A 72,089-nucleotide genomic window follows, 5' to 3' on the forward strand; every position below is an offset into this window, starting at 1 on the left:
GTCATCAGAGAATTTCTCTGTAAGTTTTCTGATCGCAGTTGTTGTCATCTTTAATCTCCTTCCTCCATTGCATTCCTCTACAGGTTGTGCCCATTTATGCATGGGTCCTGGGAGTTATGCTTCCCAAGGCATTTCCAAGAGATTGTGATCACTATGGTTTGTAGCGATAAAGGAATGGGCTGCAGGCAAGAAAGCTCCAGAGACAGGGATGTAATCAAGCACAGCCTTGTGTCCGTCTCCTGCCCAGGTCATATGTGGAGGAATATCACCGACCATATGGCCATTTCAAAAGTGCATGTCTCTTTCTGCCATTAGGGTTTTCTAAGCCAATCCTATTGAAGCTGAATGGGTTTGGTAAAGGTCACCAATGGAAGTACCAGGTCTCAACATACCAGTTGCATTTAGGTCACCACACAAGAAATAGGCATCATCAAGCAATCTTTCTGCACGTCTCAGGTCGTTATTGCCATCGGGTTCCAGATTAAGTTTATAATTGCCAGGCACAACCCCTTTACCTGGCATGGTTCCACCTTCGGAGGAGTCCACTCAGTGATGATTTCCTGTGCAAACAGGTTTGCGAAAACCAGCTTGGTCAGTTTCACGCCAGCTCCTGTTCTAACTGCAGTTAAGAGACCCCAGGAACATCTTCCCTTTTGCACCCATGGCAGCTAGCCTCAGGAATAGTTTGAATCCATCTAAACATGGTTTTTGCATCAGCCAGGTTTCCTGAAAACACAAGAGTTCGTAAACTCCAAAATTGAAATCACTCTTTGAAGTAAGGTGTTTAAAACCTCTCGTGTTCCATGATGCCATCTTCAGCCGCCTGTTGGTATCCCCTTCAGGCAGCTATGAGCTCTTCTTACCTGCCAGAGCCCCCGATAGCCATGAATGTGAATATCTATCAAGGTTGTTTGCAACGTTCATCGAGGGCACTGAAATATCTCTTTTTGACTCAGAAGTATTTTTGACCTAGATGGTAATGCTGAAGTTCGTCTTCTGTTGAGAGAGGTGCAATGAGTTAGATTTTTCAGTTTGGAGGATGTATCCAGTGGGTGTGGGATTTCCAACGTTCTTTCTTATCTCATGGTTTCTGTAGACTTTTGTACCTCAATTTTGTTGGTTGACCACACACCCTCAAGCTGATCTTTTGCAGGGTTCATCCTCCAAGCAGGGTCCTTGATCCCCTCAGATTTTAAATTGGTTCCCATACTCATCGCAGGGGCATCCCCATTTGTTTCTTTTACCAGAGTAATGTCGAAACCCAGCGTTAAAAAAACCTTCTGCTGCTCCCAGTAGCATCCCCTTGACTACTGGTAATGGTATGTGCAAGTAGACACAGTCTGTGCAAATTTCATCCACAAATTCAATTTTCTTCGGGTTGGAAGATAAGACTTGGTGGATGTTTGGTATGCAGAGCAGTAAGTCCATAATGCTCTTTCTGTTCATTCACTATTATCTCCAATTTCACTGAACGGTTTGATTTTGCCATACTCAACAATGCCTGCAAGTGTTTCACCGGCCCAGTGGCCCTCTTCTTCAGAGCAGACCCTGAATTTGCTAGTTCTGGCCGAGAGGGACCAATTTTCAATCACGGTCACCGACTCCTGGTTGTCCCATCATTCTGTCTAAAACAGTCAAAATGGGGCCTTTGGCAGTTAATATCAGGGTTTCTCAAAGCCACACTCCCAGCTTTTACGTTGTCCTTGACATCGCTGTGTAACCCCACTAGAGTGTTCATACCTTCTCTAGAGCAGTCTTTTTCAGGATGCTCGACAGCTGGGTGGTGTTTTAAAAAAACAATCTTCTTTCTTCCAACATCAAGAACTGTGGAGAAGATGTCCTAGCAATTTTGTTTACCTCCACAGTGTTGGAAGACAAGGTCTGTAATGGTGAGTCCCGATCTGCCATTGTCTCCTCCAATGAATATACAGACAGGTTCATGAGATCTTCATCAGATAGGTCAAACGCATCTTCGTCTCTGCTGTCCAAGATCACAATGAGATCAGTTTTGTCAGCAGGCAGAACTGAAGGGCCAGGTATCAAAACTGGGGTCGGATCTTGCCCATCCCAGCCATTTCTGCGAAGGTCTTCTGGGACTGATAGAACCATCGGGAGACCCCGGGAGGATTTTGAATTTTGTGGGCAGTACAGAGATTTTGTTCGATGTTTATAGACAAGTAGTACTGCAGTTTGTTTCTTCTTCCTTTTTTGCAAAGAAATTCCAAATGTGTTACTTTTAGAACCAGACAGGATTTTTCCTAGAATGGAGGTTTGAGTGTTACGTTCAGTGTTGGTGGTGTCTTCGCTGTCCAAGTCCTGCTGTTGAGATCCCCCTGGCTACGGCAGTGACTGGGCACAGGTTTTGTGCTCCACTTGGGTACTTTCGCTGTTTAACAAATCCGCCAGTTCCGAGATGCCTGGTGTTGTCTGGGAAGACTAAACCTTGTTTACTCCCTTTGACAAGACTGCACTACCCTCTGGTTCAACGCTGATGGGTTTTTACTATATGCTGAACCATTCTTGTTCTGCAGCTCTGCACTGGTTATAACCCCTCCACAAATGGTAGTTTTGTATGGACCATTGTCAACAGCGTAGTCTGGTCTTTTAAGGTGTCATTTAGTGGCTCATATTTTATTTTGAATGGTGCCCTTGCTATAGTTATTGCGGACATTACTGTTAGTAAATCTGGTTCTGTGGGATGTGACAATGGGGGTCTACTTCTTTCACCCCTTCTTCCAGTTATCGAAGGTTCCACAGAAGCCTCAGAAGATGATGAAGAGTCTGAGGATTGCCTGACATTATAGGAGGCTGGGGACACAACCAGTGGCAAGGCACTCATGACTTGCAAGTCTTGTGAACAGGGGGCAGAGAGCCCGCCATTTTCCCCTGCTTCCCTGTAGCTCCCCATCTCATCCAATATTACTGCTGACTTGTTTGGGATTTGGGCAGCTGGTTTCTTGCATCTACAGCTTTCGTTCTTACATCCTGTGCTTTTGGCTGCCCCCAAGGATCTGGCTTTAAGAGGCGTGACAAGTTGTCCGGTCTTAGTTTTTCATAGTTGGTGTTCAGGAGCTTCCTGATAACTCTTGTCTGTAATTGCAGCCCCATTATCTGAATTGGGTATGCTCCTGGCCTCAGTTGGTAGCCTTGATGCTGTTCTGGACTCCGTTAAACTACTGTCTAGTGAGGTTTTAGGTCTCAATTCACTGTTCATGTTTTGTGAACCGGGGGGGGTTGAAAAACACTTCATCTTCTCCCTCCAGAATTTCTGCATCGGAGAGTTTGCCTGTTGTGTTGAAAAAGTATTTTTTTGTTGTTGATTTAGTTTTCAATTGAAAGAAGGCTGTTAGTTTTGCCGCCGGGAGCAGACCTCCTCCGACACCACTTCTATTTGCTCTTATTGTCATGGAAGAAGAAGCCTAACAGTTTTTGATAACAGCTCAGATACTGGTACGATTTTCCCCAGCAAGTAGGACGAGCCGTCCCAAGCTGCGTCCACTGCATTCTCAACCTCTTTTGAGGTGGTAGAGAGGAAAGGAGAGGGCTCAGGTTCCTGCTCACTCCAACTGTTCCCTCCAGGTTGGGTGCATGGAATGGCCCCCCTAGATGGTCTGACCAATTTATCAGTGGGGGGACAAATAAGGAGTCAATGGGTTGGGAGGCCTTCTCAATTGGGGGCTTTGTAAGTAATACACATTTCGAGAATGTGTTTGGGGTGCTGGATTGTGGACTTGTGCTATCATGTTCACCTCCACCCTTTGAAGGTCTGGTTCTTCAAGTCCCAAGATAAGCTCTCCTTCATGGTCCACAGTACTCATAGATGGGTGCGGGACGATGGTGAGAGCTGAAAGATCTGATCTTTGAAAGCCAAAGTCCCTTCCCAATGATTTGTTGCTGACCCTACGGTGGCCTAATGTCTTCTCACCCCTGATCGATTGTCATGACGCCTACCTCCAAGGAGCCAGGTCCGACCCAGCAACCCCAGAGGCAGGCATCATTTCCCCCAGGGGAGTGCCAGCGGGCCCAAGCTGGGGCCCTTTGGTCGCAGTCCTGGCGCCTTAGGTGCCAGGCTCATGTTGGACGCCTGTCCTGGCGCCTTAGGCGCCAGGCTCATAAAGCTAGACATGTGTTCAAGTGTTTTAATGTGCACTTACCTGATGCAGACCATGCTGCTACATCCAGGCCCTCTTGAGGCCTGAATGGAACTACTTTACCTGTGGGACTACTTTCCACCCGGGTGTGGTCGGGGAAGGATACATACCTGATCGGTGGAAGGATACATACTAGGATCTTCTTCCAAAGCTATTTAAACCACGCCCGATCAGCAACTCACGCTTCGCGTTGTTCTGCTCCTCGCAGCTGGACGCTCACCGTGTCAGCTCCTGCATCTGACCTTAGAGACCTTACCAGCTAAATCTGCACCACGGAGACATCACACCGACGATCCTGAAAAGGAAGACATCATTTTTAAAAGCATTTCGTTACGACGCTGCAGCGCTGCATTTCACTCACCTTTCCTGGGCGCCTCCATCTTCAGCAGCGATCATCCGGATACACAGCCACTTCCCAGAGCCTAGAGAAAAAGACAAGAACAAAAGGTGAGAGATGGAAGGGAATAAGACTTACCTGTTGGGTCATTCCCATTTCATTTCGGGTTATTCCGCTTCCAGGCATTTTCCGAACCCCGGCCCCTATGGGGAAAAAAGACAAAGACATTGAATGAGCGTATGCAAAGACAGTTCCCGAGCGCTCATCCAGAACTTACCTGTCATTTACTGAAACTGGAACTGCACGTTTCACTTCGGGTCGGCGCCATATCTCCGGCATTCCGAACCCCGGCCCCTAAGGGGAAAAAGGACATAAGCATTAGCCCTTGCTGCAATAAGACAATGAACATTATTATTAAGCTTGAACTTTTGAACTTGCAACAGAACTTTTACAGCGCCTTACCTGAATAGTCAAGCTCATTTGAACTCCCATCAAACCTCAATCCAGTGAAGTAACTGGGTTTCAACGCACCCCTGCATCAGAAGCAGGATGGAGAACTCATCCTTCCTGACCCTAAGTTGAGACTTCACGGGGAATCGAGGAGGGGTATCGTGGAGGGTTGGAAGAGAGTGGGAGGCTTGAGCATTACTCTGTCAGTAGGTAATACTCCCTTTTCACGCACAGGGGTATATTCCTGCGAGCCAGAGAAGCCAGAGTAGAGGGGCCTTCCTGTCCATCTTCAGAGTCCTGCGCTTCACCATTGAAGAAGCATCAGCACTCGAAGCCAGATCTGCGCCTCCGTGGGAATCAGGTGAGCGTTACATCGATCGCATCACTCAGGGAAGTCTGGCCTCTTTCTCTGGTTCTCTCTACTCCCCCACCTAAGGCCGGCAGGGTGAGGGTTTGGTCACAGGCCTTGTTCTCCGAGGGCTCAGCCAACTCTGCCCCTCCAGGCACCAGGGGGGCTGAAGGTGTAAGGATCATGTGATTTATCTGGGGGAGGAGAGGACACTGGGGGTGATGGATCATATTCTTTTGACACTGCTGCTTTCTCGGTAGATAGCAATGCAGCTCACGACTCCTTGGATCGAATCATACTGTGGTTTATGACTGAAGAGTCAGAGTTGGACATAAGCAAAATGTTTAAAGAGGCTGTTTTCAGATTACGCTTACCAAGGGTTCTTGCAGCGGTGGTATCTTTTGCAGGGAGCTCTATTGGAGACTGGATAACCAGATCACCAGCCCCTGCAACCATGCACTTCTCATTGTCCTTGTCTCTTCCATCCAAAGCTTTAGACCCCCAACTCAGCGCTGGCACTCCTGGAGGCAGGCCTTATGTTAATTCTTTAAAACTGCAGTGTCATTATAATGTGAACTGTGTTCACCGTCTTGCACAGTCTACCACATTGGTACACTTGCACACCAGGTGCCAGGCTGTTATGCACAGCAAATCACACACCCAGTATGGCTCACTGTGAGAAACGCCCCTCCCCAAGCAAGATCGTGCTCACTCGCTGGGAGCCTTATACACTCCCTGCACAGGATGATCCACAGGTAAAATGGGAGAGGGGGAAAGGGTGGGAAGGTTGGGTCAGTCAGGACAAGGAAGAAAGTCTGGAGAAAGTCTTCACAGAGATTGCAAAACTTGGGGACACTCTAGCACTCCATTGTATTCTCTACTACTATACTGAGTCTCACTTTAAAATGGTGTTACTTCCTCATTACTTAACTGCATTCACATATCTCCTGCCATCCATCACACTAGTCCACATGGTGTTGCAGGCATGCATTACCACACCCCTTTTCTCTGCAGGCTCTCCAGTTGTTCTACCAATATCTCCACTAACTCTTCTACCCGTTCTCTCACCCTGTCCCCTCTTGATGTTGTTCTGATTATTTCCTCTCATAATATCTTGACACCTCGACCTGCTGTGGGACCACATTTTCCTGCCTCACTACCACCACCCCCTGTAGTCTCACCACTTGTACCTCTTGATATTTCAACACTAACTTCTGATTCACTTTGACCTCCTTCGATTGCCCCACCAGCCTTCTCGGTGTCTCGCTCATGTCACCTCAGCCTGCTGTCCCATCACAACCTCATGTGGATGTCTCATCAACTCCTCCTGATTCAATACAACTTCCTCCTATTCTCAATGTTTGTCTATTGCATCACCTGTTGTCCCGCCTCCAATACCTTCACTCTATGCCACCCCCTCTCCTCTATGCCAAGCAATTGTCTCTCCTCTACTACAAGCCAACTTCGCTGCTCGAGCGTCCTTCATACCAGCCTCCTCCTCCCAGTGTCTCTCTCTCTGCCTCAGTGTGCCTTTTGTGCATGTCTTCTCCCTCTGGACTCTCACAGCCGTATGCAAAACTAATTCCCTTTAATAGAGGTCTGACCCTTTGTGCTTGGACTACTCTCTCTGATCACACTAAGTTGTGTGGGAATAAACCCTAGCAAATATTATAATTATATTAGGACCTCTGAATCAGATGCCTCTCTCCCAGGCTGCAAAAGAAACACAATACAATGTTAAAAAATGGACGAAAGCAACACATAACCAGATAGCCAAGAAAAGAGACACTTTTATCCAAAGAAAACAGCAAATGGCTTTGCAGGTGACACAATGACATACACAAAGAGGCCAATACAAGGAGTCTGCACAGGAATTAACAAATATTGGAGCCAAAAATATGGAATCGAAAAACATGTTAGAAAAAGCAATGTGGAAAGAGACGTTTTAACAAAAAAGCAAAGTTGAGTAAAGAGGTAACTATCGCTCAATCTGAACCTAAAGAGACCCAACATTCATTACTTTTTGCAATCATTAAAACAAACAACTCCCTACAGAAGAAGTAACACAACAAATCAGAATTAATGAATGTTTGAACTACAGCATTTGAATAATTTCAGCCTCATTTTAAAATGTAGACAGTGACTAGTTCATTGCAAGCAAAAGTTAATTGTTGACAAGGCCAAAAATAAGGCAGGAAATGAAAGAACAGGTTAACATTAGGATAATGACCTAATAATAAAAGACACATATGTTGCATAATGAAAGGCATTTTCCACTGTACGTGAGATTCATTTTTACACTGTCTAGATATTTCAAAGTAATACTAGTAGATCGTGTATGTTTGGTCCCAGTCAAGATATGGAGAGTATGAGTTATACTGTTTCCACTACCCAAACACAAGTAAACAGAAGGGGAGAGGTGTTTTTAATATTGGAAGCACATGAAGAACTGGACCTAAAGGAAAAAAGGGATGGAGCAGTCCACTCAGTTTGTCTGTGTGTGCAGGAGGATAAATGTGATATTCACAGACATAAAATCATTGAAGAAATCTACCAATATTTGTTAAGGGAGCAAGAGATACAACACACGATCCGACAGGGGGACCACATAGTTCAACTGGCTGGCTAGCCTTGATTCTAAAGGAATTTAGCCTGGGAAGCATATTTTGTAAACTTCTTCCTAACTAAGTCAGTGATAGAATCTCCAGGAAAGTGAGGATAATCATATTTGAAAGAATTTCCCTTTATGCAGCTTTTCTAGATGTTTCATCAGCCTTCGAACTAGTGGTCACTGTGTGGTGTTGGCAGCCATGGAATGGACAGACACCTACTTGACATCATTAAGTCACCATACTCATAAACTGCAGTACAGATCAGATTAGGCCCATGTGGTCAAATTACATGGACAATTCAGACAGTGGGAAGTGTCAAACAGGGTTGCCTACCCGCAGCAGTTCTCTTCTGCCTATATATAAACAACATGCTCAGTTTTGTTGAAGATGCTACAAAAAATATTCCTAGCATTGAATGGAGCCTGTGCCTATTTTTTATTTTAAATTTATTTTGACATTTGTAGAGCGTACCGAACCCAGTGGCATCTGGGCGCTAGTTACATTAAAGACGTGACACATACAGACAGTCTGATTGCTTACACAGATGACAGGTTGCTGGTTACAGAAAAGGTTGCTGGTTACAGAAAAGCTTGAAACAGACCGATGGTGCTATCATTTGCATACATGAGGTTTTACATACAGAGTTTGACGTTATAGCATCTTTGGATTAAGGATCTTGCGTGAATAGCCATGTTTTGAGGCTTTTGCGGAAAGTCCAAAAGGATGATTCTGACCTTAGAGATAGCGGGAGTGTGTTCCAATTTTTCTCAGTCACCACTGGGAAGCTGTGACCCCCTGGCTTTTTTAAGCTTAAACATGGGGTTGGAGAGGAGGTGCGAGTGGGCAGCCTGAGTGGGTCTGTTAGATTGTGTTTTGCCAAATTTCTAGAGAAGTATTTGGGGCAGTATTTGATAGTCATTTGTGTGTTAATGAGAGAGTTTTAAACATGGTTCCATGTCATTTAATCACGGGATGAAACAACAATGGGTTTTTCTCCATTGGTATTTCAATGCGAAAACTCATGTTTTTTTTTTCTTTTATTTTTGGGGGGTTCCCCCATCCCCTTTAATTATGTAACTATCCCTGAACAACGACACCCCAACTATATATTCATCTATATATTTTTTTAACCCCCCCCTACAAAATTCGATGAGTGTTCACGTTGAAATGACAACAGTGAAAAACCCAGCATCCTTTCATCCCACGATGAAAGGACGGTGTACTTTAAACACAATACAGTCGCAAACCGGCAGCCAGAGGGCCTTCCGTCTGGCAGCAGAAATTTGCTCTTTTTTTGGAATGGTCAATGCTTCTCTTAGTGTTCTTCGTGTTATCTGAAGTTTTTTTGACATTGCGAGGGGTCGAGTCTGTGAAAAGTGCATTGCTGTTGTCAATCCTGAAAAGAATGAGTGCTCTGACAGTCGTGATGTAGCTCTTGGAGTTCAAAAAAGGTTTGCAAGGATTGTTGAGTTTAGACCTGTATGCTGCCACAGACGCTATAGTGTTTGCATGTATTGTTAAAGAGAGCAAGGAGTCCAGGCAGACCCCCAAAGTTTTTAACTTCTTTTGAGGCTAGGATAGGGTTGCCATCAATGAAAAAGGATTGGTAGTCATCGCTAAGTTTATTTAGTCGTGTTTGTGTTCCAACAAGGAGCAGCTTGGTTTCATCGTTGTTTAAACATAGTGCATGTCCAGGTTTGGATAATTTGCTATATTTTGCTCAATGCATTGGTGTTAGAGTTGTAATTGCCAGAGATGGGAAAGAAGATCTGGGTATCATCCGCACCGTTGGTGTAGGAGATACCAAGATCATACAGGAGGGCAAGGAGGGGCTTTGTAAAGATATTATACAGTGTTGGGGAGACACAGGAGCCTTGGAGAACTCTGCAGGTGACTGGAGCTGTTCGGGCAGCTGCTGAGTTGGAAAGAGATCTTCATTGTTCAGTTAGATAGGAAGGACTCAATCCGGGCTGTGGCTTTGGTGTGGAAGTAGGCTGCTGAAAAGAGGTGTTGGCATAGGATGGTATGGTCCATTAAATCAAAAGCCGCAGATAGGTTGAGTAGAAGGAGGAGGGCCAGATTCCTGTTGTCTATGATCTCATCCATTTGGATGTTTACGTCTAGGAGTGGTGATTCTGTTCCCTGATTTCATCGGTAGCTGGATTGGTGCAGGCCAAGGAGGTTGTTGGTTATGAGATATTTTATTGTTTGCAGGTATGCTGCTCTATCGAGTATTTTAAGTGGAAACGGGAATGTTGTGAAATGGTGATTGTTTGTGGGAGTATTTGGGTCTGGTGTGGGCTTTTTTGTAGTGGAAGGACGAATGTATCTTTTAGGTAGGTATATTACCAGAGGCAAAGTGGTTGTTCATGAGTGATGTGATGAAGGGGGTGAATTCTGCTGTGTAGTCTTTATGAATGATGTTGAGCCGATGTCTACTTGGCATCTGGATGGCTTCATGCCTTTGATGATTTTGGTGACTTTCAGAATAGAGACTGGGCAGAATTCAAATAGGTGAGTGGATTGGGTAGGTGGGAAAAGGAGAGCTGGAGGTGCCTCAGTTAGTAATAGTATTTTTTCCCCTGCAATTTGCATTTGGAGTAGGTAGATTTTTTCCAGTAGTACCTTTTGAATGTTGGAACACCAAGTGATATCTTTAAGGCAGCTGTCTGGGGGACAGAATGTGCTTCAAGTTCTCACAGGATGGTAAAGAGCTCTCTCGAGCCTGAATCAGCCTTTTCTATTTGCCCGTTGGAGGTTGAGCTTTTGGCTTGGAGGATGGCCTGTTTGTAAGATTTGGCCACAGAGATAATGTGTTCTTTATTGTCAGCTGAAGAAGACTTTTTCCACATGGTCTCGGCTGTTTGCTTGGTGGACCCTAGTGCTTTTAGATTTGGAGTGTTTGAGGAGTTCAGGTGGGCTAATTGTTTGAGTTTACGTATGCTCATAGGAGCTACCTTGTCGATAGCTAGTAGGAGAGTTTGGTTATGTAGTTCTACCATGGAGTTAGGATCACTAGTTCAGTGTTGGTTGTCTGTTATAGGTTGCAGCAGTGAGAGTATGTTACATGGATCTCTTGAAAGGCAGCTGGTGCAGGTTGTGGTGTGACACAGATTTGATTATTTTTTTGTGATCGTAAATGAAATTAACATTAATAATAATAATACTAATAATAATAATAATAATAATAATAATAATAATAATAATAATAATACAAATAATAATAATAATACTAATAATGATAATACATTAATAATAATAATTTAGCATTTATATAGCGCTACAAATCCTCAGGTATCTGAGTGCTGCTTATCATTACCTATGGTGTGCGGTGCTCATTTATCGACCTCGGAAGGAAGAATACTTGCTTGGACATTTCTCTTATAGCCAAGTGATTCTTGGCTATGTTAGTGACCCATCCTCCTTTGGTGAGCATTCTATCCTTCCTGAAAATTGTGTAGCTATCAGGGATGGCAAGGGAGAGGGATGTTCCGTGTCTGTATGCAGCCATGTTTCTGTGATGGCTATTAAGTTTAGGTTATATGAAGTAATGAGGTCAGAAATATTGAGGGGGTGGGCCAGAGGGATCTAGCATTGATAAGCGCTCCTTTGATAAGTTTTTGTCATGGGTACTGGGCTCTCTGCTATCCATTTCCACTCCCTAGGCCACAGGGGATTGAATGGGCAGGATGGGGCTGACTGGGCTAGGTCCTGGCATACCAAGATACTATCATCGGCCTCTGGTAGTTTTTAGACATTGTTCCCCATAGAACAACATGTGTCCCAGCAGAGGGCAGTATTTCCGGCCCACCTAATATGGCTTCCTAGCATCAGGATGAGAACTAGACAATGCGCTCTAGCCTCTAGGCGTGGCTGCCTATATAAGCCACTCCAGAGACAGATTAGTGCTTCGTGTGTATTCTGTTCACACGTTTACCTAAGTTTACCTGCAGCTCCGGTCCTCCGTGGCTTATCCTGCTTCTCCTGAGCTTCTATGAGAAGAAAGAACATTGTTGTTCATCAAGGCACGCTTACCTGATCTCCACTGGGAGTCTCCGGCAGCTATTGTCAAGGTCTGCATCTCGTGGTCCATCGCACTCCCAGCTTCTTTTGAACTTGCTCCAGTGCCCTTGCAGCATTGTCCACGCCCGCAGTAACTGCAATGAAAGAAAACAAGTAAGTTATTCACGCTTCGCGCATTAGAGGGCAGCGCATTAGCAACGAACATCACAGAGCAACACGTATTACCCAAAAAGTATGCACTATCAGCGCTCAATCACAGAACTTACCGTGTAGCCAACAAGTCAGCCATATTCCTCGATTTTTGAACACAGGTGAATTTTAACATGAGTGCAGCAAGAAATTCCCATTTGTTTATGGACATATGTTCAGCCTCCCACTGAAGATTGCAAGCAGAGACTCATTCATCTAGCAGCAAGTCAAACTTTTAGGGAGCGGCATAACTGAACTTACCTGCAACTCTGTGAGACACTCCCAGTGAAGCAACTGGGACTCACACCACCCAAGGAATAGCACCCATGCATAGTTCAGGATGGAGAACACACCAACCTAACCACAAAGGTGAGCCTAGTGTTCACATTAGAATCCACATGTATACTGGGTTCTGAGAAGGAGAGGGGTAGGTTCCTGGATAGAAGAAACCATTTACTGAACCTCTTTTACTTTGACAGGTCAACTTTCCATTTTACAACCTAGAGTGAGAAGGATCCTTTATCGAGGGATAGGAAGGACACATAGGGATCCATCACTTCCGCAGAGTACCCAGGTGAGCGTGACAGTTTTGTGGACACATCTGAATTGACCTTACTGCTGGCCAGAGTATTCTTACACAGTGCTTAAGATTTGGGACTACTATCATCACTAGCGGAGGCAATTGTGGTGCATTTACCAGTCGCATTGCTGATTGTCAGGGCAGCGGACTCCTGGGAACATGACCGATTGGCAGTTATGAAGGCTGCACTCTCTACAGTACATATCACATTAGTGATTAAAGGGGTAAAGGTTCCAAAATACAAGTGGCATCAAGAATTTTGGGGGAAACAGACTCCAAAAGATATGTGGACTCAAGAATTGTAGGGGTAGCAGATTCCAAAATATATGCATCATCAAGAATTGCAGAGGCAGCAGGCTCCAAAATACATGTGGCACTAGGAATTATAGAGGCAACAGGCTCCAAAATACATGTGGCATTAATGATTAAGGGGCAACAGACTCCAAACTACATGTAGCATCAACAAGTGTGGCTCCAACAGGCTCCAGAATACATATTTCAGAGGTGACAACATCTGGTATGCATGCAGCATTAATAGTTTTAGATGCAGCAAGTTCCCGAGTATGTGAGGTCTTGGCAATCGCAAAGGCAGTAAGTTCCAGTGTGCATGAAGCATCATACCTTGCGGTAGTAGCACTTTCAGTGACCAACTTGATGGTTGCATGCAGTGGCAGGATCAGATGCAGCTGTGACAGTGTCTTTATGTTCGGAAATGGGGCTGCACAGGTGTCATGGCTTGCTCCCTTCGCTCCCATTCCCGTCACTTGGGGGCATGTTTTGGGGTTTTTTCCCTACTGGACATTTCCTCCAAACCTTATGCTCCAGTGCTGTGATGAATTGGGAGCGCTAAAACCTAATTTTCCAAGTTACTTCCCTTCCGGATCCATTCCTGGTTTTTGGCAGCCAGCATGCTACTTTAATCTAATGACTATGCTTCCCAGAATGCCTGGCTCACTGCCTCACCTCCTCCCTTGCAGGACAAGGTTGGGTGGAGGATAGGCAACACCTGTGGCTGCAGGTGCAGCAGGTGGCACACCTGAGGGGTGTGCTCATTAAGCAGCTTTAAAAGCCTCAGTTTACTTCAGTCCAGCGCTGGTCATTGTTGTAGTATTGCTGTTGTGACTGGTCCCTTGTTCCTGGTTCCTAGTTTTTGCACCTGGTTCCTAGTTCCCGTTTCTTGTTCCTCTGCCCTGGATTTCAAATTTATGTGCTTAATTGATTCTTGCTTTCTGGATTTCCCTTTCTGTCTTCCTCTGTCTGCAGGCAGCCTTTCTCTGTGCTGTACCCTTTGATGCTGCCCAATTTGCCTGTGTTCTCTGTTTCTTTGAAGCTGTCCTTTGCTACTGAAAAACTTGATGCATTAATCTTTCCCTTTATAGATTTAGCTTCCTGCCTTTCCTCCTTGGATGGGTGGGTAAGGTTTCCTTTTGTGATCCTTACTTTCTATTGGGATCCATTCCATGTTTTCCATTGCACTTCTGCATTTATTTCCCATTGATTATTAGGTGTGGGGTGCTGTTGTAACTAGTCCCAGTGTGTATGCCCTTTGTTTTCCTCACTATTCTATAATCACTATTCCTACTTGCCCCTTGATTAGGGTCTTATGTATTTAGTTTCCTCCACCCATTGCTGTTATAGCCTTCAGGGTCCCTGTTTGATCAACTGGGTTCGTGGGTTTACTGACATTCAAGTGGTCTTTCCGGTCCTCATGAGTACTGTTTCTAAGTTCCTTATTCAGTATCATCCAGAGTGTCAGCTCACAGATCCTGTACTTGCTTGCCCTCTACGTGGGCTTAGCGCTGTCAGTATCTGTAATAGCATAGTGGGTAAGGAGTTTGCCGACTTTCCTTTCAGTCATAAGGAGGTTCTAAGTGCTTCCCCACATCCCTTTTCATATATTGGTATTATAGTTTCACTCTATTTGCACTCCTGGGTTTTAGTATACACGAGTCTTGGGTATTGTATGCACGTTGTTAGATTCAAAGTTGTTCACTGTGTGATTCCGTGCACATTTCCCTTGCCATATTCATTGCCTTCTTCCTTTCTTAACAATAGGACAATGAGTTGGGTAGTGGAATTCATTGGTGTGCTGAATGCTTGGGAGTTTGGACGCTGCTACATTGGACGCAGGTGTGCATGTTTCTGATCATGCTGATGATTCAGTCATCCTTGCCAGGACACCAAATACCCTTAAAACTCATCTACTTGCTGTAACACTGCATTGCTCCTCAAACCATCTAATTTCAAATAAATCAAAGTTCAAAGTAATGGTCCTCAATAACCTTCTTAACGGTAAATGCAGAACCAGCTTTAAATTGGATGGGGAATCCTTAGAGGTGCTTGATTGGTTCCTGCATCTGGGTGTAGTAATCACTTTAAAACTTTCCTGGAAAGCCCAACATTGAGTCAGCCTCAAGAAAAGCATCTATAGCAGGGTGGGCTATTAGTAAGTATGTTACAAAGAGTTTTTGCCTGTCATCAAATCTCAACCTTCAAATGACTAAAAACTTAAATAAATGTTGACATTGTTCACCAACCTATTTTCTCTTGAGTGAGCATAATCTTTCTTTAAACACATCACAGGGTATCTCAGCGCAGCTTGGGTAATCTTGTCTTTGAGTGCTATCTTGTAGATGGTCTGATCAAGCAGATGAAATGTGTAGAAGGTTCCAGGACACTTTTTAATTAAAATGTAAAATTTCCTGCTTGGGAACAATTCCAATTGTACAAAGAGATGATGATGTAATTTGGAACAAAAGACAAGCAAAATAGTATTGAATAAATAAAATGGACTTTTCTAGATTAAGATATAGTTTTGTGCTGCAGTAGAATCACAATCACCATACACGGTCTTCTCACAAAGCAGTGATGCTAAAATATGTTTCAACATACAGAATCCCCAAAGAAGCCCAAGAAGACAACATAACATTGTATGTATGCTGAATTTATGTCACCTTGAAACTTTAGAAACTTTGGAAAGGATCATACGCATGCATTTAGTCAGTTTCATTGGTATGTCGATACTGATAATCAGGACTTGAAAATTAGTTAACTCCATGCAATTCCAAAATATTTGGTTAGTTAGTTTACAATTTTGATGGCACTTGGTCATGGGAATGAGTTTTAACCCAGGTCATATGAATTAACAAACTGTAAAATCCTACTGAGCCTAAACATATTCAAAAGACTGTCAAACAAATGCTGCCACTAGTTTTCAATAAGATAGCTGAAGTGATGGGTATATCTGAGCTGGACTTAAGACAGCAGAGGGGGAATATCTTCTTGTCTCCTGTAAAGGATACTGCTAAGACAGCCCATGAAAGTTCCACATTACCCAGAGGACCCAGAGGACCCAGAGTCATCAAAACCAGACTCAAAGATGTAGTTGACAAAGTGCAAGGCAAAATCCAGCTTTATTATCATCCAAATAAACAGCATACACACATTAAAATCCCGTGGCTCTCAGTGTATACATAGAAAGCAATTGGTTAAATACTGCAAAATCATCATCACAAACATCATAACATAATGTTAGTTGTAAAAACTTACAGGGTATGGGGATTGGTTAGTGGTGGTGACTAAATGTAGACTCTATAAGAGGAGAACATTTCATTCAGCTAAGACAATCTGATGGCCCCATCTGGGACCACCTCTACATTGATAAATGTAAAAATACCTAATTTCTACAATAGGACCTTAGTTGGGACACTACCTTATGGGTGGCCTAATATTGGGGTTTCTAATTTGTTGGCTTCTTACTAACTGACCTTGGACATTTGACAGGCCATCAAGACATGAGCCAGACCGGGGGTAGGGGGATAGAGGCCCATGGACTGTTCATTGTTCATTAAAGAAGTTACCATCCCTTATCCCTAGGTCATGAGCCAGGATGATCTCTTTGCACTTTGCCTTGTGCAGCGTCTTTTGTCTGTGTGTACAGGTAGGGAGGATGGCAGGTGTCCTGTCCGTGTTAGTTTCTAATGAATAGGCACTATTGTCCAATTATGGGTCATGTGTGATGGGACTGTGTTTGAAATGGAAGTAATTCATATTTATTGGGATTTAAGCTAATATTACCATGCGTGCTGTGTTTTTTGTTGCCTCTAGGGACACTCTTGAGCTGTTCTTCGCCGAGTCTTTTGGGTTGCACCATTAATGCACCTAGTCTACAAAGGCAGGATGTGCTTTTTTATAAGCTTTAATTAATCTGGGAGTATACTGCTTGCATCTTGGGAATTACTATGTTTCCTTTGCTTTGTCATTGCTATCCTTCCTTACTTAACTGCATCCTTGGCTTGGGGTGCTAGCTACTGTCTGGGCTCTGCACAGATCTGTAGTTGTGCGGATTCAGCTTTTTGAGATTTTTAGTTCTCTCAAAGTCTTGAGACCTTTCATTTTTAATTAAGAGCATGCTGTGGTTTCCATTTTAAAGAAGATGGATGCCCAATTATAATCTTGTTACTATGTTAGTGAGCTATATTCACATTTTGTCTACATTGCATTGAGCTTATACATCAGGCATGTTAGTATTCTTCATGTCTTGTGGATGCTATGTTAATATTCTTCATGCATAAATCCACATTTTTCCTAATGTCTGCATTTCTTCATACAGAGTGCATTTGTGTTTCATGTCTAATGCATACACTTGTTACTGTTACAACATTAGTTTCTGCTTTTGCCATCTTCAGCTTAAATTGTCTCTATGTCTTGCTCTAGCTGCCTGAGACAAGGGAAGTACGGTTGCCCCAGTGATGACTGTTTCTCACATGTGCGTTATTTAGTTGGGGAAGGGCAGAAGCTATGGATGATGTATTCATCTGCCTCTCAACATTCCCCGCTCTGGTTGAGTCCTCGACCACACTCTCCTTTCTGCTCACCACCGCATAGGGCTCTTTGGGTAGCCATATTTTAGTCACTCGCCTCAAGTTACTCCCACATCTCACATGCACATCTGTACTCAAGGTCATATAGCACCAATACCCATTGGAATCACAATATACCCAGTGCTCATATATATATATATATATATATTGACCCCGGACGAGCAATATGGCTCACCATTGCTTGGGAATGGGGGAAATTATCTGATTGTGTATACTCATGCACATGAGCATCCACATGTACTACTATTTTCATCCTTTCTCCATTCTTAGCAGTCTCTTTGCATTGACTTGTTGCTATTCTTAGAACACAGAAAGCTTCTAGTATTAGTACATATATGGCCATTAGTATATTGAATGTGTTAGCCAATACAGGTGGGTATCCATGAGAAGAGGAAGTTAAATCAGTCATCATCTGCAATGTCTTCCATCTCTTCCACCATTTCTGTGTGCAGCTCTGTCAATGTGGCTATGGCCTCTGTGAGGGTGCCATTTTTCTCATTGTGGGCGGGTGTGTATGTGCAGCAAGAAGGTCAAATGTGTATGCACATGTCCCCGTAGATGGCCATTATCAGAGTTAGGGAAGGGTCATGAGCCTTATTGCTCTCAGTTCTTTCCATGTTATGGTTTTATTTACAATCTGTAATAGCTCCCATCAGGTTTTTTGCAACTATTTAACATGCGTATTGAATTGCAACCAGTAGTAAAGAAGGATGTAAATAACATCATGCATGTTCTACTGAACAATGTATGCTCTTGTGGTATGTTGTCATATGTTTTTGGCCATTTTTGTCAACTCATAGTTACCCCTTTTATGTGCTAATGGGTAAGGGACCTCTTGTGTCTCATGTATGCGTTCATCCTGGCAAAATCACCAATATGCACTTCACTTTGGGGCACAACTAAGGCTGGTGCACTTATTACTACCTAGGATTACAGTCCTCCCCAATTTGGGGGAAGTTACATAAATGTTTTCTAATACCCATGGAAGACCCTGGTTGTGCCTGTTTCTTAGCTATCACTGTAGAATGCAATATGGCAACACTATGTGCTACTCGTATTGGTGGTGCGAGTTTATCAACGATTGACTATATAATGGTGAATGATAAAGCACATACTCTGGTGATTGATATGGCTTTAGGCTGTAGAGAAGAGAGTGACCACCTCCCCCTATACATGCTGATGGCTAATACTAAAGAAGAGCTATTACATCAACTTAATGGCAATATTGGTACCAACTATGCTTCCAATAGGATTACATGGAACCCTAAGAAACTAGAGAAAGCAATAGTGGTAGCTGGACGTGGACTGATTGGTTTCATTGACCAGCTGGTTAATACAGCTGATGAGAGTACTAATGGAATAATCACAAAATTTGAATATCTGACAAATAAAATTAAAGAAGTCTCTATTAAGAAAAGGAAGTATGCCAGCACCAGTGAAAGATGGATCTTTCCAATCGCGAAAAAAAATGCTTTGACTGGGCCATACATAAAGCCAAACAAAAACATAGACAATCAACTAGAGAAATACAAAGCTATGATGCAACCAAGCAGATAATACACTAATTGGTTGTGGCAATATCAAATACATAAGGCTGATGAGACATGACATGCTATTATTGAATGTGCTCAGAAAAAGAATCACCAAGGTATGGATGTAAAGGAGTTCCCCCCTTCTCACCTGTGTCCGATCTTTGCTGGATTTCTTGGTCGATGCCTTCTTGCGGACAGATCGGATCTTGAATAAGGCTGCACAAGTCTCTTCTGACTCCAGCGTGCGTTCAAAGTTCCGGGATGCAACGATCCAGGAATCCGGGAAATTAAGAAAGTGCACTACTCAGCACACGAGTCCAGGAAGTAAGAAAGAAAGGAGAGGGACTAGGAATGGAGTTAGTAGGGACAGAATCAGGGAAGCAGTACCGCGAGCTACGGAGCACACGTCTGGTCGCTACTTCGCAATAGCATTGAGACGCGCGGAGCCGCGGGGTCGTGGTCTATTAATAGAACATGCTACGTCCATTGGGTAGAGCGAGGATGGTGTTTCACGATGGACTGCCATGTTGGGAGTACCAGGGAGTGCAAGCCCCGTTGAGACAAGGTCCAGGAAGTCCAAAAGGAGCACGTTCTGTAGGTCATGACAGCATGCCTCATCTGAAGACCTGTTCCTCCAGGTTTGCCCGGGTGTATGAGGTGAAATTTTCTGAGCAGTTGAGGGGCCTTGGGATTAGAAAGTGGTTCCCAGGTTCTTTCACTAGGAGGATATCCCTTCCATTCAACCAGGTATTGAAGCTGACCCCGTTTATACCTGGAGTCGCATATTCGGGATACTTCATATTCCAGTTGGTTGTCGACCATCAGAGGAGGGGGTCTGCAGGATTTCTGGGAGGATTGGATGTAGGGTTTTAATAAGGATGTATGAAAAACTGGGTTAATTTTCTTCCAGGAGTCAGGTAGTTTGATCCAGTATGAGACTGGATTTATAATTTCCTTGATGGGAAATGGACCATAGTACCGAGGGGCCAATTTGTTTGGCCGTAGATGTCGGGTATTAATTTCGAGGACAACCAGACTTGATCACCAATTGCATAAGAAGGCCCTGGTCTTCTTTTGGAATCTGCACACCTCTTAGTCTGTGTTCTGGCCTTCTCTAAGTTTTCTTTGGCCTCCTGGTGTACGTTGATGAGGGTTTCGATCTAGGAGTCGACAGTAGGTACCGGTGTGGGATGAGGGAGAACAGAGGGTAGAACCGATGGATGGAAACCTTGGCTACAATAAAAGGGACTGGTCTTAAGTGCTGAATGATCAGAATTGTTGTAGGCGAATTCAGCCAAGGGTATCAGGAGCGACCAGCCATCCTGAACCTTGGCGGCGAAACATTGAAGATACTGTTCCATGGTCCGATTAGCACGTTCTGTGGCCCCGTTGGTTTGGGGATGATAACCTGATGAGAAGGCGCATTGGATTCCCAAAATGCGACAGAGATGTTTCCAGAATTGTGAGACATATTGAGGTCCTCGATCAGATATGATCTTGGAAGGAAGTCCATGCAGACGGAATATGTGTTCCAGAAAGATTCCAGCTAGTTCGGACGAGGATGGTAGCTTACACAGGGGTGTAAAATGAGCCATATGAGTGAACATGTCAATGGTAACCATGATGGTCGTGTTTCCTCGGGAAGGTGGTAATTCCACAATGAAGTCTGTAGCAATGAATTCCCATGGCCTTGTTGGCAGTGTAGGTTGCAGGAGAAGACCCGCCGGTCTCTTGTTATCATGTTTGGTTTGGTTCCTGTTTGTGCCTGTGTCTGCCGTCTGCCAGGCCCCCTGTCTGTCACATACCAGGTAACCTACAAACCTGCAACCATGACTTTGTCTAGCAGCATCACAACTGCATCTAGACTACTGAGTTTGCCTTTTGGCCATACTAACTATTGCCTTTATAACTAGATAAATTGACTTTGGACTGCCTCTCAGCAACTGCATCTAAACTGCTTTAAACCTGTCTGTCCACTGCCTCTTTACTGCATATCTATCACCTGTAGCCCTCATTACTAAAAGTCGAATTTAGGTGACCCATTACCTGTGCATCCTGCTAGCACCTATGCTTGATGTTGTGACTGCATTAGTGCATTACCTGCCTGCGCTGGATTATTGAATTTAGCCTATATGTCCATTGTGATTGCATTAGTGCATTGCCTGCCTGCACTGGGCTATTGAACTTAGCCTATGTGTCCATTGTGATTGCATTAGTGCATCACCTGCCTGCACTGCATTATTGAACTTAGCCTATGTGTCCATTATGATTCCATTAGTGCATTACCTGCCTGCGCTGGACTATTGAATTTAGCCTAAGTGTCCATTGTGATTGCATTAGTGCATTACCTGCCTGCGCTGGACTATTGAACTTAGCCTATATGTGTCCATTGTGATTGCATTAGTGCATTACCTGCCTGCGCTGGATTATTGAATTTAGCCTATGTGTCCATTGTGATTGCATTAGTGCATTACCTGCATGCGCTGGATTATTGAAGTTAGCCTATGTGTCCAATGTGACTGCACTAGTGCATTACCTGCCTGCGCTGGATTATTGAACTTAGCCTATGTGTCCATTGTGATTGCATTAATGCATTGTCTGCCTGTGTTGGATTATTGAATTTAACCCATGTGCCTAAATAGTTTATTGAACTCTATCTCTGCTCACTCAGCCCCTACCAATATAATGCTGGCTCTCCTTACCACTACCATGTTCCCTTTTGCATAGTTCCTAATGCTACACCAGGCACAAGAGGACAGATCATTAAGGTGGGCGAAGGAATAGCCAGATTAGGTTGTCAGCGTCACTTCCCAATCCCCTGCCCCACCCCCTTCCTCCCCACACACCCCCTGTTCCCCATACCATCTTCTCACTCCCACATTACGCCTACCACCATCAAGAATGCAGCAACCTCAGACATCCCGTGCCTCAGTCCCAACCTGCCCACATACAAACACACCAAACCTACTAACATTAACGATAGGACCACACCCATCCTGGGTACTGAAAGACTCAAAAGACTCATGTCTAGAACTAAAATGTCCCTATTAGCTACTTCACTCACCACCATACCCAACTAACTGACCAAACTAAACACCACGCCCATTAAATTTCCAAAATAAAAGCCTCCACAACGCACCTCCCAAACAACAAATCAAGAACAAAACCACTGATCTTTCCCCCATCTTAGGTAAAACACCACCCCCTGCCCCCACCACAACCCTCAAAAGTGCACTCATCAATGCCCGTTCACTAGGTGCTCATGCAATAGATATCCATGACCTTATCGAGGACCAACATCTTGATATGCTAGTAGTCACTGAAACCTGGCTTCACCCAGCGGCAGGACCACTACTAGCCCTTGCCATTCCCCCGGGATTCAGCATCTTTAGAACAGATAGGACAAACACCCAAAGAGGTGGAGTTGCCATAATAGCCAAAACCACCCTGGAAATTAGAGACTGCCCAAAAGAACAGATACAAGGTTATGAACTCCTACTAGTGAAGTATACTTCCAACCCCAAAACCACTACCAACTTCCTAGTGGTGTACAGATCACCCAATAAAAATACACACCCCGATTTGGACATCCCGCTACTCCTAACTCCCCTTACCAAGCCTAAAACTAAATGCATAGTCCTCTGTGACTTTAACCTAGGATACAATGACCCCCTGGTCTCTGAAGCATCTACATTCTATACAGCTATGTCAGAAATGAACTTCGTACAACTGATAGACAAACCCACCCATTCAAAAGGAAGAACCCTGGACTGGCTTCTCACGCTTAACTCTCAAGTCACCATTGACTCCATCCACCCAGTCAAATGGTCAGATCACCATGTAATTAACTTCACTATAGACAATGCTAGTACAGATCACTTCACTCCCAAAACACCAGAAACCTTTGAAACTAGAAATATCAAAAAGCTCTCATCCGACAAACTCACTCCAGCCTGAGTGCTGCTCTTGCCCATACAGTTCTAGGCACCAACAACCCTTCCTATCTAGCAGAACAATACCAACAATGCCTCACCCAAACTATTGACTTACTTGCTCCCATCACCACCAAAACTTGCAGACCTGACAAACGATCCTGTTTTTGGTTTAATGAGGAACTTGTAGCCTTAAAACACACAAAAAGATCATTTGAACACCTCCATAAGAAAACCAATACCCCAGAATCGGCATTAGCCTTTGCTGAAGCCAACAAAACATATAAATCAGCAATAATCACCCAAAAAGCCAATGCCTTTAACCTCCGTATTACTAATGCATCCTCAGACAGCAAAGAACTGTTTACCATCCTTAGAGAGCTTGAAAACCCTTGTCAAACCTCAGCACCTACTAACTCTAGTAAAGACTGGTGCACCACTACACAAAACGCCCTCTCATCTAAAATCCTCCTACTGCAAAATAAAATCGATAGTAAAAAAACTCACCTAGCTGACAAAACTCCACCCACCATATCAATGACCACATCAAATACCACTACTGGCCCCCCATTTCAATTCACACCAGTGTCTAACAAAGAAGTATTTGACACCATAACGAAACTCAAAACCTCCAACTGTAAAGAAGACCAATTCCATTCCCACCTAGTGAAACTCTGCGCCCCCACCCTTACACCCATCATCACCGAATTCATCAATGCCACTTTCCTCACAAACACAGTCCCCACCAGTATCAAAAAAGGATGGGTGACACCACTTCTAAAAAAAACATCCCTGGACCCGTCAATACCCACCAACTACCGACCTATTACAACGGTCCCATTTCTCCTAAAAATAATTGATCAATTAGCCTACTGTCAAATTCAGAACCATTTGGAACACCATCAACTATTAGGATACCGTCAGTCAGGATTCCGTCCCAACCATAGCACGGAGACAGCCCTCCTTGATCTGAAGATCCAAATGGATGCCACTAGAGAAGCAGGTAAACTCTGTCTACTGATGCTCCTGGACCTCTCAGCGGCCTTTGATCTGGTTGACCACGATAAACTCTGTAACACTCTAGCAAACAACTTCAACCTAGCTCAGAACGACACCAACTGGATCAAATCATTCTTGGCAGATAGGACCTCCAGAGTATCCATCGGCAAAGAATCAGCAGATCCGGTGCCTGTCCCTGCAGGTGTGCCGCAAGTCTCCTGCCTATCCCCCACTCTGTATAATGCCTACACCAAGCTATTATTCGCAGCTTTGGATGCCATGAGTGTCATCTATACTAACTTCGCCGATGACACCCAAATCCTCATTCCTCTCTCAGGCACTCACGAACAAGGCTCTCTCCTGGTTAACCAAATCTTCTCACTTATTCAAAACTGGATGGCTAATAATAGCCTTTGTCTCAACGACGACAAAACCGAGCTCCTCATACTAGGCTCCTCCAGCAAAATCAATACCCTTGAGCCCGCTTTCAAATCATTCACCATCGATGGCACCATAATCCCTGTTCTTAAACATGTCAAGACCCTTGGCGTCTACTTAGATGCAACACTGTCCATGTCTAAACAAGTAAACACATTAGCCTCATCCACCTCCTACACATCCAAACTCATCTCCCTTAGCCGCAAATTCCTCTCAGCCAATAACTGCGTTACTCTAGCCACAGCACTCATACTGTCTAAGCTAGACTATTGTAATATCCTCTTCCTTGGCACCTCCAAAGCCAACATAGCCAAACTTCAACTCATGTAGAACAAAGCCCTCAGACTAGCATTAGGCATCAAAAAATCGGAACATATCTCTAACACCAGAAGAGACCACCACTGGCTCCCCATCCAAGCTAGAATTCTATTTAAAACCCTGAGCATCACTCACAAATGCCGGGCTAACAAAGCACCCAAATACCTCAACAACACAGTCATGAACAAGCCCCAGACTAGACTCCTCAGGTCCAATAAAAACGCATACTTTGAAACCTCCAGATACAAAAGAGAGAAAGCAGGGGGTAGTAGCTTTAAAACACTGGCCCCCAGACATTGGAACGCTCTACCCACCGACATTATGAACGAAACTTCCTTCCCAAAATTCAAAAGCTTTTTGAAGACTTGGCTTTTCAACAAGTACTAACTGAACCAGAGCACTAATGCGCTCCAATTAATGTACATATCTGACTATTTTGTATATTGCTGTATAATTATCTGACTATTCTGTATATTGTTGTATATTATTGACTGTTATTCCTTTGTACTTCTGTGTTCACTCTAAGATTGCATTCTCCCATTGTTTGTAACTATGTCGTAATACCCCCGGGTCTGGGAGTATAACAAATGTAATAAAATAAAATAAAATAAATAAAATAAATGTTTATTTTGACTGCAGATAACACAAGCTTCGATGTACTGCTGTACGCCGGTCTTCATTCCAGGCCACCAAAACTGTCTTTGTATGAGGCGGAGGGTGTTGGTTATGCCACGATGTCCGGAGTGAAGGGTATCATGACAGAGGTTTATTATTCTTTGTTGTAATTTCTGTGTGGGAATGACTAGTGCATTGACCTTGAATAAATATCCTTCCTTGACTCTTAGATTCCATTGATTCTTCCTTGAAATATGTTTCTACAGATCAGAGGATTGGGTTTGCACTCAAATTTCTTCCAGGAGATTGATTGCTTGAGCTACAAAGATCGTGTGGGGAATCATCTTAGGATAGGCCCTATCTTCAGTAGTTACATAGTCAGGACATCGAGATAAGGCTTCAGCAATCAGGTTTTGTGATCCGGGAACATGAGTGATGTGGAACCGGTACTGGGCAAAGAAGTAGGCCCAACACGCCTGACGACTGTTCCAACACTCCAATGACTGTAGAATTTGAAGATTCCGATGGTCTGTGCGGACCTGAACTGGATGTCTAGCACCCAGAAGTAGATGTTGCCATTCAGTGAAGGCTTGGCAGATGGCTAACAGTTCCTTTTCCAGGATGGAGTAGTGTGTCTCACTGGGAGTCAGGGTTCGTGAAAGGTAAGCAATGGGGTGTTCCAATTTATCCTCAAATTCCTGCTTCAACACCACTCCTATGGCGTAGTTAGAGGAATCCGTTTCCACTAGGAATGGTCGATTTATGTCGGGTTGGGCTAAGATGGGGGCTTGCGTGAACTCTGCCTTTAAACGTTGGAATGCCTTATCTTGTGGTGTAGACCAGATAAAGGGGGTGTCTTTCTTCAAGAGAGCAACGATCGGCTGAACGATCTCGGAAAAGGTGGATATGAACTTCCGGTAGAAGTTGGCAAGCCCCAGGAAGGATTGAACTTGTTTCACGGATGTGGGAGCGGCCATGCCAGTATGGCCTTTACCTTTGAAGGGTCCAGACCAATTCCTTCTGGGCTAAGGATGAATCCTGGGTAGTGAACAGAAGTAGCGTGAAACAAGCATTTTTCGGGTTTGGCTGAAAGTTTGTGTTCACAGAGTCGTAATACTGCCCTTACATGTTCTTCATGCTTTAGAAGGTCCTTGGAAAAGATCAATATGTCATCCAGAAAGACAATGACGAAGAGGAATAACATGTCAGAGAACACCCTATCCATGAAACGTTGAAAAACTGCGGGGGCATTAGCTAGTCCAAAGGGAATGACTAGATATTCATAGTGACCAAACGGTGTTCTAAAGGCGGTTTTCCATTCATCTCCTTCCTGGACATGGATCAAATGGTAGGGACCCCGGAGATCCAACTTCGTGAATATTACGGCGCCTCTCACAGCTTCCAGGATATCCGAGATCAAGGGAAATGGGTACCGGTCTTACTTAAAAGTAAAGTGGACCAAACATGAATCCAGGAATCCACAAAGGGTTTTTGCCGACCCATCATATTTGTCAACTATGCCACCCAGCAACACACTTTCTTTTGTGGCAGAATCACGGGATAGAACTAATTGTTTGAGAGCGGTGTTTTCTGCCTTTAGATTCTGTACCTCGGTTGATAGTTCTTGCATGCCACGCATTAGGTCCTGAACGGCCGCTTCCATGTCCATATCGAGTTCGGTCGGGAGGCGTCTCAAACTGTCAAGGAGTTCCCCCCTTTTCACCTGAGTCCGAACTTTGCTGGATTTCTTGGTCGATGCCTTCTTGCGGACAGATCAGGCTTTGAATAAGGCTGCATGAGTCTCTTCCGACTCCAGCGTGCGTTCAAAGTTCCGGGATGCAACGATCCAGGAAACCTGGAAATTAAGAAAGTGCACTACTCAGCACATGAGTCCAGGAAGTAAGAAAGAAAGGCGAGGGACTAGGAATGGAGTTAACAGGGACAGAATCAGGGAAGCAGTACCGCGAGCTATGGAGCACACGTCTGGTTGCTACTTCGCAATAGCATTGAGACGCGCAGAGCCGCAGGGGCATGGTCTATTAATAGAACACGCTACGTCCTACGTGTAGAGCGAGGATGGTGTTTCACGCTGGACAGCCCTGTTGGGAGTACCAGGGTGTGAAAGCCCCGTTGAGACAAGGTCCAGGAAGTCGAAAAGGGGCGCGTTCTGTAGGTCATGACAATGGGGCTGTGATGAATGATACCAAGAAGAGAATACTACCTGTAAACAGTGTTCTGGAAAGTGAATGGATAGCTCATGTTAAAATGACACTGGGAACACTGGTGATAAGAGATGTGTTGATTGATGTGGTTAACTCAAGATGGTATGGAAGCTATAATGTGATGAGTCTAAAGATGAGTCTAAAGATATTGATAGAACAGCTACACACGTCCAGAGTGACTGGCCCTGATGGGGCTTGCAATGCACTGCTAAGGATGGCCCCAGAGAGATGGGCAAATGCGTTATTTTTTCTGATCCGCTGGATAGGAAAATGTGGCATAATACCTGAATCATGGCATCAAAGCGTAATTCTGCCAATACACAAGAAAGGCGATTGGAAAGATCCAAAGAATTACAGAATGCTTGCTATGTTAGACATTCCCATCAAAGTGTTTGCTAAAGTCCTGCTCAATTAATTAAATGAGTGGATCATAGACAATCATATTTTACCAATCAATCAATCTGGGTTTAGAGCCAAATCCTCTACCATCCACAACATCTTGAATTTAGTGTCTACAGTCCAGTATTCTTATTGATGTGATATGGCAAAATTTGTTAGAAGGCCATGATGTGAATCTCATCTTTCATATGATGAAATTTTATGAGCTAATTGTAACCATTTTAAAAGAATTGTCTTTCGGTATTATGTTTTGATAAATTATATATTTTATGTGATTTCATACATTGATGTAGGCATGGTTTTTATGAATTATATGAATGATATATTTGTTATATGTAAAGCCACTTGTTGGCTATATGCATATTAAATAAAATAAATAAATGCTTTTGAACCACCGGCCCACTAGTGTTCCATTAATGCAGCTGTTAGTACTTTCATGCCTGGTACGTCAAAGATACACCAGAATACACTGTGCCATTATTTCTGAAGCACAGGCTTTTATCTTTCAAAGGTATTATGGGTACTTGTCCTCTTTCATTATCTACACAGATGAGCAATTTCGTATATTTGTGCCATTCTGCAAGGCTTAGTTTATTTGCATTTTGCCAAACCTCTTCAGACTGCTAAACAAGTGCTAGTTCATAGCACCCTATTAATCATTCTCCCCATTCTTCTGCCATCTGTATGTGTCTCTTTATGTGTAACTGTCCTCTGTTCCAACATCCAGGTATTTCTTTTCCATGTGCACCATTACACTTCAGCATTTTGTGATCTTCTAATTCAATCACTTCCCCATTTACTTCCAGTGGCAGGTTTTTGACTATATTGTTTTGTGTATTAGAATTAATCATTGTGTTATATTGTTTTATAAAATTATCTTCCAGTGGCAAATGTGCTTTTGTCACCCACTCAATGTAGGCTGTCTGACCTTGGAATTGTCTTTGGGTCATACATAGTGTAAGGTGTGTTAGGCAATGTGTTGTGTTTGCGGGTACGTCTATGGCAACAAACATTCTGGAGGCATTCATGGCATAGGGGATGAGGAAGCACATAATACAGCTTTCGTCAGATGTTTCTCCCTACTTTGCTTATGCACTTGTAGGACATGTTGTTAGTGATAAGGAGTGAATTATCGATATAATTGGTTAGGTGCATTGAGATGTCTAGCAAACTTTGTTTCTCTCTTTTAATATGTGTGCTTAATATGTGGATTTCTTCTGTTGCCATTCCACTTGTCCTTGTGACAGTAGTTATGCTCTTGTTTACTGCTCTGTCTACATTTTGAATGACCTATTCTCTCAATGCCATAAGAATAATAAAATAAAGGGTACACAATGTTTTCAACAAATGTTGCTATGAGCATTATGGCTAATCCGTTTACAATTTGCAAATAACTCAGGGTATTATTCCTTATAAGTGCTAAAATTGAATATCTAATGTTATTGAACAATACCATTCTTACCAGAAGGAGAGAGTCTTCTTTAGTTTTTATAAAGTGTAGATATTCTCAGGAAAAACCTTGTTAAAATTAAAAGGAAGTGTCTTTCTAAAACACTGTATGCTTTTAAATTAGACAACACTACGGCCAGGCAAATATTCCAGGCTCCTTGACAGGGATAAGTGTTCATAAAACAGGACCTATAAATAAAACACAACCATACCTGTGATTCAGAAAACTTGGACATTCTACTCCTCCTTGACCTGTCAGCTACATTTGACCTCGTAGACCATGATGTCCTTTGCCAACACCTCCTCACAAACGTTCACTTCTCCCACCAAGCAGCTCAGTAGATCAAATCCTTTCTGGGTAATCACAACTCCAAAGTCTTCATAGTTGGCTACTTTGCAGATCCCATACCCGTTCCATATGTCAACCTTCAAGACTCTTGCATCTCCCCTGCACTTTACAACACCTACATCCAACCTTTTTTATCACCTCAGTGCTCTAGGGATCCCTTACACAAATGTTGCGGATAACATGCAAGTCCTGCTACAGAACTCAGGAAACTGCACCCATGACGTTGAAGTCATCAATCAGACATACAGTGTTATACAGAACTGGATGGCGACCCACAATCTTTGTCTCAATGAATGACAAAAAATTGGAGCTTCTCATTGTAGGCTGCCCCACCAGAAAGCACCCTGCACCCATCCTATGCCCCCATTTCCATTGATGGGATGACAAGCCATGTCTCTACACATGTGAAGACACAGGCCATTTATCTTGATGCTGAACATAACATGCCCCATCACATCAATGCACTGGCCTCCTCCACAGCCTACACTGCCAAGCTCAAATCCCTGAGTAGCTATTAATCTCACCTATAAACTGCCTCACCATTGCATGTGCTATTATTGGCAGAAAGCGTGATTATTGCAATGTGCTGTTCACCATCACCTCTTCAAAGAAATTGGCAAAACTTCAATTTATACAAAATAAGGCACTTAAAGTAGCCCTAGGCCTCAAGCTCAATGACCACATCCAAGAAACAAGAAGGGAAGTTCATTGGCTTCCAATAAAAGCACAAATTGACTTTAAAACACTTGTCCTTGCCCACTGATGTCTCCACCTTAACGCACCCTCTTACCTTATTCCCCGCCTTTCTGCAAAACCAGTGACTCAATGTCTCTGCTCTTCATCAAGCCACTCAATACTCACCCCCAAATTTGAATGTAAGTGAGCAGGGTGCTCCAGATTCTGCTTGACCGCTACCATCCTCTAGTACACTCTCCCAGATCACATTAGAAACAAACATTCACTCCTGGTATTAAAATAAACTTCTAAATAAATTATATTTTTAACAAATATGCCTGACTTTTACCTCTATGATGTATACTGTTTTCTACTACTTTTGACTGTGTTTTAAACACCTGTGCAAGCGCTGTGACACCTCTGGGTTGGGGTACTATATAAATGAAATATATAAATAAATGAAGACCAGGAAGAATAAGATGACTGTGGGGAACATTTGTTTATTCTCTTTTTGTTTTGGAAGTTTCACTATTTATTTCAGAAAAGTGCCTGTTTTGGGGATATGGGATCAATTGTTCTGGTGTATATAAAGGGGATGTCTCATTATTGCTCTTGTTGCTGATTGATTCTGGTCATTGATCTTATTTGGGGTCTTCTTACATCATCTTCAACTTCAGGATCAATGTTGGCGGACAAGGGGGTCTCTCCTCTGTCGGGTTTGATGTCTCTGAGGTGAATCCAGATGCTTCTTCCTTCAAATTTAATTGAAGACTGAGTGACAGCCTCCATAATATAGGTTAATTCAAATTGTAGTCTAGGTTACTTTCTTGTAAAATGTCTGCACAATATTTTGTCCCCGGGGTAAAGTTACAATGGTCTTAACAGATTGTTAGAGTTAATTGATTCTTGGGCTTCATCTGTGCTCGTTGAAGCCCCCTGCCGTAGTTGCTTTTATTGAGGATTCATTTTAGAGATTCTGTCATAGCTGTCAACTACTTGTGCATTTCCTTCCCCAAAACAGTAGCAGCATGCTCTGCCTCAGTTTGCGCCAGAGTGAGAAGATCAATGGGCATATGCCTTCGGTGTCCCGTTATGAGTTGATTTGGAGTCAGGTGATGGTCAGAGCCTGGCTGATTATGTAAGGCAAAGTGAAGGCAATGTAACCATACTTTTTTGAGGTTTCTTGTAGCTTGGCAATTCTTTCTTTTAGGAGGCCATTGAGGTGCTCACAAATCTGTTTGCTTGTAGGTGGTAGGTGGATGAGAATTGATGCTTTATGCCCAAAAGGATACCAATGTGCTCAAACACTTAATTTACAAAGAGAGGTTCGTCGTCAGACCAGAGCACTCCCCATAATGGAAATACCTCATGCACAAGGAACTTCACAGCACATGTGGTATCTGGATGTGTGAATTGACTGGCTTTGATCCATCGGGAGAAGGGGCATACAACCACTAGCATATATCAGTAGCTGTTACAATTTTAGAGCATATCAGCATAGTCAATATGCAAATGCTGAAATGGTCCCATGGGATGGTCTATTTCTCCTTTAACTGTTCACAGAGTAATATGTAGTGGCACATTTTGGCACATCAAACAATTTATGACAAAAGTAGCACAGTGAGGTTAGGAACAAACCAGTCCACTGAAATCAGTACTGCAAGACACTCTATCGATGTGTGTGCCTGTTAGTGCAACCGCTGCAACACTACTGTAAACAGCTCTATGGGCATCACAGGTTTCCCAGTACTGTCCTGCCACCACATTGCATCACTAGGGGACAATGGGCACCCCCTTATTTTCAATAGCTCCTGTTCTTCTTACAGTGGGCATCCCTGTAATCTGATAATTTGTGCTATGAGTAAAGTATTAAAGCCTTCCTTCAACACTGTGCATGCGCGAAATTGTTCGGTGCAGTCACAATGTCAGATACTTCTGCGAAATATGCTGCTCTTTTTGCTCCTAGTTCAGTGACATCTGGTGTGTACTGCGCTCTTCACCACAGTGATAGCCGATGATCGCTCGAGCGATTCTATAAGCCTGTCTAACAATGGCACATGCTGAACTGGTGTGCCCTCTGTGCAAAGGAAGCCCCTCCTTATCCATCATCACAGTCCTGATTTTACTATTTATGTCACATAGGTGGAGTCAGAGAACACCTTGTCTTCATGGTTTACCTGCATTAATATCAACACAACCAACTCTGCTGCATGTGCTGAGAAATGTGTGGGTAATCTCGCAATTATCACTGTCTCAAAGCTGTCTTCTCTCCTGCCTCCACTACTGCTGTGTCACTTTGTCTTTTGCCCATGCTCTGGTCCATTGATGATGGCCTGTCAATGAAGAGAATTATCTCTCCATCTAGGGCATTTTTTAACATGAGGTTTCATTATGATATTCAGTGTGAGTGGTGCAATCGTGCACATAATCTCCCTCCTTTACTGGTTCTGCTATGAATCTGGCTGGCTTTACCACTCAACACCAAACAATTTTAAAAGATGGATTTTATATAATTATCTAATAGTCTGATGCTCTCTGTGTAGTGAATGTACTTTTGGGTTTTTCAAGCATGGCAGATAAAGCATGCTCAACATATATAATGTGAGTGGACAGCCCATTGTTATGCTGGCTGACATCACATTTGCAAAGGCTGCTACAGACAATGCTTGTTCACAAGGCTTATGGCCTTCCATTACTGGATCTAATATCCCATTGTACAATGCTAATGGTGTGTGTCCCATGGTAGTTTTCTGGGACAGCCCTCATCGCTACTCCATTTGAATGGGAAAATAAAAATAATTCTTCATTATAATCGTGGATCCCTAATACTGGAGCTGTTCTAATCACAGGTTTCAACTCAATAAAAGCATTTATCATTGTACCTGTCCAGGCTCTGTCTCTGTTGTCCTCCGGTGCTTTCTTGAGTCCTTTTAAAAGTGGCCTAACATATGTGCTATAATTAAGATTCCATTACAAAGGCCCATAAATTCCTGTCATGATTTCACTGTCTCTGGCCTGCTTGTCTTCATTATGACCTCTGTTCTCTCCAGTGTCACCTCCCTGCCTTCCTTTGATATCAACTGACATATGTGTAGGTCCTCCTTCTGACAAATTTGCATTTTCTCCTTTTTTACTTTGCACCCTATCTCTGCCAACACTGTCATTATTTTCACTGAGTTTCTCTAGTACTCTTCTTATGTAATGCTGCACACCAATATGTCATCCACATTTTGGATGACTGCACTGTCAAGCTGTCCATTCCAGTAGTCCATCTGCAACACTTGGTTGAAGGTCGAGGGGGATTCACAGTATCCCTGGGGTAAACGCTTATGTTTCAACTTAATATCGCAGTAAGTGAACAAAGTCAAATACTGTGGGCCTCATCACGAGTTGGGTGGTAGCCCTTAAATGCGGCGGTAATGCTATCACCCCCGCATTTAAGGGTCCACCGAAACATGAGTCTGGTAGCATTTACCCCCAGCTTTAAGCTGGGGGTAAATGTGCTGACATAACACACATTTTCGGGCGCAATGAGCGCAGTGCTATTAATGCACGCTAATTGCGCTGAAAATTCCCCATTGGGTCAAATGAACCCAAAGGGGAATGGGGATTTACAGTTACCACCCACCCTGTGGTCCGGCGGTAATACCGCTGGACGGTTGGGCTGTAACGCAAATACAGTTGGGTGGTATCCCAGTCGGGATACGGCCCAGCTCGTGATTAGGCTGTGCGACTCTTCATGTAGGGGGTTTGAAAATAGCATTCTTTAAATACATTACTGTACAACATGAGCTTTAGATGGGATGTTGCACAACATTGTGCCTGGATTTGTCACTAATGGGAATTCTGTCTCAACAATATTGTTCATGGGGCGTAACTCCTGCCTAAATCTTCATGGCAACCCCCCCCCATTGCCTTTTTTATTGGGTACACAGCTGTGTTGCATGGGGATTCTGAAGGCACTAATATTGCTTGTTGCATTATGACAGAAATGGTTGCATCGATACCCTCCTCAGGTTCCTTTGATATAGGATACTGTCTTACTCATGGTGAACTAGCCCACTTTTTCAATTTAATTGTAACAGACCCTACATCTTTCGGTGGACAAACATCATATGGACTGCTGGTAAATAGTGTGCTTGCTACTTGTGCTAAATCCTCTTGGAAAAAGAACAGTACCTTTCTCACCAATGACATTCTTTAAGGTATTTCCCTGTTCTCAAGTAGTAGATGATATACAAGACTGGTATTAAACATTACTTTGTCATCTGAGTCACTGTCTGCTAACAATTCCTCATGTGTCAAGTCAGTCAGCCTTTGCGTTTCGCCTAGAGCTATTACAGTGCACCAACTTACCCACTCATCGTCCACTGCATGTAAAATCAATCTGTCTTCCCTTACCATGGCTGTTGCTAGCACAATTGTAATGGTCTGAACTTCTTCCACATCTGTGAGTGCTTCTGAATCAAAAGCTCTGTGGGTAACCTCAATATTTTATCCTTTATTCTTGGGAGGCATGCAGCAATACACGTACCCTATCTTGGCAGCTAAACTCTGGAACACGCTTCCTAATGAGCTTAGAGCAGAACCCTCATTCCCGAGATTCAAACACCTTACGAAAACCTGGTTGGCCGCCCAGGACATTTAGCTCTGGGTTCTCTGCTTAATTTGTACATGTATATATAATCTGCTTGTCCTCTCATTGGTATAATTATACCTGTAAATTCTGTATTATACTTGTAAACTTTGTAATTATGGTTCTGTCTGTTTTTCTTCTGTTGTAACTAAGTGATGCGCCCGGTTTGCCCCTGGGCCAGGTGCGCTATACAAATAAATAAAATACAAAATACAAATACCCCATAAAGGAATACTTCCGGGTTTAGTGGCACTCCTCCTAGTGCTTTCTGATCATAGAATGCTGTTATGAACATAATGGATCCCTGGGTTAGAACATATTATACCCTTGTCAGTAACTTATATTGTCATGTTTAGTTTACTCATCAGGTCTCTCCCCAAAATTTTGACTGGTGTCTTGTGGGAGAATAACAATGGCATAGCCATGTTGAGTTCTACTTTGGTTATGGGTAAGCTGACTGTAAAAGAAACCTTTATTGTCACCACAGAAAATCCTTGTGCGTCCATGGGTATACCTGACTTTGGGAATATGCCCCCTCTTAAAACAGGATCAGGTAGCTCCTGTATCTATTAGAAAGGAAATTTTTTTGTCACCTGTTGTTACTCTGACCATAGGTTCCTTTTGTGGGTCTGGTGTAACAGATATAATGAGATACATTGGGCCTCATTACGACCCTGGCGGTAAGCGAAAAACGATGGCGGTAAATGATTACCGCCATCGTTTTCCGCTAGGTCCGATTATGACCCTTGACCGTTAACTACAATGCCATTAGCGGCATCGTAGTCAACGCTGCCGCTATCTGCGCCAAGGACGTGCGCACACGACCTCCCACACCGTACTTAGCGCCATGGCGGAAAGGTACACGAATGCCGACCCAAGCGGACATGCACCTATCGCCATCACCCAGCCCGTTAAGTACCTTACCACCATGGCGCTAAGTACGCCATTGCGAACCAACCGTAAATGGCCATGTAAAGTTAATCCAGCTGCCACAGGTGCACAGAAACAGCACAGGTGGAGGCAATAGAGACTCTGGAAGTACAAAAAGAGCACACCCCACCCCTTCCCACACCCAGTCGCACTCCACAATGATACCAATACGACTTGCAATGTTGGGACTGGAGGACCTGATAGCAATGCAAGTGCTACTACAACAACAACAACAACAACAACAGGCAGCACAGAGGAGACGCAGGAGGAGAAGGAGGGCAAGGCAGGGCCAGCAAGCCCCACCAGCACAGCCAGTGCCACCACGCAGGCAGCCCCCAATCCCACGCATCAGAGCCAGTCCATTCAACCTCACTGCTGAGCAGATCCACACCCTGTACCGTTTGGACGGGGACACCATCAACGCCATCGTAGACATGACACACAACAACATCGTCAGCATGATAGAAAGTCCAACCGCCATCCCACCCCTACTGAAGGTAGTGTCTGTACTCCACTTCCTGGCCACAGGCACCTACCAGCACACAGTGGGGCACTTGCATGGCATTTCACAACCATTATTCTCACGTACACTCATCCAAGTGCTTGATGCCCTCCTCAAGCACACAGACGACCACATCTCATTACCACGGACTGCCCAGGAGATTGCAAACACCAAAGTGGGTTTCCATGCACTAGCTGGCATACCTGGTTGCATTGGTGCCATCGACTGCACCCATGTGGAATTGGTGGTTCCACGTGCCATGGAGGTACCGTACCGCAACCGGAAACAATTCCACTCAATCAACGTGCAAATGGTCTGTGACTTCAACAAGATCATCACACATTGTTGTGCCCGATTCCCCGGATCAACCCATGATTCAATGGTCCTGAGGAACTCCACAATACCACGCTACATGGAGCGACATGCAGGCCCAAGATCCTGGCTACTCGGTGAGTCTAATGTCATGACCATGGAAATGTGAAGTGGGTAGTTTGAACGACGTACCAATGCATACTCCACCTGGCTGAAAGGGGGGGAATGATGCATACTCCACCTGGCAGAAAGGGGGGGGGAATGATGCATACTCCACCTGGCTGAAAAGGGGGGGAAATGATGCATACTCCACCTGGCTGTGAGTAGCAGAGAGAACGGAGACAGATGATACCCTAAAGCAACCCAAACTCCACCCAACACCATTGAAGCCAATACCCAATGTATGCAGCCCTACCACGTGAATGAGATTGTGTCCCAACCATGACACAACCATCTGCAAGTGCATTCTACCAATTCAGACCACATTGTCAACAATGAAATGCACCTACATGCACGTCACCAAACACCATCAACCGAAAGGCCTGTCCCCCATAACTGCCCACGAAGGAGGCACATGACGGACAGAAACATCAACACACCATTACACAGACAGCAGGGCCCCCAAAATGTCCCTATCAACATCAGCATTGCTCACTGGGGTCATGATGAGGCCCACAGCAATGTTGCAATGATGTGCGCATTGACATCACAGAACACGTGCCAGGCCAACAAAACAAACGGCATGAACGGACACAGTGGATGGGCACTCACAATGCACTCCACCCCTCTGCATACATTGGGTGATGGCATGCAAAACAGGCCATCAGAGCCATGAGCATATACTGGTTGCATTGTGTGAATCAATTAGTGCATTTAGAAGTGGTCCAAAGTAACAGTTGGACGCAAGCCATGGTGGCACATCATTTTCTTGATCAGACGTCATGACTGACACATACATTCTCGCCTACATACAGGTGATGCAGGCTATCCCCTGAAGAGGTGGCTCCTTACACCAGTCCGGAACCCACAGAACCAGCACGAGGAGGACTTCAACCGTGCACATACATGTACCCGTGTGGTCATTGAGCAGACATTCGGCCTATTCAAGGCACAGTTCCGATGCCTCAGCAGGTCTGGTGGGGCACTCCTGTACCGCCATGAGAAGGTGGCAAAGATGGTCATGGCATGTGTCATGCTACACAATATGTGCGTCAGACGAAATGTGCCCCTGCCCCCTGACGCAGAACTGCAACCACCTGACGATGAGGATGAGGAGGGTGCAGATGGGGCCGCACCTCATGGAGGAGGTGATGCACAGGAGGGGCGTGAAATGCGTCAAAATATCATCGACCAATGCTTCTAGCACACACGGATGGTGTGTATCATATGGAGACGGCACTTGGGGCACTGTGTGTCTCTGGGACATGCACACTTTGGACTGTACACCAATAAAGGACACATATGCAATGGAAATGTCCACACATTTCATTTCGGAAAAAGGAAAAAGTGTATTTTAATCATAAATTGTCGTGACACACCATGCACACCCCACCACACCCCCTCCCCCCTGCACACCCCAACACACCCCCTCCCCCTTCCACCCTCCCCCCTGCACACCCCAACACACCCCCTGTGAGTGTCTACAGATGCCTGTAACAGTGGGCACAGGCTATTACAAGCCCCCTCTCCCGGCCCCCGGGGCACCCCTGCCTGTGGAGCGCAGGTTCCGTCCTGAACGTTGGACGGGGCTGCTCTGGGCAGAACTGGCAGCGGAGGATGTCCCTGCCTGCTCTCGTGCATGCATGTCCTGTAGGGTGTGGGAGAGCTCAGAGAGCACACGGCGCACCCCGGCAAGTTCGCCACAAATGTCCCTTGACATGGACTGCATTGCATCCCTCAGGGTGTCAGTGTTCTGCGCAATTTCGGCCTTAGGGTCTCCGTAGCCTGGTCGATGGCTGCTCTAGCCCCCACACATTCCGCAGCATGCTGGGTGAGTAGCGTGGACAGCTGTTCCTGCCATTGAATGATGTTCTCAAGGGACTGTTGCCCCTGCTGGGCCATGCCCATTGCTGGTGGTGTGATGGAGGGGCTGCTCCCCTCCTGTGGATTTAGAACTGGGCATGGGGTAGATGGCCACTCCTCTTCCTCTGTGTGCCCCTGTGTGGGATCCTCATGGGGGCTGGCATGGGACGAACAGGGGGAATGTGGAAGGTCAGTGGGGTGTCTGACGTCGTGCTCCTCAATGTCGGAGTCTGAGCATGCTGCAATGGCAGCTGATTCTCCAATGCTGCTGCTGGCCGCAGAACCGGTGCCTTCTGTGGCAGGCAATGTTGTAACAGGTGGTGCTGCTGCTGCTGGCCTGCTGCCTACTGGGGTGCTTGCCGGTGGGCCATCCTGTTTGCTGGCAGTGGATGGTGCTTGCTGTGGGGTCTGGCTCACTGCAGCTGAGGTTGAGGGTGCGTGAATGGTTGTCTTGGCCTTCTTGGCTCTTTTTGTCGCAGGGGTGTCCTCGTCCTCGGGGTGTGATTCTGAGCCTGTGGTGGAGCAAAGGAGGGAGAGCGTTATTGATGGGTCTGCGGACATTGGAATGACAATGATTGACATGATTTTGGTCAGAAGATGAGGCACATTTGAGGCAGGGGCATGCAGGTTGTCTCCTTTTTGTGTGGAATGAGGATGGAGGTATGTGGGTGCCGGCAATTAGGGTGTGCATGCTACATGTATACAGGGTGGAGCTCGCATGTGGCTGTGGGCAGTGTCCTGCTAATGTGTTGCATTTACACTCTAGGGCAACATTGTGCTACACATGAATGGACTTCAGTGACTATGGCATGTCTTGATTTGAGGCACCTACCTTCATCGCCTGATATCGGTACTCCTCTTTCCATCCCTCCGACGCCTCCAATGCCTTCCATGCCAATCGTGCTGGCACATATTTCCTCCCACGGTTGGAGTTTCAGTGGGGATTCAGAACCTCCACCGGTAGCCAGGGCAAGGTTGCGGTTGGCAGAGATGATGCTTCTTAAACGTAGCCTAAGGTCATCCCACCACTTCCTGCACTGCTGTGGGGTGCCACCAGGGCCCATATGGCCTTCTTTTTGGCTATCGCCGGCCTGGTCATTTGCGGCGAAAAAACAACGGCTGCATTGTCTTGTAGGGTCTCCGCGAGCATGCTCAGTTCCTCCCGGGAGAATCTGTCCTGGCGCTGGCGGTTGCATGCCTTCTTGACAACTTTGGGCATTTTTGGGTGGTTAAGTGGGTGGGTGATGGGTTGGGACAGGTGTCAGGGTTGGATCTGGTGTTGTTGGGAAGGATGGCAATGGATTGTGTTTTTAAAGATGGCCGCCGTGCTGTTTCCCGTTCCGCCGCGATGACGCTATTTCCGGTTCCGCTTTTTACGGTGACCGCTGAGATGGGTGGCGGTAGTGCACCTTGCGCTGTCTACGATGCCGGTAGGGGCTCTTTCCGCCATGGCGTTATTTACATTACCGCCATGGCGTAATGCTCGTGCGCGATGGGTCGGAATGTGGCGCTCTTTCAGCCATCGGTCCACGGCGTAAACGTTCATTACGCCATGGCGGTAATGTCGGCTACTTACCGCCAGGGTCGTAATGAGGCCCATTAAGTCTGTCTGTGGGCTGTCCTATTGCGAATGCATAATCAGTCATGTGCCAGTGAATGTATTCCCTCCCACTACATCACAAACCCTATTCTAGGTGTAGGTGCCTGCAGTATTATGTTTGCGTTCCACGATATCACTGTATTTTGTTGTGCTGGTGCCTGTACTGGCTTTGATGCTAACAGTGTCTGCATCGGTGCTTGCTGTGTTTGTACTGGTGTTTGCTGAGTTTGGGGTAAAATGCCTTGTTGTGTCTGCTGTATTTGAGCTGCTTGTGCCTGATACTGTGTGTGATCTTGGGCATAATGTGTTGGTGGCTTTCTGCTATATGGCAGGAGTTATGCTTGGCCACCTCTTGTGTCTACTTGCTGCCAATTCAGGTGCATTCCTCCCCTACGTCTGTACACACCTGAGATGTGTTCCATTTTCGTGCATGTTCAACAATGATGTGGTAGCACTCCAAATCGTGATGGCTCCTATTAAACACTCCACCTTGCTAAGCTTGAAATCCAAACCCTCTACCTCTGGGTGCAAACCCTTGTCCACGGGGTAATAATTATGCAAACCCCTCCCTACAAAGTTGCCATTTGGGCCTGGCTGCACTTGTGTCTCCTACCTGGCATTGTATTCTCTCATGTTTGTTAAGATGGCTCCTTCCATCGTCAGCTTTGATCATTTCTTTTTCACTAACTTTGCTTCATCTATCTCTCTTTCCTCAAATTTCTTTCTGTCTTTCTCGTGTTTCAATCTACAATGATGAACAATAGTCAATTGTATTTTAGGCCATGCTTTCGCTTCAATTCCTGCAATGTTCTTTAATTGCTTCTGCACCTCTTCAGGGAGTCCCTGACTCAAAATGTGATAATAAATGGTAATGTTTTAACGTATAGTTCTCTAGCAACAGGTCAAACAACAGCGAAAATGTCAGAATTCATTAATGAGCAAGGTTCTCACTGGGCGTCATTACAAGTCCGGCAGTAACCGTATAGCTAAAACCAGCAGGTTGCTGCCCAATTTGTGCATTTTACCGGCACCTGGCTTGCCGGAAACACCAGGGCATTACAACCCCAGCGATCTGAGAAGGCAGGCGCCAGTAAAATGTTGTTCCCATGGGGAACATTGAAGCACTGGCACCATTAATAATTGTGCCGGTGCTTCTGTGAAAGTCTGCTTACCTTGGCCGCTTGACCTGTCGGGCACAGTGGCTCCGGCAGGCAGACTTACGGTGCCAGTAACTTTGCCGGCACCATTGTTTGCGGACCAGCAAAGTTGCAATGAGGCCCATTGTGTTAACTGCATGAGCCTCATTCCGAGTTTGGCAGTAATTCTGCAATACATCTGCAATACATCTGTGAAATTACCATCAAAACCAGTTTTCCTTACTGTCACTCGGTCCCCGCGACTCAATAGGGAATTTCTAGTATTGGTAGGGCTATGTTAGTCCCCATATTTTGAGTCCCTAGGACTTATGGGGGTTTTGATGAATTTACCACAAGCTGTAACTCTGCTGCTGTGAATCTGGTGATTTCTGGCTTTAAAGTACAGGACTTTCCTCGAGCAACATGCTGGAGGCAAGTCCTCCACATCAAGACCAATCTTGTACTTGAGTGGTGTGGTAAATGGAGTGGTAATTCTGTTACTGCCAAAAAGTGGTGTTAATGGAATTACCACCATATTTTGCCACATGCTGAATCTTTAATGAGTCCCAATGTGTTTTCTAATTTCAGAATTGTAATCAAAACAGAAGCCATTTTGAACCTTGAGACATGCTGAGGTAATATTGTGCAATTCAAAATTAAAACCTACAGTACATACTCTGTGATGGCCACTCTAACTGCCAGTTAACCTAAGCATCTATGTTTTGAAACCACTATCTTGACCAGGCCACAGTGGCTGCAAAACACAGGTTTTGACTCTGTGGGACTCTGTGGGAGGCAAATGCAAAACACACCCTGCTTTCTAACTGTGTTTTAAATTGTACACTTAAATATTTTTCTAAAAGAACATGAAGAATGTTTTGAACTTTCTGGGACCTGTTGTGGGACTGCCTGTGCCTAATATCAATAGCATATTCCTTAAAGCACATCTTCAATAATGGTTAGACATGTGAACTGTTCAAGCAAGCCTGCTACAAGTTGTATGGTCCTGTCGATAAGTCAGTGCAGGCCTGCATTGCATGCAAACTCTTCCTCCGTCCAATGCTGCTTAAGTTGAGAATGTTTTCTTTTCATGAGCCCTACAGTTTCGTTGCTATCTTTGCTATGTATTTCTTTCTGCACCAGCTAAGGAACAAGCCAATGGGTCTCATTACAAGTCCGGTGGTAACCCTGCCGTTGCTACCAGCTGCAACTTGCATTATTTACCAGCACCTGGCTTGGTGGTAACACCGGGAGAATATAACCCCAGCGTTCTGGTAAGTCAGGTGCCAGTAAATTCAAAACCCCCATTCCCATTTGAGTCCCATAGTACCCAATGGGAATGTGGACCACGAAAGCACTGGCACCATTAATAACTGTGATGGTGCTTCTGAGAAACTCTGCAGGTGGGTGCCGTTCCGCCCGCCTGGTCTGACACTGGCGTGCTGGATGGCACCCGCCCACAGAGTCACACTGGGCTGGCCCAGTAACAATGGTGATAGTAGGCTTACCGGCACCGTTGTAACTGGACCGGCAAAGTTGTAATGAGGCCCAATGTGAGTTCAAAGACGTAGGTGTTGCTCCACCTCTGCATCATGAGTCAAGTTAGTCCACTGACACACATCAAACCGCAATTTGTGTGGAAATTAAATGAGAAAGCAAAGGAAGGGATGACACTGCCTTTGTCAAAATTAGTAATTTTGTTGTAATCTTAAATTACATATTTGAGAATTTGAGAGTGATTACATTAGCAAAACAATGTGTCCAATCAACCACAGAGCCTTTTGTCTGGAAACATGTTAAAGAAATCTGTAGCTCAGCTGAGCTGGCTGGTTTCTCACCACTCGTTTTAACATAAATATGTTTATTATCCAGTCCAACTCGTCTGCAGCTTTCACAGACGAGAAACAAATCAGAAATGGTATCAGGGTTATAGCCCGGAGCCCTATCCATTTGTGTTGTCCTTGTCAATACCTATATTAACCTCTGTTTTATACACATCTTCTCCTTTTTATTTAATTCATGTGAGATTTGCAAATGCATGTTATACTTTCATCACAAATAAGCTCAGCAAAAATCCTGCACAGACACAGTCCCTTCCTAATTAGCTTTATTTTCCAAACATCCTTGCTAGACGTCTCAAGGTACATCTCGAAAAGCTCTCAGCATGATGTAGCCACATTAACAGCTTAGCAATGTCAAAAGCTAGTTGAAGAATACAAAACATGCTGTGCTACTCTTGAGCGCTGCATTATAGTGCTCGGGAGCTGCTTCACACTCCAGTAAAAGATTTAAAAGACATGAGCTGCACCAGGCACAGCCCATGAGTACCTGGCTATATACGGCCTGCAATAGTTATCCCATACCCAGGGACCGTTTGCTGATGTACATGAACAGAGTGATTTGGTGGTTTTACATGTAATACTCGAGCAAAGATGCAAGGATTTTAATCCACTTTTCTTTTAAGTGTGCACAGTATAACATTTCTCTACTTGTATTTAAAATTGCATTGTGAAAGTATTTAAAAATTGCATTGTGAAACCTAGGCCTTTTCCCCTCTTACAGGATTCTCAGACTTAGATGTCTTTTCTCTGGTATTTAAAATTGAATTGTGAAAGCATTTAAAAATTGCATTGTGAACCCTTGCCCTTTTTCCCCTCTTAAAGGATTCTCAGACTTAGATGTGTTTTCTCTGGTATTTTAAATTGCATTGTGAAAGTATTTAAAAATTGCATTGTGAAACCTTGGCCTTTTTCCCCTCTTACAGGATTCTCAGAGTTAGATGTGTTTTCTCTGGTATTTAAAAATTGCATTGTGAAATCTGTACTGCTCTCTGGTTTGCATCCTAGCGTAGCATTCATCTAGTGAAATTTCTACCATTATCTAAGCTCCTGTCGTCTTGTCCAATTGTCTACTTGTCTCGTCTCCCTCTGTCTCGCCTACTTCCGCCCCATCCTGTGCCTGTGTCCATCTCTAGTGCTCTCGCTCCCCCTCCCACACCTTTCCTCTTCTCTCCTTTCCCTACATACTCTATGGTGCTCTTTGTACCTCCTATCTTTTCTAACTGCTTCTCTATCGATTATCCTGTTCTCCTCACAAAATCTGGTAGGAAGAAGTTTAAAAAAGGACATCCTGGTCTCCAACCCAGGCCTCACTATTGCTGACACCTATACCAGGGCCTCCTCCAGGCAAAACCTCTACCGACATACTATTTGTCGTTCCCTCACCAGACCTATGAACTCTACATATGATCTCTGTGCTCTCTCCCTTCACTTCTCTCCCATTAATGGTGGCACCTGGTGGGAGGCCGTCCTGGCCTCCTTCCACTCCTCTAAGGTGATCATTAATGTTTACCTGAATGGCACCATCTTGGTTCAAAGCCCTCAGGCCAATCTTCTCCTCTTTGATAGATGCTTCCCGCACCTCAACAATTTCCTGTCTTCTCCTGCTGTCCCTTCTCTCCCTTCCTCTGCCTCCTTACCTCCCCCTGCTGTCTCCTCCTTGGCTACCCTGCCATTTCCTCCTTCCTCTTCTGCCCCCCAGGCTCCTTCCACACCTCTGCAGGTCGTCCCTCTGAGTTGTACCCCCCCAAGAAGTCTTTCAAGGATGGCAACCTTCTCCATATCCATATTGCTACTCTAAACTCTCGCTTAGCTGTCAAACACTCCTCTGGCATCTGCCGCCTCTTGGAGGAACTTGACCTCAATGTCCTCAGCCTCACCGAGACATGGTTCACCTCCAGCTCTGTCACAAACATTGACACTCTCCTCCCTGATGGCTACAAGATCTTCTACATGCCCAGATCCAACCATTCCGGAGGGGGTGTAGCCCTGATCTTCGTTGAGTGGATTCTTGCCTCTGTCATTCCTATGCAGGTCTACTCGTCGTTTGAATGCCTCGTATGCAGGTTCTCTCTCTCCCCAGGCTATTCCCTTACCTTGGCTACCATCTATCAGCCACCTGGTCAGATCTCCTCCTTCCTCTCTAAGTGGGCAGACCTCTCCTCTTCCCTCCTGGCCCTGACCACTGAACTCCTCCTTCTTGGATACTTTAACATCCACCTGGATGCTTCCATCCTTCCTCTGGACTCTTTCGCGACCTCTGCGATTCTCTCTCACTCTCTATTCTCCCCTTTTGGCTGACTCACTCGGCAGGGCACACCCTGGATGTTCTGATATCTTCAGACCTTCCCCTTTCGATAATCCTTCTCACCACTCTTCTCTCCTGGAGTGATCACTCTGTCATTTCCTCCAAGCTCACCCTCTCCACCCCCAGGCCAAGCCAACTCAAGCACTGCCACCTACCTTCTCGGTTATCTGACTCATGAAGCGTGTGTTAGTTAAGGCTTTTGCCACCACTTTCTCCCCTCTTCCTACTCTCTTGGCTGATTCACACCCTGACACAGCCCTTTCCATGCTCCACTCTGCTATATCTGATAATCTCGATGTTCTTGCCCCTGTCATGAGGATCCACTTGAAGCCCAAAGCCAAGTGCAACTCTTGGTATGACTCTGACCTCGTCACCCTTAAACACAAGTGCAGGGTGCCTGAGAGGAAATGGTGGACTTCCGGTACATGCTCTGACAAACTGGTCTTCCCCCAGCTCCAAAGGCAATACCGGCTATCTGTCCGCACCAAGAAGAGAGCCCACATCCAAGCCCACATCCCTGCGGCATCTAACAATTCGGCCAAACTCTTTAAAATATGCAAGGAGCTGGCCTATCCTGCCGCAGTCTCAACCTCTCCTGTCCCCTCCCAGGCCCTCTGCATGGCCCTAGCTTCTCATTTAATCTCTAAAACTCAGGACATCCTGTCCACTCTCTCTCTTCCTCTCCTCCTCCTCCCTCGACTCCCTGCTCTTCCTCTGGCCTTCTTCAGCCACCTTTCCTCGTTCCTTCTCTCCCTTTCCCCTGTTCTCCCCTGGGGAGTTTATCAGACAAGTCCGATATATGAAAGTCTCATTAAAACAGGTTCACCCCTATTCCTCCAAAACCATGAAGGACCCCATTGACACTCTAGCTCCTGCTCTGGCTGACTTCTGCAACCACTCCTTCGCCACTTGATTCTTTCCTGCCCCCCTAAAGCACTCCTTTGTGCACCCTCTTCTTAAGAAACCTTCAGCTGACCCTTCCTGTCCGGCTAACTATACCCCAATCTCCATCACTCCTTTCCTGGGCAAACTCCTGGAAAGGCTGGCCATCTCCAAGCTTAATCTTCACACTGAATCTGTTGGTTGTTTCCATGACCATCAGTCTTGCTTCAGAGCTGCTAGAAGCATGGGGACTGCTCTCCTGAACATCCGTCAAGACCTGCTCTCCAACCATGACTCCAACACCCCCTGTGTCCTCATCTTACTTGATCTCTCCTCTGCTTTTAACACTGTCAACCATGCCATCCTGATCAACCATCTCTGAAATAACCTGGGTATCACTGATTAGGCCCTGGCCTGGCTGACCTCTTTCCTCTCCGATCAACCCTCCAAGGTTCAACTTGTGTCCTTCCTCTCCTCTATCTCTATCTCTACCTGTGGTGTTCCCCAGGGGTCAACCGCTCTCCCTGGCTGTTCAACCAATACCTGCACTTCTTGCCCACTGCATTGCCACTCTCTCCCCCAACTTTCAGTGCTATGTGGATGACACTCAACTAAGTTTCAAGCTCCCTTCTGCCACCTCTTCTCCTTCTCTCATCTCTGACTGTCTGTCTGCTATTCAGGAGTGGTGTGCCGCCAATGATGTCTGCCTTAACGGCAGCAAGACTGAGATTCTCCTCATCGGCACAACTGCTTCCTCCTTTCCTGTCACCCTCTGGCCGGCCTCTCTTGGCCCTCTTCCTGCTCCCACCTGTGAGGCTAAAAACCTCACGGTCATCTTCGACTCCACACTCTCCTTCTCTCCTCAAATCTCTGACATCGCTAAGAAGTCACACTACCAGCTGCACCTCCTCAGAGGTATTCTTCCTTTCCTCTCCTTCCCCCAGAAGTTCACTGTTTCCAGAGCTCTGGTTCTCTCTAGGCTGGACTACTGCAACAGCCTCTTTCTAAATCTGCCTGCCTCTACTCTACGCACTCTGCAACTCATCCAAAACAGGACTGCAATACCTGTCTTTGGCCTCAAGCCCAGGGATTGTATCTCTGCAAGACGGAAATCTCTGCACTGGCTCCCAGTGGCAATGAGGATTAAATTTAAAACCCTCTGCATTGTCCATAAGGTCTTCTGAGGGCTCGGGCCTCAATACCTTCAACTCTCTCTTCCCAATATCTTCCTTCCCGAGCTCTTCGCTCATCTGCCTCAAACTCCCCCCGGGTCAGTCGCTTCTCCAAGCAATAGGTTAGTGGTAGATCTCTTTTTTGTTCTGCTGGGGCCTCCCTCTGGAACAGCCTCTCTGCCTCTCTGATACTTGAGGAGAACCATCTCCTGTTCCGGAAGCACCTCAAGAACTTCCTCTTTGCTTCTGCTTTCTCTCCTCTGCTCCCCTGCTGATCTCCTGGTTGAAACGGAACTGCACTGGTTTACCTGGCTACCCTCTGATCTCGGGCCCAGATCCCATCCCCAGAAGTTGCACACCTGCACTGCCCTCCTGGAAAGCCTTGCACTCGGGGACTGTTTCTGTATCCCTATAGCCCCCTACCAGCACTTGACATTTGATGTCTACCCTACCCTTGCACCTGCCACCTGATGGCCGCACTTTTACTTATTGTATATACTGTCCTTATATTTTTGTATTTATTTTGTATCTTATTTATTTTTTACGGTTATCTTATGTACTGCACTGTCCCTCCCACTTTCCCCCGCACTTCTCCCCTCACCTGCATTTACGCATTCTCAATGCCATCTGGTCTAGTAAGATCGCTGTCTCTGTCTTCCCTTTGTTCCCCCCTCCCTTGCCTCATCGCGTCTTGAAACACTTGTGTATAGGCGTGTTATAAATGCCATATCATATCATACTTGGCCTGAAGGCCACTGAACTGAAGAGCAAATCATTGGAAGTGTGCCTCTCTTATGTACTGTGTGAGCCTACAGGAGGATAATGGGCTTGTTCTTCAAATCACTCACACATGTCTTTAAAAATCATGTGATTGTTTTGATCAATCTGATCCTGAAGTGAATAAATCATCTTTGATTTGGCAACTACATAATGGGCCTCATTAGAAGTTTGGCGGTAGCCTTGCCGGTAAAACCAGCAGGTTACCGCCAAACTGCAGAAAGTTTCTGGTGCCCACGAATGGGCAATTACCGGGTCATTACGGCCCAGCTGGACCCAGTAATTGCCCATTTGCGGACGCCGGAAAAAAAATGCTCCCCATTTCCATTGGGCCCCATAGGGCTGAATGGGAATGGGGAGCATCTTTTTTCCAGCGCCCACAATTGGGCAATTACTGGGTCATTATGGCCCTGCCGGACCCGGTAAGTTCCCATTTGTGGGCACCGGAAAAAAAGATGCTCCCCATTCCCATTCGGACCCATAGGCCGAATGGGAATGTGGAGGTCGGTTTATAACGGTGCCGGTGCATCCGACATGCTGTGCTCGCCTGTGCCTTTCTTCTCGCCAGGTCTGCCCTGGCGGACAGAAAGGCACCCGCGAGCACAACTTGTAGTTTGCCAGTCTGGGAACTACGGTACTGTCTTGCTTAACGGTACCGTTGTTCCCGGACCGGCAATCTTATAATGAGGTCCATTGCTTCCTTCAAATTCAAAGAAGACACTTTAATGTCAATTGACGTATAAAATATGTCAGACTACTTTTTCTTTTAGGAGTCACATGAGTTAAAGGCGTCAATGAGCTGTGGGCTTTCAGTGCTAGCAAGCACGTTCACCTTCTAAAGCTAATGTTTGTGTTAGCATGCAATTTGGGCAAAAAAGGACATTCCGACTGTTCATTTTTCAAAGGTACAACATAGTGTTAAAAGCTGCTTGGTACACATGATGGTCAAATGCATGTGTACATTTGCAGTTAAATACTACGATTTAGTAAACAAGGATTGTCATGAAAATATTAGAGCTATTTATTTTTGTGGAGGGCCAACAAATACTGTGGTGTTTTTAGCATGGTGGACTTGTTTCCCAGATGTTTCGATTTGCAACCTATTCTTCTCTCACAACGTTTTTCAGAAAAGGACACATACAGCTTTATTCTTCTGGGATTATAAATGAGAGTGAAAGAGCCTGACACTTTTGCATCCTGTTTGGTGTTGCCTCACAGGGTCTTTGCACAGTGCAGGTAATCATCATCATGGTAGACACGGCAGAAGACACAGAAAGCGCATATCTGTGCTTTTTTCCCCATGTCTCCCCATTCAGAATGAGGTCCATACTGTTCTTACAGAAGGAATTGTAATGTTGGTGACACATTCATAGAAGGTTCGCCCATCGTTTCTATTTTGCCTTTCCATATTGTGAAATTTATTTATGAGATCCGTGGTAATATGGGGAGTATCCCCCCAATCAACGGCACCACACACATAGACCTTGATATTCTATCTAGCACTATGTGCGACTCAGCTAGAACTTCTGAATCCCTCGCCCTCTAGCAATGCTAAGCCAAGAACCAGGCAGATGAATAGAAAGAATATATTTGTATTAATTATTATGGGCAATTTAATATGTACACTGCTTTACATGAGACACCACTTCTCTGTGACACCAAAACCAAGATTACATGCAAATCATTCACCTTTAGGGGACAAACATTAAAACAAGATCTGAGATTGCACCACGAGTTCATTTTTGCTATTAAGTCTTCAGTTAATAGAATACAGGTCAAATTAACATTTCAATACTTTTATCACCTGCAAAATCCCAGAATGCCAAAATGATCCAGCACCTTAACACATAAAAAAATAATTTAACTACACCATAGACTTGCATGAGGTTCACTTCTAATCACATTTTGCACCTTGAAAACCGACCGGATCATGAGCTTGGCACACTTGCTTCTCTTTATATGAAATTTAATTTAAATAGATTGGAACAATTTTCTTTGCAACAACAATTGCACACATGCACCGATCTATATTGTTATCTCAATGTGCACATAGCAAGGCATTACAGTATGGTTTAACTGCATAACATATAAAGTGAATTTTGACTGGCATTGTCCCCTTACAAAAGTTGACAGTCTTATTTCACAACAAACGTTCAGAACAGACACTTTTCCTTAATTTTGGAAACCCTTTTCATCCCCACTCTGCATTGCAAAATCTCTCCTCCCTCAGGAAACACTTTCCCACTTTCTGTACAAAGTGTGCTTTTCAAATCGGGGACTTTATTTGGGCAAGAGACCTTTTGTTGAAAATTGATTTTAACAAAAATTGATTTAGAAAGACCACTCTGTGCGGTCACTGAGCGGTCTCTCTAAATCTAACTGCCAAACCCCTGCAACACACAGGTGCGCGCAGGGGCTGACAGCCATGCCAGGACCCAGAAGCGCCCTCCAGGGAGACCGGGTAAGTGTTTGTTTGTTTGTGTGTTGTGTGGTTGTGTAATGTTTGGGTTGGGGGAGTCTTTGGTGTGGAGGGAGGCAGGGACTAAAGGAGGAGATTTGGCGGGTAAAACACCCCAATTTTAAATGAATTACGCCATATAGGGGGGATGGTGGGGGCTGGTTGGTGGCAAGGGAATTTCGTTTTTTTTTGCTTTTTTTCGGCTGCCCAAAATCAGCTGAAAAGAAAATCGGTCTTTTGGTTGGGCGACCTACAAAAAGCAACATTTATACATAGAACCCTTTATTCTGTTTAAAATTGGGAAGACACGTTTTCGGTCACAGCACACAAACCTAGTTATTCAGTTAATCATGTTAGACCCCTAAGCTTAAAGGCAAGTTCTGAGGAATGGTGACCAGTTCGTAATTTCGTTTTTAATGCACTCCTCGTTTCGGGAATTGTGGGGTTGGCAAAAATAAATAGCAGCACCCAATTACTTTACAGACTATATTTCTATTCACATTGGAACAATGTTGTTGATTTTGAATTTCAACAAAACCACCCCAAGTAATTTGGCTATATGGAAATAATTAAATTACTGTTTAATAAAATGCTATGTGTCTAGACAGTTTGCACTAATTAAGGGGAAGGTATTAACTCAAATGAATCCCCAAATCACTTGGTTCTGGCGGACAAATTACTTACATAGAATGTTTCTACATTTGGTGGTCAGGAAAGGCATTAGCATTTCTGGACCCTCTCTTGGAAAAAACTGGTGTCTGGTCAGGCACTTCAGTCATGGATATCCCTCAGCCTTTGTCTGTGTATCCTGGCCTGCCAATTCCTGTCTCACAGACCATATTAATTCTACAGCATTTTTTCAATGGTTCCACCCTGATGATTTTAGTCAGCTGTTCCTGATTCCCATTGCGTATCCACTTATGAATCTTCCACCACACCCACGAAAATGTCGAAATTATCATATGCCAGCTTATTGGTTATTCATTTTCATTGGTCAAATTTTCTCCATCCCCTTATTCAAGGACTAGCCCCCCTCCTGTGATTGGTCCCTTCAGTTTACCAATGCCAAATTGGGAGAGGGAAGTCCTCTCATGCACAATTACTTTTTCTCCACTTTTACATTTTTGCACTTACAAAGTCGCTACATGGCGAAACTTTGTAATTTATTGGTAATCATAATTACAGGGCCTGCGGTAGTGGCCCTGTAGTTATGGTTACGTTGCTCAAACCATCAGAAGAGCACTTTTTGGGCGGTTTATAGCTTCGCCTCCCCTGGACGAATTCTTAGAAAACTTTGCAAAAAAGGTATATGGCCCGGTCAGATTGATTCTGCAAGGTTTGGTGGGGTTTTGTCAAGGGGGCCAAAGTCATATGGGGGGTTTCAAAATTTGTGGTTTTCCCATAGATGCAATGGAAAAATAAATTGTGCTCATGCCTACAGACCAAACAGCTGGATGAATTTTCAACAGATTTGCAGCAGGAGCGGCGACTTGGTCCTGAAAGCCTGCTTTTTTAAATTTGGTGTAAATCTGTCCAGAAGTTCTTTTTATAATTGTCAAAAAGTAGGTAAGTAATGAATATCTGGGTTCTGTCGGTGGACTCACTTCCCTTTTCGGTCTGCGGACGGGCATCTGATTGGCCCAGCGGCGGCATGGTGTTTTCAGACATCTGACAAGCCTGCTGATTGGATGGCAAAAAGCATGCTGTGCATCAGATTTTTGGAAACGCCGCGCATGTTGGATCTGGGGACAGTACTAGAACAGCGCAGTGGGGTAAAGTCTGGGAAACACATTTGGGGTTATTTGATGGTGCAAAGAGGGGCTGGCAAGCATGGGGAAGTGGAAAAAAGATGATATGGGGCTACTTTTGTTGGTGGAAAAAGGTTGGCCAGGTGTCGTAGCTGTCTGCGGACACCACAGCAGTTTGCGCATAGTGCTGTGAACGGGTGGCTTGGAAAAGCCATTTGGCATTATTTGAGGGCTGAAAGAGGGTATAGAAATGGTAGGGAAGTGGAATGGAGGTAATGTGGAGCTGTTTTTATAGGTGAAACAAAGGTTTGGAAATGCTGCTGAGTCTGCGATTAATTTCGTTGTCTGTAGACATCATTTTAATTTTAGGGGGCTCAGGGTGAGGTTTATTACTTGATAGTGTATGGTACGTACTTCTTACATAGTTAATTGTTTTGTGGTGGTTGAGGCCAGTGGCCAGATTCTAGAGGGCACGGCTGCAGGCCATGGGCCCAAGAATATGTCCACTGGCCACAACCACCACAGTAGTAATATGTGTATAGTAATTATAGGTCATGTAGTAGGAGTATGGCCAGAATCACCATAGTAGTAATATGTGTATAGTAATTATAGGAAATGTAGTGGGAATACAAAGTGTTTGTAATATGGAGGAATGATGTAATTAAACTGTATATGGTACTTATGATTGTAGTACAATTGAGGATATTGCTATTAGAATATGTATTTGATCATAATTGCTATGGTTACTTAGTTTTATAGCATTATGAAGCGGGAAACTCTGGATTAATGTCTATGGGACAAAACAGTACAATATGTTAAGCAGGATAATTTAATAGCTGTAGTTGTGTACAACTTTACATATACATTTTATTTAGACCCACATAAACAGTACATTGTAAGTACTATGTGTGATACAACATTAGTGTCTGACACACTGCGGTTGTTTTGACATTAAAGAATGATTGGGTCATTGGAAACAAATCTCTATAGTATTAAAAAAAATATTACAGTTACGTGAGTGTAAGGGTGATAGTATGTTTGTTTGCAGTATGTTGTGATTAAGGGAATGCTTGAAGTAGTTAGATAGCTGTTGGCGTATTCTAACTACATTAGAGGTTAGAAGACGTTTTGTCGTATAAGAATTGAGATGACGTATTTGAAGTGTTTTGGAATGCAGGGTATTTTTCAAGTAGTTAGATACCTGTTGGAGTATTCTAACTAGATTGACTTTCAAACGTACTATTGTAGTATTATGGATGTAGTTAGATACCTGCTGGTGTATTCTAACTGTTAATTGATATATAGTCTAGTGACTAAATTTGGGTTGATGGAATTTTAAGTAGGCATTTGTTAAATTTGCTGGTAACCTATGCTTTGGGGTAACAGAGGTATTGTTAAATTCAAACCAACTACTTCTTTTTTTGACATATGCAGTAAAATGACCTGAATGTTGTTGCACCAGTGTGGTATATTATGCCTACTGATGTGAAGTTTGTCCTGCCAAGAGATACTTGGCTGTGTGTGAAGCCTGTAAACTTACAGTTATTTTTTGTACCATATGCATTGCACCTTAAAAGCATTAGTATGGCATATTGGCTATGTGAGTTTATTTGTATGCTGGAACGATTGTCTGAATTGCAAAAAAGGCATAATATACCATGATTGGCATTCCGCAGAATCTGGTGAAATGGAATGGATTTAGAATTTGGCATGGATACATACACAAATCGTTCATTAGAGATGTGGTCTTGTGAAACGTGGTTTCAGAACGTGAATGTATGCTTTCATGTGTATGACATTTAGAAGATTTTATTTATAGGGATGCTTTTGCTTTCTCGTATCTATAGAAAGTAAATTAGGAATTCTTGTCGATCTCCCTGTGTGTTTATGGTAAATTTACCATTCCTCCACAGTAGTCCAATTCTTGCCTTATACCTGAGACACTGTAAGTGTTGTCAGGATTATTTGTGGCATTTATTTGAAGGACGAGCATTTGCAAACACAACTGGTCTGAGCCATTTAAGTAAATGAAGTGAAAAATTGGTAGCAATTGAAAGAGAAGATTCATTATTACATTATCATAAATATTTACCCCAGTTGTGCTGTTGAATTTAAATGGATCAGAGAGTTCTGTTTGTGGATCGTTTCATGGGCCTTCATATGTTTCTGGAGAAGAGAGATGTCTGTCTTTCTTTTGTGATGGATGTGCAGTTGATTTTGTACTAGACAGTTTTGTGGTTGTATTGTTTGATGCTCGAGTTGATTGTGTTTTTTATAAAGGTATTGTTGGGAAATCTGCTATAGCTTCTGTTTGTTTTATTTGTCTTTTAAAAGGTTTCTTTTTTGAGGTACTGGGTACATATCTAGATGATGTGTGTATATTGCCCATAGCCTATTGTATTCCAGGATGTGAAGAAAATCAGTGTTGACGTTTCTTGCATCAAAGTTAACTAGGAATAGACCATTGAGTTTATGCAGATGTGAAAGTGCTACATTACTCATACCTTCTTTAAAGACTGTGCTGCCAATGTCAATCAATGCTTGATCTAGAGTTAGACTTGTGAACAGTGACAGCATATGCAATATATATAATACAATGCTCTCTGCATACGTATAGGTCTTTGAAAAGAAGGAAACAAGCTATTGTCTGGACAATGTTTTTATCTTCTGCAAGTTTGTCAAAGTGGATGTTGACAAACTGAATGTAGTTGTCATTTGGATATGTTTGGAAGCAAACAACTGTACCTCCATTGACTAAACCTTGTTCTACATCAAGGTTATGTTTTAGAATTACTCAGAAGTTTAGACACACAGTCAATATTTGCTCCAACCCAGCTGTGTTGGAGATACATTTTTCTAAGCTGTTTAGTCATGTTGTTGCTTGTTGACACATAGGAAGTGTCATTCCGTGCACTTCTAGGTTGTCTGTGAAGCTGATATTCAGTATGGGTTGCATTTCTTTTTTTAACATTGTCTCATTGAATTGACTACAGCTTGCAAGGGTTAGCATTAAGGACATACATTTTTGATCATGTTGAGTTAATTGTTCCATGACATTAGGAGCAGATGTGTTTCATCTATATAGCTTGTGGATCTGTGTACTATTTAAGATGGATTTTGCATCATTAGTAAACAGACCAGTTCTAATGCTTTTTAAAATGTTAGCATAGGTGAGGTCTGCAGACTGGCACAAGTTTTGAGTTAGTTCTCTGTAGTGAAAATGTTACCAGAGATTTACAATTCCAATGTTGCTGATGGGATTGTGTCATTGTTTGTGTTCTAATGTTTTGAAAATAGGTTGGCCTGTCACTGGTGTTAACTGTAGGAGGTCTCTGAAAACAATAACATATTTTCCTCCAAACATTTCTTTATAGTTGGTTCTCAGTACTTCTTGCATTGTCAGAGAAATTAAAGCCAATATGAGGTTGGAAACCATGCTTACTTCATCTATCAGGAACACTTTAAATTATTTAATAATTAGGCATACTTCAATAGTAGATTCTGCTGATCATTTGTAGTATTCTGATCTGTTGTGTTGTTTTATCAGGAGGAACAGTAGTTGGTGTAAAGTTACAACTCCTAGGTTGTAGGCAGCCCTTTGGGGGCTGTTACTACAGCTGAAAGGTTTTGTTTGTTCAGTTTTGTAGACATTTGCTGATTATTTTAATTAAGAATGTTTTACTAGAACCAGCTTCACCACTTACATACAGGAGAAGAGGTTTAAAATGTTTACAGCTGCAGGTTGTAATTTCATGTTTAAAACCATGTTCAATTTCTTGAGGGATTTCTAGATAATGGTGAGTTGTTTGTCATGTAACTGTCATTCCAGCACTGATAAGTCTTCCTCAGATTGTTTATATTGATACATGGTATTTACTGCCTCAGTCTTGTCTATTTCTGCTTTATTTAGAATGAGTAGTCCTCCAAGTGTTTCTTGGCTTCCTGTAAGGGAAGGTTGACTTCCCTTAGGGGTGTCTTTGTCTAGCTGAGCTTCAATTTCGTCCTCTTGTTGGTGTTCATTGTCCAAAATGTGTCCGTATTATTCGAAATTGTAATTTGTTATACTGCTTTCATTTGCTTTGAATGCAGCTTCAAATGAGTCATACTGACCTGATAATTATGTTTCTTTACTCCAAGGTTTAAACAGTTGGAGTAGGTGCATGCAATAATGTTCTCTATGTTGTGGAGATTTACATCATAACTTTATATGATTAATTAGACTGGGTATGGTGAGTTTCACTAGGTTTCCTTCTCAAGTTGAGACTGAATAGTTCCCAGTTGTGTCATTTGGTGTGACATTGTTTTGTAGGTGTAGATTTGGGCAATGTTGTACATGCACGTTTTCCAAAGCAGTACGTCTGTGTGATTAGTAGGTGTCAATTAAATTGTTTTTTTTTTTAAATGTCCTGGTTGTTGGGATCATTTGTGCCTATGTATTCTATCTCTTGGTAGGGATTTTAGTACTCTTTTTTGGGACCAAGGTTCAGCCAGAAAATGTGTTCAGATTTGCCATATAAGGCTGTACCTGCAAAATAGTCTGCAGCATCGTAGCACCCGCATTCTCTATGGGAGAGCATTTTTATACCAAAGATGTATCATTTTTGTGATAGTCATTTGTAAGGTGATATGTCATCCCCAAAGATGTTTAGTTCTGTTTTCTCAGCTTTGTTGTGACACATCTTTCAACTGCAGTTGAATTATCTGCAATGTATGGTATGTCTATGTTTGCATTACACAAGAGGGCAATGTTGCATTGTACTCATTGATGTACTTGGATGCTTTGTCCCTTTTAATGTTGTATGTATTTTTAGGGGATTTGCATTTTATGTTGTGTCTAACAGAAGACATCAGGCTATTTTCTTGTCATTTTTTGCAAACTGGTCTAGGAGGCCTAAGCCACATTTGGTATAGTATTGCCTTTGTTACTATATCTACATCAACAGTATTTGACACACTTATGTTTTTGGCAGCATAAGACTTGTGTAGGTAGGTCACTATCTGTGGTTTCTGAAGGGATGGTACAGATAATGCATTTTTCAATAAAATGTAAAACAGTGGTGTCACTATCATGGCCAAATGTAGGAGCATCTTTTATCCACAAAAGCATGTGAATGGGTGGTGCTCTTCTGGATTGATAGGCGGCCATTACGAATCGGGCGGTAGGGGATACCGGGCACCGGTAAGGAGACCGGTGCCGGTAATCCCCTACCGCCCGTTTCTGAGGTCCCCTAATGGGAACCGCAAGGGACATGTGGTCGGACCACAAGTCCCTTACGAGTCCCACTAAGGGACCAGGGCGCAAATAACGGGCTTGCCTTTCGCGAGCCCATTATTTGCGCCCTCTCCATTCCCATTGAGCCCTATGGGGGCTCAAATGGGAATGGGGAATGGTTTGGGCAATGGGGACTTACCGGTCCCGCCAGGGTCGGACTAGATCGGTAAGTCCCCATTGCACAACACCGGTCAAAGTCAGGGTATGGGAGGCAGCCATGGAGCTAATTGCTCCATTGTTACCGCCATACTCGTAATGACCCCTATAGTTTTGTCCCCAAAAGAAGTGGTGTACTTCTCTGAGCGCAAGGGTAGTTTTATTGCAGATAAAATGCAGCATGGAAATGAAGCGATGGCGAAAGTACCTTGATACATTTACATGGTCAAGAGAACAGAGTTCTCCTGGTGTGTTTATATCTATTCCATCTTTATTTTGGTTTGCATTGCGTAAGAAATCGTGCAAGTGATCCCATGCATACTCTGCACAACTTAAAGTAACAAACCATGTGGGTCGGCCTAGGTTCCTTAGCATACAAAATACATCAGTGTGATGCCGGAACCATTTTGCCAAAAGATTTGTGATATCAGCGTGCAAAACTTTATCTTTGTCTTTTATTTTTTGAAGCAGTTGGATAGCGGATATGTTTAAAAAGTTAGAGCCTGTTTTTAATGTGTGTGCAGCTCCATAACATAGAGTTGCTAGTTCACTTTCGAATAGGAAGTGGAAAATGTATCAACATTTTGTCTGAATATGGGGTCTTCAGAATACATTCCTAAAGACTGATATTCTAATGCACTAATTTGCGTTGATCTTTCATCATATCTTCCTTCTTTTTCTGTGTGAAAGAGTTAAGAAAATGAAAGTGCTTCTTCTACACTTCTTTTCAATATGCTCATTGGGGATCCTTTGGCTTGATGCATTTGATATGTTTCTAATGCATTGGGCCTCATTACGACCCAGGCGGTAAGTTACCGCCTGGGTCGTACCTTTACCACCATGGCGTAAACTACGTTTACACCATGGTGGTTGGCGGACTTACCGCCCCATTCCGAAGTGAGTGGGGCGGTAAGTCCCCATTAACCCATTTACCCTTCCCCATTTTTGCCCCATAGGGCATAATGGGAGTGGGGAAGGCGTTAATTACGCTACCGTAAATTACGGTGGCGTAATTAACAACAAGGTCCCTTAGCGCCATGGATTTTAACACCTGCTAAAAGCAGGTGTTAAAACCTCCATGGCGCTAAGGGACCTCGGAATCAGGCGGAAAGGGTCGGCGCTGTTTACGCCGCCGTAAACCCCTTACCGCCTGGGTCCTAATGAGGCCCATTGTCTATTGTGTCTTTGGAGTGTAGTGGGTGAATTGTATACTGGTCTAAAATGTTGGCTGCAGTAATGGGATATACAAATTAAAATTAGGCAGAGTCTTGAATAATTTGGGTGGTTTCTCTTAAGTGTTCCACTGTAATGGAACAGGACTGGAAACACTGGGGGCCACATCACGAGTTTGGAGGTAACCCTTAAATGTGGCGGTAATGCAATTACCGCTGCATTTAAGGGTCTGCCAGATCATGGCCTTGGTGGATTTCCCCCGAGCTCTGAGCTGGGGGGAAATCTGTGGCAAAATTGCCGTTTTTCGGTGCTATTACCACCGGCGTGAAATCCATCAGCGGTAATAGCGCACATTTTCCTCATTGGGCCCAATGGGGAATGAGGAATTCCCAAATGGGCCCAATGGGTAATGGGCACTAACCACTCTGCCAAACCTGTGATCCGGCGCTAATAGCACCGGGGGTTTGTCAGTAGGGCTAATAGCACCGGCGGTAATACTGCCGGCGTTACCGCCCCAACTCGTGTTGAGGCCCTAAATCCCCAGTCCTATTGGAGGCCATAGACTATTGACAGCCAGTAGAACATAGAAACATGCAGGCAGAAAAAGAATCCTGCCTTACAAAAGGCTTTTGTATCCTTTCTATAGAAGAAATGGCCTACAGACTAATTTCCCAGGTGTACCCGGGACAAGAACTACTTAATCCAGCTTGTGTTGGGCGGGGCACATGCGCGCGTGTGCTCAAGATCAATCAAGGAACGGGGCTTGTGCTCAGGTGCTCGACCAGGGAAGACGTGTCCACCGGAGCTCCGAGTAAGGGGAAGCACACAAGGGGCCACGCCCCAGAGGTCCTTAACCCAGACCCCTCGTCTGCTCAAGATAAGTAGCGCACACTGCTGGGAACTTAGACAGCATGGGGGAAGGTGCGCAACGCTGAACAGCGGCGAAAGGAACCATGCGAGTTCTCCGGAAGCAGTGAGGGGCATACGCAGGGGGCACAGCCCATAGTCTTCATGTCCCGCTGCTCCCAAAAAGATAAGTCCATCGTGCCCGCAGCAATAGCGCTGTAGTGCTATCGGAAGACAGCTCTTGAACCACGCACAGATCGTAGTTGGTCGGCAGCGTGAGAGCAGTGCATGTATTTAACATACTAATTAGCCATGTGCTACGATTCAGGAAGGGATCGCACCTAATTTCATGCGATTCCTAGAGTAATCACAACCCTTCACGTGTGACTGACAGCACGCATAACTGCCACATGCAGGCCTCATATTCTGCAACCTCCACCACCAGCAAGCAATAATATGCGGAGTCACGCGCAGCCATAGATCCACATGTGTTGGGTCCAGCGCAGTACAGTTGCATGCGCATTAACACTAAGACAGATGGAGGGCCTATAAGAGCACTCAAAGGGGTGTAACTAACCTTTTTGCATGAACCTGTGCATATGTGTGAGTGAAGAAACATGCAGATAGTAACTCCTACTCTCTTTGCAGCATTAATACTCCTCCAGACCCCAGACCTGACAGTGTGCAGGCAGGAGGCCAGCACTCACCCCAGAGATAAGTCTTATTCAGGCCTTGTTGTATGGTGAGGGGGGAAATTGTGCATGCTAAGATTTAACGTATACTTGTTGTGTTATCCTATGTTCCTTCCCTGTCCACCTCCCTCTCCTAATCCTCTCACCGGTTACCCTTGCTACCTGAACCCATCAAACCATCATGATCCTAACCCTCTTTCCCTGCCAGGGTCTTGGAGGCTTGTCTAAGTTTTAACTTGCAGGCGCCCAGACCGTGGAGGGGTTGGTTGGTTTGTGCCACTCCTGAGCCTGGAGGCTGAAGTTGTGACATCCTCTATGTTTATATCTTTGTTATATTCATTGTTTCTTTTGATATTGTAGGGAGTGTCTATCTTTATTTAAGTTGATTAGTTGTTGAAACTTTTTTTGTCTTTTGTTGGCAAACCATTAACTAGTACAATCAAAGAAGGATCTATTGGTCCTTGTACTCCTAGAGTTTGTACATTTTCTTTTAGCTATAATGGAAAATATACTACTTTGCCATGGAGGCCCTTTAGTAAAACGGATGGAGGTAACTTGGCTGATTTCAGTTGAAGGCATATCATAGCTTGTAATGGGTGCATTGTTTGTGATAGCTTTTTTGTCATTTGGTAATTGTCAAACTTTGTGTAGTAGTACGTGCAAACTGTTGAGGGGTCAGTTATTTTGTATTTAGTTTCTGCTGTTAGATATAAAGCTAATTGGAACCACAGGTTTCTACATTGTCTTTTATTTTGTAGTCTAGATCTACTATTTTTGTGTTCTTTTTTATAAAAGCTTCTGTGACAACAGACAAATATTTGGTCAGGTATCTCAGCAGATGTGTTTTGAAACATAGCTATTTGATTTTTGTATGTCTTTATTAGGACATTGTTGTTAATGAGGTTTTCGGTAATGTTTTCTGAAGGTACAGAATTTTGCAAGTCGGTATCAAAGTATTTACGTTGGATGTACTTCATTTCTTGAAGCAGTTCCTTGGCTGTTCCATGTAGGAGAAAGTTATTTAAATTTTGCAGTTCTAGAGCAGGACTTTTTACATAGTATAGTCGATGCATAAGATTCTGTATAGAAGAATGGTGTTTAGCTAACCTTTTGATGTGGAGGAAAGAGCTTTTGCAAGCAGTTCATAAAATGCAGGCTAATGAATGTCCTCGCAGACCAGTGTGGCTGCACACTGGACAGGAGTCTATGGTTTGTAAAGTTTTCATTTTACTTTTGTCTTTTAGTTTCACATAGTGATTGAGAAATTGTCGTAAAGATTTAAAGGATTGTTGGCATACATTGCAAATTGAGCTGCATTTTCATTTGTACACTCGACAGTTTTTTTGGGTGTAAGGAGCATTTGGTTCAAAGTTTGTTGGGGACATTTTTCTATACATTTTCTATTTGCCATAATGATGTGTTCCACCATTTCATGCCCTCGACCATTATTGTCTATGGCAATTGTTTTTCGTTGTTCTTCATTGAAATGTGGTCTTTGCTGCTTGTGTTAATCCATTCACAATTACAGAAGTTTGAAAAGGTTTGTATATCGACACTGGCCATGATTAGAAGTTGTTTTTGTAATTTATTGTTTAATTTAGTTAGTGGTTTCATTCTGTTTAAAATCAGTACAAATAATGTTCTCTTTAGTAGAAAGCGCTGTCAAGTAGAGCTTTAAGGGTAGATCATGACTTTTCAGCTGTTTTTATAAGATTGGGAAGAACTCTTCAGTGGAAAATTTTCTGTAACCTACATGTTTTGGATTGCTTTACTGGGACTAAGTTAACATTGGTAAATAGACAGGCCGATTCATGAAATTAATGTGCGCTGAAATTTTCGGCGCAAGCGTGCGAAAGCGTGCGAATCGCAGTGCAAGTGAGAAAATCTCAGCGAAACCCGCGCAAAGCGATTCATGGAAGTCCGTGTGCGTGTTAATCCCTGGATGTGCGCTAAAATTCTGCGTGGCACACGCTGGCGCACACGTCTCCAAACAGCATGCGCTAAGCGCACAGTGAAAGCGCACATAGCGTAGCGCACACAACAAAAGTAGGCGGAACAGGGGGCGTAACACACGGAATGGGGAACAACGCGTGAAAATGTGGGCATCACGGGGGAAGTACAGGAGGCAAATGCGCAGAAACGCCCACAAGCATGTCTACAATGCGTATTCATGGAATCGAACAGGGCTAATGCGTGCACCAAAAAAGATGCGCTAATCCGGAAACACGTATGCCAGCAGGAAGCAGGCGTATGTGGACCCGCGCAGCATAAAAGTGCGCGCAGACAACAAACAAGCTCAGACGCCAAGATGAATATACCATTCCTAGCAGCAGTGGTCGTGGGATACCGCAGGAAGCGGAGGAGGATAGTCAGGCCCAGAATTTTTACACCCAGAACCAGCCTTTTTGGGATGCCTGATGACCAGGTGTATGGGAGGTACAGGTTTCCACCTCACATAATACTCGACCTGGTGAGTGAGTGGGAGGATGACCTCACATCACCCACCCTGTGCTCCCAAGCACTCAGCCCCCTGGGGAAGGTCCTCAATGTACTGCACTTCTTGGCCACTGGATCATTTCAGCGGACAAGTGCTATAGGGGGGGGGTGTCACAGGCCACGCAGTCATGCTGCCTACACCAGGTGTTGGGCATCATGACTGCACGCCCATCAGTCCACAGGCATATATACCTGCCCAGAACACCTGCAGAAAGGCAGGCTGCCGTACATGATTTCTATGGGGTGGCACAATTCCCCAAAGTGCTAGGTGCCATTGATTGCACCCATGTGGCTCTACGTCCCCCAGGGCATCTGAGCACATCTATAGAAACCACAAGCACTGGCATTCCATCAATGTGCAGGTAGTATGTGATGCCAAGGGAATCATCACCTCAGTATATGCCAACTATCCAGGGTCCACCCACGACAGTTTCATTTACAGAATGTCAACCCTAAACCGGGACCTAGAAGCTGGGCAGCATGGCGATACATGGCTACTTGGTGAGTATAAATGCCACTGCACATGCATGCATGTCCGATACTGAGTAATGTCATAACTCCACTAATGATACCCATCACCACCTCCCCAGGGGACAGTGCCTACCCTCTGAGCACCCACATGATGACGCCAATTCGGAACCCCACCACGCCACCCGAGGTAAGATACAACACAGCCCATATTGCAACCCGGGGCATAGTAGAGCGCACATTCCGAGTGCTCAAGTCACGCTTTCACTCCCTTGACCGCTCTGGTGGGCAGCTGTTATATGCTCCCCCAGTAGTGTGCAGGATCATAGTGGCAGCATGTGTCCTGCACAATGTTGCAACACGCCAGGGCCTGCTGGTGGACATGGTGGTGCCGCCACATCCCCAACCACATGCACGCCCGCTGCGCATGGGAGGGGAAAGGACACGTGGTAAGGCAGCCTGTACAAAGCTGGTGGCTAATTACTTCACCTAAAATCACACCCCTGTGGAGTGCACACATCCCTGGCACATACCAGCTGACAATCAATGATGATGACACAAGGGACACTCAACTGTCACAACCATACCATCCTAAGATTGGTTACCTGGAAGTGTTACATTGTGTGCATCCCTACCTACCCAAACACCACCAATGCTGTGTCATCAAAAGACATACATGTCATGATGCCCTCTCCCGGGGAGCCGGTTTAAGCCCGGCGTCCCCGGAAGCGGACATCCAGTCCCCAAGGAAGGACCCATCAACCCCATATAGGGGCCCTTTGGATAGTGTCCTGGCGCCTATGGCGCCAGGCTCATAAAAGACATCAGTCCTGGCGCCATAGGCACCAGGCTCATTATGGGAATGCTTGGGTGCACTTACCTGATGCAGACCATGCTGCAGGATCCCGGCCTCCTTGAAGCCTGAAAGGGACTACTTTACCTGTGGGACTAATTTACCATCCAGGCGTGGTCGGGGAAGGATACATACCTGATTGGAGGAAGGATACATACCTGGAACTTCTTCCAAGGCTATTTAAACCCCACCCGAACAGCCACACGTGCTTCGCGTTGTTCTGCATCTAGCAGCTGGACGCTCACCGTGTCTGCTCCTGCATCCTGACTTCTGCCACGCCTGCCAGCATCACCTGCAAAGGAAGAGAAGAAGAGAACAGAAGAAGGAAAAGTCCTTACCTGCTAAATCCACATCCCGGAGACATCTCGCCGAAAATCCTGTAGTGGAAGACTTTAATTTAAAAGCTCATCGCGTCGATCGCTGCAGCGCCGCATTCCAATCACCTTTACAGGGCGCCTCCATGTTCAGCAGCGATCATCCGGATTCGCAGTCACGCCCCAGCGCCTAGGGAGAAAAACACCAGAACAAAAGGTGAGAGAGAGAAGGGAATACTGAAAGCTAAATCTCCATGTTAAGACTTACCTGTTGATTCATTCCCTCTTCATTTCGGGTCCACGCCGCATCCTGGCATTTCCGGACCCTGGCCCCTAAGGGGAAAAAGAGACATCAGTGTTAATGAGCGAATGAAAAGACATTACCAAAAAACGCTCATTAAAGACTTAAATGATTTCTACAAGGATTTCACCTCTCATCTCGGGTCGGTGCCTGTTCCCCGGCATTCCGTACCCCGGCCCCTATGGGGAAAAAGACACTAGCATTAGTACATTAATGCATGGACACAAGAGGAACCTCTTATCAAAAAAACTTACCTGGAAGCCAAGCAAGTTTGGTTCTCACCAATCCGAAAATCCAGTGAAGTAACTGGATACCAACGCGCCCCTGCATCAGAAGCAGGATGGAGAGCTTGTCCTTCCAGACCCTAAGAAGGATACTTCTGCGAGCCAGACAAGCCAGATTTGGGGGCCCGGTCCAGTCCGTCTTCCGAACCCTGCGCATCACCTTAGAAGAGGTCACAGCAGAGCGAACCAGGCCAGCGCCTCCGTGGGAGTCAGGTGAGCATAACAATACATCTATGCTGTGAAATTCATTACCCCCTTGCTAAATAAAACACGAGAACAGCACCATGTCACCCAACCCCTCCCCAGCTCCACCAACAAACACACCATGGCATGTCATGCAATGTGAAAGCAAACAAAGCAATGCACAAGACTTGACACAAGTGTCACAAAGTACACTGTCCCTAATGGAAACTGCCCACACACAATATGCTCCCAGTAATGTATAACTAACAGCACACATTACCAAATACTTACCACCAACACAATGCTGCAACATACCATGGAAAAATGCAAAAACATGACAGTACTAAGTTAAAGTAGTGGTAGTCTTACAGCCTGAATACGCCAGCACATCGACCGCTTACAACTGTAGAGTGTTGCTCCAACCCAAATGTCTCAGTGTACTGCATACAACATGAACTGCATCTGCAAAGTAGACGGCCTTGTGAAGACATGAGGAAGGAACCTGCAGATTAGGAGGAAGACATGGATGCTCAAGCACATATCAATACACCATGCAGTGTACAATACAACAACAATATCCACTAGGGAAGTCTACACAGTATTGACTACAGACTGCCCACACAGCTCATGGGAGCCCAACACCACTGTGTAATTCACTGTCACTTGGTCACATCCTTTGCAAGCCCATGGAAATGGGAAGCAGGAGGGGTGTGTGTCTCACGAAACCAAGCATCTAACCCAAACTCAGGACAAGCCTGCATGTGCCCAGCCGGAATACAGTGGATGCCCACGGGAGCCACACAAGGCAACACACTGTAAAAAAAAAAAATCAAAAATCAAAAATGGCCATGTGTGGGCCAGGGGGTGTGGTGGAGGCCACCTAGGAGATTCGAGGACAGGGTGCACACCAACACCCACCTGCGTGGATGTTGCAGGAAAAAAAATACCTCCTTGGGCTCATGGCCTGCACGGCTATGCCATTGTGGGAGAACTGCTGTTGTTCTGCTCATCCTCTGCTGCTGCATCAGGAGGTGGTGGCACTATGGGAGGCAGCCCACGCTAAGCCCTGGTATGGTCCTCCATGGCAGCAAGCATGCAGGTCTGGAAGGTCTGATTCTGGAGGATAAAAGTGCAGAGATCCCCATGCAGCACGTCACGGGTTGCCTGCATTTCTGCACGCATGGCCTTGCGTGATGCCCGGATCTCCTCATGTGTTGCATGCTGCTCAGCTGAGAGCAAACGTGTGAGCTGCTCCAGCTGCTGTTCTGCCCTAACATTTCGGGAAGCCTCAAGTTCAAGCAGACTCTGCTTGAGGTTATGGAGTTCTACCCTCAGGGCTTCTCTGTGGCCCTGGGACTCTATTGATATGGATTTGCGCAGAGTCTCCAGTGCTGCCCGTCTGTCCCTGTTGGACGCCAACATGTCTTCCCTGTGTGATTGGCAAATGGAGTCTGTTGCCTGCTGTTGTTGCTCCATCTGCCTTTCAGGGGGTATAATGGAAGTGGCCACCCTCTCCATTGCCTGAGCCATCATTTCTACTGATGCTGCCTGTTGGGTTGCCATACCGTACATGGAGTTTTCCCATACAGTATTGCCTGGTGGCGCACGCCCACCGCATCGACAGGCACCACACCTGTTTGGGGCAAGGCGATCTGCACCTTGCTGTGCTGGCACTGTTGAGGCTGCAGGACTGCATTCCGCCTCTGATCTGCTGGCCCAGGAACAGGATCAGATGCTGTGGAGTGTGACCCTGCATCCGTAACCGCCAAAGGCAGACTTACCAACACCGACATCCCCATAGAGGGTTATACCTCTGCTGCAGGTGGGTTGGACAGAACAGAATCCCTGCCAGAAACACTTACCTGCAATGGTAAATAAGTCTCATCATCCGACTCAGCACCTGAATAGAGGTCTGGGGAGGTGCACCCAGAGGCACCCCTGGACAGTATGGTCTGTAGTAACATTGGGTTTTCACCCACCACCACACCACGTCCCCCACTGGTGGCCGGACGTGCCTGAGATTCCTCCTGGGTCTGCACCATCTCCTCAACCTCAACAGCACCAAGTGCATCATCACCTGCAAAAACATGAAAGACAACAAATGGAAACAGGCATGAGCACCATAGCACACACATAGGCCGTGACAAGCCAGAGATCCATTACATGATTGACACATGTCCCACATGACAATAACCTTGCCATGCATGCACTGTCAAAGAGTTGGAAGTGGAGTCAAAAAGGCAGACACTGGGGAGAACAAGATGGAAATGCAAAACATTTGCAGCATGTTGGGTAGCACTGGCATCACACATCAGGCTGTGAGTGGCATGTCCAATACACATACTTGACACATGCCACCACACAGATGGCATGTAGCATAGCCACAGTAAATTACAAAACTACAGAAATATGTCAGTGAATGAGTACTGCCACACATCCATGTCACATCGACAAGATGGGAAGATTGATGCTGAATAGTGTTGTAAAATATGCATGTGCCACACACTGAAACACATCCAGTGTCCAATAACACAATCATTGTGGGCTGATCAATGGTTGGTCACTTTAACATTACAGGAAACATATGTCATCTTCCACATGCAAACAGGCCCTAATAAAAAATTTCTGCAGCCCAATACTCCATCGGCCTGAATGGTGTAATCATTAACATAACCAGGTAAAAATAGTGGTCCAGTGTGGGCTGTAAACGATGACCGAAGCATATCACATATGTTGCAATAGGGCAGAATAATGCGTACTAAAAATGGCAGAGTGGAAACAATAAGCCTGAATGAACACTTACAAAAGCTGACCAATGTAGTTGCAAGATGACAGTTCAAGGTTGGCAACTGTGGGCAGAAGGGATACAGTCATACCCAAATCCAAGGCACGTTAATGTATGGGAGGAAGCAAATGGGTGACCCATAACACTCAGGAGTACACACCCTCACCTGGCACTCAATCAGAACCCGTCACCCAAACAACATACACATGGAGTACACACACACGCATGGGCACTCACCAGACAATGCGTCGTAATCAGGTAGTTCTCCCACACCTTGGATTTGTTCCTCTGTGATGAAGGTTCCAGCAACAGACTCATGTTCAGTGAGTTTTTTGTCTTCTTGTGGAGACCTACCGCCAGTCACCAGAGTAGCGGCATAATTTGAGGCCAGCTTGTTCTTTGCTCTGCGTTTCAGGTAATTCCACCGCTTGTAGCAATCATCAGCTGTGCGCCTCACAAATCCAAGGGCACTTATGCGGTCCGCGATGGTCTGCCAGTGTGCCCTACGTTGACCAGGTGTGGTCTTGCACCCTGCCGTCACCAACATTTCATGGTTATGTGCCGACACATAGCTCACAAGTGCATCAAGTTCCGGGTCATTAAAGCTAGGCTTCCTTGACGTGCCGGAGTGTGTAGCCGTGTCTGGGGTCTCAGCCTGTTGTGCCAGAGCACCCTTCTTCCTCTTTTTCAAAGGTGGAGTGTAGCCTGAGTGGCTTACGCTGCTCTGGTCAGTAGGGGCAGAAGCACCGGTTGACTAGGTAGTAGGAGTGTGCGAATGCACAATGACCATAGGCCTTGGTGCAGGCATTGGCAGAAGTGTTGTTGGTAGGGGGAACGTCAGTTTGATGGACCTGGACCGACACTGTCCTGGCTGGGAGACTCAGAGCTGGGGTGGATGGAGCTGCAGCTGCCCATGCAGCCTCCCCACCCTGCCTACTTGGGGCAGCAGATGACATACCTGCCCCAGATCCACGTGGCTTGGTGACACCAACTTGCACCGCCACACGTGGCCTAGACTTGCTGACCTGGAAGTCAGCCTGGGAGTCATCCAGGTCAGGTGCCACAATGGGCTGGTCCAACAAGGGCTGAGCTGGGATGGTGTTAGCCACGTTTCCCTCAACCATGGGGGGGGCATGGGTGTCCCTGATTGGTCCTCCACACATGGGGGTCTAGGGGCAACCTGAAAATCCCAGCCACGTCCCCTACCATGCCCACCACGACCACCTTTTGAAGGTCGGCCACCTTTGCCTCCCTTACCGCTTGGTCGCCTCCCAACCATGGCACTGATGTTGTTGTGTGTATGGGAGTAGCTGTAAACTATTGTCCTGGGCAATTGGGGGTGAAAGGGGTAGGGTACTAGATGAAATTCGTACCTTAGTGCTCTAACAAGGCTGTCTGTGACCCCTGTGGGAAGATGACGGGTCACGCAACGCACAAGCAGCCCAAAATAAGAAAATAGCGTGCACGCAACCCCTCGTAGACCACGTGCGTGAAAAAATGAACCCGGACTATGCTGTGGCACCCAGAAACACACAAATAAGAGTATGCGTAATACACGCAGCCTACAATGACCTGTGAAGGGGTACACGACACACGGGGCAAGCACAGTTGGTAAATACGTGCGCGACTCACCGTCTGCCTGGAAAAAGAACATGAAAAAGACGCGCGTGTGCGCGTTGGCAACGCCCCCACCAAAAGAAGAATTGTACGCTGTCTGAGGAGACAGGACAAAAGAAGAAGTGAACACTGTTTGAGGAAACAGGCCCAAAAAGAATAAAGAATGCTGTCAGAGGTAGCAGGTTGTACGATCTTGAAACGTTGTGAAGTAATCGCGTGTGAACCGACAAGAAGTACATAATTCACCCACTCGCTCTCCACGAAAAGCACGTACAAGGGAATGGGGTCCTACACATACCTTTTAAAGTGTCCCACACGTACAGCGTCACTTACGCGTGTACGCGCTAAGGCCCTTTCCTCCAATTACACGAGCTGACACTCGGACGTGCAGTTTTTGGACGTGTACGATGAACATGCACCCGTGTTGATGGAAACGCCCGCACGCGTCACGTCACTTATGTGCGTAGGCCCTTTCCTCGGATTACACGCATCCACACGCGGACGTGCAGTTTTTCCACGTGCGCTGCCACGTCACGAGGGAAACGCCCGCGCGAGTCACTTCACAGAAGCGCTTACACGCTAAGGGCCTTTGGTCCAATGAAACCGCGTATGTGTGCTGACGCGCTTACGCGTGACGGGCCTTTCCTCGAATTACACGCTGTTGTGCAAGATTTTCACGTGCCAAATCAGTCCGTATCAAGCTGGCCACGCAACAACACACGGAAGACCACGCTCCTGCCCAAAAGGCCGAATTACTGCCCCCCAGAGCCCTGAGCACGCTCCCACCTGCCATCTGCTGCTGCCTGACTGCCTGCTGCCCACGTGCCCTGCTATTTGCTGCCTGAACGTCAGCCAGGGGTGCAGTTGCTGTGACTATCCCTGCTGGAAGCGAAGACTCCCGACTGGGATACCATTGCTCCACAGCCCAGCCCCAGGACCCAGTTGCCTACCCACTCCTGCCTCTGGGGTTGCCATGTCAGGCACAACACCAACTGGCACCACTGGCAACCCCCAGCCAGAGAGGCAGAGGGCCACCAGCTTCAGTGCCAGGGAAGTTGGTGTCCTGGTGGAGCAAGTCCTGGGGCAGTATGATGCCCTCTTTGGAAGTTCACGTGCCGACAATGAAGGACGGACCAGGATCTGGATGGACATTGTGACTGCCATCAACACGGAAGGGGTAGCAGTCCGCGACTTAGACCATGTCGAGAAGCGCTGGGACGACTTCAGGTCCAGGACCCTCAACAAGGACCGGCGCTTCTTGAAGGCAGCGGATGCCAAGGGGCGCTGGGGCCACCTGTCCAACCACCAGATGAGGGTCCTGGAACACGTATGCCCAGCGGTCCACATCCTGGTCCTTGAGAGGCAGACCCGTCTGGAGTCGAGCGGTAAGTGTACATGCATACTGATTGGACGCTGTGCGTGTGGTGGTGTGCTAGTAGTGTGCAAGTTGCACATGTGTTTTCGTAGGGCCATGTAGGGATGTGTATGAACAGGGGCGTGAGGCTGCCACATGTGAGTCCTCTTAGGTGTGAGACACATCGATGGTGTATGTGTTGGTAAGCATGCTGTGCAAATGAAGGTGTAGTAGCACACATGTTTGAATTTCTGTGTATGTACGTTGGCATGGTTGTGGTGTCACACATGGATGGTGGTTCCTGCTGCATGTATCGGCACTGTGTGCATGTGTGTGTATTTGACAAGTGTGCAACTGTGATGCAACATGGATGCACGTGACACTGATATGTAGAAGGCTGAATGCCAGATGTGACATGTATGGCGATCGCATCACTGCAACAGTTGGAGGAGATGTAGATGTGCATGTAAGT

Source organism: Ambystoma mexicanum, chromosome 5p, assembly GCF_040938575.1.
Source record: "Ambystoma mexicanum isolate Mex_15411 chromosome 5p, UKY_AmexF1_1, whole genome shotgun sequence".
Lineage (NCBI taxonomy): Eukaryota > Metazoa > Chordata > Amphibia > Caudata > Ambystomatidae > Ambystoma > Ambystoma mexicanum.